We start from the raw sequence: 72,089 nt of genomic DNA, 5'->3' as shown, positions 1-72,089 counted from the left end.
TGCTCAATTCATTTCCGGAAAACACATTAGAGCTGCACTTCCAATCATCTTCTCGGCTAAGACATTTTCCTCCTAAAACAGAAGTTTCTTAAGCTTTACCATTATCATCCGAAAGCACAATCAACATGCATGGTCTTAATCATCCAGTTTTTATTCAGCTAAGTACACTTAGGTGCTCAGATTGTCACTGGAAAAACAAAAGTGAAGCCGCATTTCCAATCAGCTTCTCAGCCGAAACATTTACTTCCAAAACAGATTTCCTAAGACTTTGATTTCATTAATCGGCTGTCTAAACCATGCATGCATGTCCCTAATGGTTTCAATCTACCTCTGATAACTCCTAAAATGATCCAGAAATTTACCTCACAACTAGTCAAGCTTTCACACGAAATTCTGGAAAATGTTTTCCTCCTCTCGGCTCACAAGCACGCGACAGGGTAGTGGTCCTGGTTCAGTGGGTTGCGGCTGGAATTGGCGAGGTGCAGAGTGGTTAAGGTTGCAGTTGTGATGTTGGTCTGAAGTTATCGAAGGTGGTGATGGTTCTCTGGTTTCTCCCTCAGCTTACGGACAAGACAAAAGGAAAATGCAACTCGCGGACAGCACCGGAAATCTTCCTCCTTCAGCTCCTCTTTGTCGATAATAACTAAGCAGAAGAGGGATGTGTTTTGTGGTCTGAGTTATAGAATGGGACTGACTGAGATGTGCCGTGGTTATGTATGTGTTTTGTGGCTAGAATTTGGTAGAGTGTGAAGATGGTTTTACGTATGGAATTGGAGAGTTTCTGATTGGTTAAGTGGGCGGCAATGGAAGGCTGAACAAGGGAATGTTTGGCCGAGCATTGTGAGGTTGTGGTATAGTGGAGGTTTTGTGAAATTGTGGAGGGCATTTTGGTCCATTCACTTTGCCCCCTAACCTCTTCTCAATCCTCAATTCCATCTTAAATCCAATACTTATCACCAATTGAAATTTGAAAGCCTAATTCTACACTAATATACCGAAACCGTTTTATCGAATATAATCGGTTACGAATTAATATTAAGGTTCCTAACATTTGTACTTTATTAACTTATTAAAATCAAGTTTGACCTTGTTATAAAAATCTAACATTTAACGTTAGTACTAATAGGAATTTATTTTGAGGAAATTAAGGTTATCGATTGGTTGTCCTTTAAATTGTTTGAGTCAAGGAAATTAAGATCCTAATTTTTTTTTTTATATGTTAGTACAAAGAATTAATTCTTAACTCTAAGATATTAATTTAGTATAGTAAAACTAAGAAATTCATAGTCTAGGGAGATTATATCATTCTTCATTTATAACGTGCGTTTAACTACTTATTTGAAAACAAGAAAACATATATAACTCAAGAATTATTAACTTAGTGTAGCAAAGCTAAGTGCTTTAATAGTTAGCACCGTTATGTTATTTTGCACACAAAAATTATTTTTATATACTTGTTTACAACAAATGAACTAACGTGGTAGATTAGAATAAGAATTACGAAGGAATTATGCACTAGTATATAAAAGTGAGTGAAAGTAATACTAGAAAAGATTTAAAGAATACGAAGGCTAAATAAAAGTGAAGTCGAAGTAAGCATTGGTATTTCTGCAAAATTCAAGGTTCTCACATCCTCCCCTCCTTACAAGAATTTTGCCCTCAAAATTCATTCTTTCTAAGGAAATAAATTGGGGTGCTTCCTTCGCATTTCCTCTTCTAATTCCCAGGTTGCTTCCTCAAGTCCATGATTTCTCCAAAGAATCTTCACCAGAGGAATTTTCTTGTTCCTTAGCTCCTTCACTTCTCTTTCCAAAATCTTGACTGGTCCTTCTTCATAGCTTAACGTCTCATCCACCTCAATTCCTTCTAGTTGCAGCACATGGCTTGGGTCAGGGTAATATTTCCTAAGCATGGATACATGAAATACATCGTGAATCCTAGCCATGCTTGCAGGCAATTTCAGCTGGTATGCTACATTCCCAACTTTCCTCAAAATTTCAAAAGGTCCGATATACCTTGGCTTCAGTTTCTTACCTTTCTTAGATACTACTCCGCTCTTCAAGGGTTTAACTCTTAGGAAAACCTTGTCCCCTATTTCAAACTCCAAATCTTTCCTCCTTGTGTCGGCGTAGCTCTTTTGTCTACTTTGGGCAATTTGAAGCCTTTCTCTAATTAGTTTCACCTTCTCCTGGGCTTCTTCTATCCAAGGTATGGCTGTAGGGTCTATAATCTTCTTTTCTCCAACTTCATCCCAATGAATCGGAGATCGACACCTTCTCCCGTACAAAGCTTCATAAGGTGCCATTTGAATCGAAGCCTGATAGCTATTATTATATGCAAATTCTACCAAGGTCATATATTTACTCCATTTACCTCCAAAATCCAATATACACGATCTCAGTAGGTCCTCCAAGGTTTGGATTGTCCTTTCCGATTGCCCGTCGGTTTGGGGATGGTACGCAGTACTAAATTTCAACTTGGTCCCCAAAGACTCTTGGAATTTCTGCCAAAAACGCGAGACAAACCTTGGATCTCGGTCGGACACGATACTCACTGGAATACCATGTAGCCTTAGGATCTCTTCTGTGTACAACTTGACCAATTTCTCCAATGAAAAACTCATGCTCACAGGTAGGAAATGTGCAGACTTAGTGAGCCGATCGACTATTACCCAAATTGCGTCAAACCCTTTTTGACTTTTTGGCAATCCCGTGACAAAATCCATTGTGATATGTTCCCATTTCCATTCAGGGATTTCTAACGGTTGCAACAAACCAGAGGGCTTCTGATGCTCTGCTTTTACTTGTTGACAAGTTAAACATTTCTGTACATACTCTGCCACATCCTTTTTCAAACCTTCCCACCAATATAAACTCTTCACATCATGATACATCTTGGTCACTCCTGGATGTATAGTATACTTTGATCGATGTGATTCTTCCAAAATTTCTTTTCTGATCTCTTCATCTGCCGGAATCACAATACGATCTCGGAACCTCAATACACCTTCAGATCCCAATTTAAAATCTAGGATTTCCCCTTTTTGCACTTTTTCCAAATTCTTCTGAATCACAGGGTCCGATTTCTGAGCCTCCTTAATATGCTCTATTAATGGTGATTTCAGAGATAGATTCCCAAATAATATCTTCGATTTCTCCAAGCGAGGATTCCAACTACTTATTTCTTCTAGCATGTCCCATTCTTTAACCATCAACCCCGCTATTTGGGCCTTTCTACTTAAAGCATCAGCTACCACATTTGCCTTGCCTGGATGGTAGTTGATCGAACAATCATAATCTTCCAAAAATTCTACCCATCGCCTTTGTCTCAAGTTCAGTTCCTTTTGGGAGAACAAATACTTGAGGCTCTTATGATCTGTAAAAACCTCAAAAGTCACGCCATACAAGTAGTGTCTCCATTTCTTTAGGGCGAAAATCACCGCTGCTAACTCTAGGTCATGAGTTGGGTAGTTCTGTTCATGAGGCTTCAATCTCCTGGAAGCATAAGCAATTACTTTACCCTTTTGCATTAAAACACATCCGAGACCTTCTCCTGAGGCATCGGAGTACACGGCATAACCTTCGACTCCGTCAGGTAACACCAAAACAGGAGCGGATGTTAAACGTCTCTTTAACTCCTGAAAACTTGACTCGCATTTTGGAGTCCAGATAAACTTATTTCCTTTCTTGGTTAACTCGGTCATAGGTCCTGAAATCTTCGAAAAATCCTTGATAAATCGCCTATAATAACCTGCTAAACCCAAGAAACTTCTGATTTCAGTTGGAGTTTCTGGCCGCTTCCAATTCATAACGGCTTCAACTTTTGCCGGATCCACGGCAATTCCATCTTTGGAAACCTTATGCCCTAAAAAGGAAATCTCTTCTAACCAAAACTCGCACTTGCTGAATTTTGCATACAACTTATGTTCTCTTAGTATCTGCAATACTATCTCCAAGTGCTTAACGTGTTCCTCCTGAGTCTTGGAGTATATCAAAATATCATCTATGAAAACTACTACAAATTGGTCCAGGTATTTCTTAAAAATTCTTTGCATCAAATCCATAAATGCAGCTGGTGCATTAGTTAAACCAAAAGGCATGACTGCGAACTCAAAATGTCCATATCTTGTACTAAAAGCAGTCTTGGGTATGTCTTCCTTCTTAATCTTCAGCTGGTAATACCCTTGCCTTAAATCCAACTTAGAGAAGACCACTGATCCTTGCAGTTGGTCGAACAAACTATCAATCAACGGTAGAGGGTATTTATTCTTAATAGTAACCTCATTTAACCCTCGGTAATCGATACATAGCCTCAAACTCCCGTCCTTTTTCTTAACAAATAGAACGGGTGCTCCCCACGGTGAGTCACTTTCCTTCACGAAACCTTTCTCCAACAGGTCTTGTAATTGGATTTTCAACTCTTTAAGCTCGGCAGGAGCCATTCGGTACGGAGTCTTAGAAATTGGAGCCGTTCCAGGCACCAAGTCGATCTTAAACTCTACCTCTCTCTCTGGTGGTAAAGTCATTAATTCTTCAGGAAAGACGTCCGGAAAATCCCGTACTACGGGTACATCCTCTAATTTTACTTGATCACGGGGAGTATTAATCAAGAAGGCTAGAAAACCTTGAGCTCCTTTAGATAACATTTTCCTTGCTCGTATTCCCGAGACCATAGCAGAAGATGCTAACCTACCTTTAACATCTAACCTCAGGGTTGCTTCTCCAGGTATACAAAACTCCACTATTTTTTCTCGGCAGTCAAGCTTAGCATGATGGTGACCTAGGAAATCCATTCCTATGATAACATCGTAACCTTTTATATCCAAACTGATCAGGTCCACTAACATTTTTCGCTCTCCAATCCAGAATTCGCAATTCCTATAGGTCAAGTTAGTGGTTACCTTCTTATTACCCATTGGTGTCCTAACTTCAAGATCATAGGGTAATCTAACGGGTTGCACATCTATTCCAGACATAAAAGATGGATTTACAAATGAATGCGTTGCACCAGGGTCAATTAACACTTTAGCTAATCTATGAAAAATTGGAAGTGTACCTTCCACAACTTCCGAGGAATCAGGTACGGGTTGATCATCTATAGCGTACACTCTGGCAGGAACTGTTGGCCTGCTCCCTCCAGAAGTGTTTGGTCTAGCTTTCTGAGGAGTCCCTTCCTGCACCTTTGGACATCCTGAGATTTGGTGCTCACTACTTCCACATCTCAAGCACCTTCCTTGCCTCTTCCAGCAACTATCCATAGAATGACCAGGTTTCTTGCAATAAGCACATGTCACTTGAGGAACTATTGCTCTACCCCCTTGCGGCCGATTCCTAGGTTGTCCTATTCCAATTGGCCCCCCTCTAGCTCCAATATTTCGTCCTCTTGCATTCCTGGCCCCGTTTCCTCTTGCTTGGGCGCCTCGGGGTGCTCCAGAACTATTCACTCCACTAGTTCCTCGGCCCACTTTGGCCGGGGGAGCATTTCCAAAAGTCGGCTCCCGACTACTGCTAGGAGCAAATCTTTTCTTGGACTGAAAAGACTTCACTTGAGCTCTGGCTACTTCAACTCGCTGCGCTCTTTCAACAGCCTCAGCGAAGGTATCTATTCTTATAGCGGCTAAGCTTTCCTGTAATTCCACATTCAAACCCTGCACAAACCTCCGAACACGCCTTTGCTCGGTGGCTATCAACTCAGGTGCAAAGCGTGACAGCTTTGTGAACTGGACTTCATACTCGGCGACACTTATCGCCCCTTGTTTGCATCTAATAAAATCATCCTCTCTCTTCTCCTGAATGAGAGGTGGAAGGAATTTGGCATTGAACTCCCTTGTGAAGTTCGCCCAAGTCCTTGGCGTATGGTTAGTCTCCCATGTAACCCTTACTAGATTCCACCAGGAGCGGGCAGCTCCCTCAAACTGGAAGGTAGCAAAAGTCACTTTTCGCTCCTCGGTATAGTTCAAGGCAGCGAAAATCTCAGTGATTCTCTCCCACCAGCCTTCGGCCACTTCCGGCTCGGGTCCTCCATAAAATTTGGGAGGTCCAAATTTCAGAAATCTTTCCAGTGCCCGATCATCGGAGTCAACTGGGCCTCCTGGTTGATGCACTGGTTCAGTGGTTTGGCGATCAGTCAATCGCTCGAGAACTTCAGTAATACGGTCGATTGCGGTGGCCACCCGGTCTCCGGCCACACCTTCCTGCCCTTGGTCTTGATCGACCTCGGGTTCCCTATCACCACCCGCTTCCGGGTGTTGTCTAGTGGGTCTTCCCCGGCTCCTTCCTATTACTTGGCGATCCATATTCTAAATATGCCTATTACGGAAGGATAGGCCAATTAGGCAAAAGTATTATTTATTTATGATTATTACCATTCTTTTTGATAAATAAAATCAATATGGAAATAGAGAAAAGATAAATAAAACACTTAACATATAATTCCACAGAAAAGTCATACAAATAACAAGTTGGGACATTTCCAGAAGTAAGGCACATAGACTAGCAAAATACGTACAGATAATCCCTTATACAAAAATTAGGGATATTGTGCCTCAAAGGTAAGTCATCCACCTAGACAAAACTTGATGACATAACTAATGTCCCTTTCCTAGCCTTCTATGTCTAGTGTAACCAGGTAAGTCCTAATCTAACCCTGAGCAGGGCTATCCGGAGCAACGTCCTCCTCCGGATCCTCCTTCGGGTCCTCCTCTGGGTCCTCCTCCGGATCCTCCTCTATCCCTGCCTGCTCACCACCCTGAATAAAGCTAGTGGCCTCATCCATCATCATCGCAGCATCAGCCCTGATGCCTGCGCTCCTATCCCGCATCCTCTCTGCTAATCGAGTCGCCCTAGCCTTTTGCCGCTCTATCTCCAAGCGAGCAGCCTCCAGTAGATGATGCTCAGCAGTGAGCCTAACCTCTAAATCAGCTATGCGGTCAAACTGAGTATCCACCATTATACCCAGCTCCTCCACGTCCTGGATCAGGATGGAGTTAGCGTCCCTCAAGTGGTGGCGCTCATCGTCTAAGGATAACACTAGCTCATTGGGATACGCGTACATGGCTCGGCACTGGCACCTAGGGTGCCTGTCAGCAGGTGAGTAACGTATATGAGCTCCTCCACCTCGTGGCCTGTAGGAGATGGATCTAAGCGGCTCTGCATGTCCATTAGCCGCACTACCCCCGTTAGCATGTCCGTTTCCATTTTCCATACCTACAAAATGATCAAAACTTAAAGGTTAGAACTTAAATAGCTAATTGGATCGGATATCACTTAACGTATAACTAAGGTCTCCATTCTTATTTCTAGAGAGGATTAGGGTTTCTAACACATCTATTAAGTCTCTTGAATAGCTTTTCTAACCTAGGCTCTGATACCACCTGTGGCGACCCCACTTCCCCCTGAGGCGAACCAAAGGGTTGGCGGGCCGTCTGCCCAGCTCTCGCCAGGACTCACGCACGCACACTAACCCAAATCCTATCGAAGAGTAGCCTAACTATTACAATGTCGCTTCCTTTCAAAATAAGTCAACATCTACCACATTAACTTCAGAGACAACAAGGAACTTAAAATCGCCAATCTATGGCCCTTAGACATCACATGCTCTAGAACCAAGGAATAAGGTCGTTCGTATCTAGTTACATCAATCCATAATTCACAAACACAAATATATTATCCAACCTCCGAAATAGGGTTTACACATTTTCCAGCTTCAAGCGGCAATCCAAAAACAAAAGTACAGAATTCAAGTTAAAACACAATACAAGCCTACACAATAGCCATAATATTCGTTACATCCCATATGAGAAGAAAAGAAACATGAATAAGTCTCAGCGCTTTCAGTCTCCAGAACCTATTAAGGAAAACAAATACGTGGGGTGAGCTAAAGCTCAGTGGTGCCCCAAAACATGCAATCACATAAATCAAACAGCGGTTAATAATTTAAATCAAATTGAAACAGTTAGGAAAGCGTGTAACAGCACAAGGTAGGATACAAGGGCTCTCAGGAGCCATTTTCCACGTTTGATCAGATACCATCGTAGTTGACCCTCCGTCAACTTTCCCTACTTAATTTCCATGTAGATACACTTATTTTAAACCTAACCCGTCACCGTTCATACCTCTGCTTTGGGCCCAAACTTCATCTACCGACGCAGTATACTCGAGATATACCCGTAATAAAATTTTGTCGAAGGATTCACCTATCGACTTTATTGTAGATCGATTCAGATGTCGAGGGATTCACCCAACGACTCACTACATTTAGATTCAAGGTTTTTGTAGATCGATTCAGATGTCGAGGGATTCACCCAACGACTCACTACATTTAGATTCAAGGTTTTTGTAGATCGATTCAGATGTCGAGGGATTCACCCAACGACTCACTACATTTAGATTCAAGGTTTTTGTAGATCGATTCAGATGTCGAGGGATTCACCCAACGACTCACTACATTTAGATTCACGGATTCATTAGAGAATGTTTCACACATGTCACCACTCGAACGGCTAGTGCGATAAAGTACACACTGCTCACTTCGATGGATCAAAAATCATTTATTGCATTTTGACAATTATCACATAGCGAATTGATAAAGCGCTTAACCACATAACATAGAACAAGCAGGGACACTCACCAAGAGTGAAGTTCAGATATTGGATTGAGGATTGAATTCCGCGTCCTCGTAAAATCCTAGAATATCAGAATTTAAGCCATAAGTCTTCTATTGGAACTTTTGGCTTGCACATGTAGAGTTTTCTAGCATGTTGCTAGTTTACTTTTTCTCAAAATATTTTACTTGGAATCGAGCTTGTGAGAACCGTACAATATTTCTTATAATATTCCTGGAATACTTTTCCTCGAAGAAAATACTATTATTATTTTCTTAAAATAAGTCGGCAAGATATTTAATATCAAGGCTAGAAGTATACCTTGAGAAAAAGTTCCTTTGAGTGGCGGTGCTTGCAAAATCTTTGCTAAGGCTTTAGGGTAAGGTCTATTGAAAAATGTTGCTAGAATAAGGTTTTTCTTTTCTTCTTGCCAAGCAGGTTGCTACGTTTAAAACCAAAATGATCGAGTTTCACCTTTTAAATTTTCCTTAGTTCCGACTAGCCTTAAACGATTTATAACGAAGGAAGGAATTTGGAACAAAACTAAGGTTTTGAGTCTGGGAGAATCATTTCCCCAAATTGATAAGGCTAGTTTAACTTAAGGGATAAAAGTCATGTTGCCCAAGTTTCTAAGGCAAAAATAGTAGACGCTATGTTTAGCAATATGATGCTAAATCTGTACCGTTCGAGACTTAAAGCAAAATATTTTTCATTTACTTAGTCAAGCGTTTACTTGGAGTCACAAGGTCGGTACAACTTCTCACATTTTCGATTCCAATCCAAAATCACGTTTTCTCAATATTGCACAATTAGAATTTAAACAGTAATAACACTAGGGCTCGTCAATTCTTAGCCCTGTGTTCCAACAAATTTATATCTAAGCATAAGCAGGAAAATTTACCAAGGCTTCGTCAATACTTAGCACTTGATAATCAGTACTTATATCAACTCACAGTTTCACAAAATAGTAGCACAGATTTCCAAACAAATTTCAGCAATTCAGTTATCCATGCAGGATGGGAATTCATAGAGCCCACCGTCAACAATTTCCAATAAATCAACCATCAATTCAAAAGTGGGAATTCGTAGAGCCCACCGTCAACAATTTCGACACATTATGCTCAAATGAAAATAATGTCGACCATTAGCTTTGCGAACCTTGGAATACGAGTAGAAATTGTTTCACTAGCCAGGCTTAAGCATACGTTTAGCAAGTACCTTCTTACCCTCTAATCCTTTGAAAATTTCAGGAACACCCTAGGGTCAAACCACAATTCAGTCAAGAGTTTGAACCACTAGTAATATAAGGTCCCAATCCGAATTCAAGTGGAGATTTAAAATGAAACAGGTCATTCATGCCAAACAGTTTACTTTGAAAATTCACCGACAGTAGTACACATGGAGTAAAAATACGAAATTTCTACAGGGCGAAGATCTATGATTCTAGTTTCAAATGCCGCTGACGGCGCCTTAAACGGATTTTCCTACCCCAAGATATAACCGTTTTATCGAGACTGGTCAGGGACTTCCGAAAATCTGGAGTTTCATTTTTCACTTATGAAAAACTCCTTTTTCTTTTCTTTTCACACCAAAAGTTTTTATTCAAACCATCGTACATTTCTTATAGGGCTCCAAAACAACATATTTCAAGCATCATTTTTCAAGAAAAATTTCCAAGAACCAAGCAAATTTTCAACTCAATTCTCGGCTGTCTCAACGAAAATTCCAGCAATTGTATACTAGCGTTTTTGGTTTCAGCTTTACATGTACTAATTGGTTCATTGCTGAACAAATTGTATATCTTAAAATTTGTATCTCTTATGAAATTCTGAGCCATCATAATCCAAGGAAATAAAATAAATTTCCAGAAACAAATTGAATTTTTCCAACGATATTGAAATTCTGGTTCATACCCCTTCGGCTATCACCCAAAATTTCCAGCAATCAATCTACTTTAGTTCGAATTTTTCCCTTGGTTTAATTATGGTGTTAGTTACTCAAATTCAGTATTTAAACACATAGCAAGATAATGAACAATTCCAGCTTAAGAGTTGAATTTAAACCATGGTTACAAACCCCAAAATTTCCAGGTTTAAACCTCACGGCTTCTCTCAAGATTTCCAGAAATAACAATGGTTCTAAAACAGAATTTTCTTTGGTTAAAGCAGAATTTTTGGTACTCTATTAGGACATGTAAACACGTAGCTAGCTAGTAGAGGTTTTCAAATCAAATCCAGGTTCAAGCTACTATTGTACTCAACTAACACAAATCCAGAAATTTTACCAACTATTCTCGAATGATCATTCATGAACCAAATTTTTCGGCTTTCCTTTTATTTTCCAAGTAATCCAGGCTAATTAAATTCATGCATGACTCTAATCATAATAATCATCCGAGATTCGATTAGTTAATCACCCATGCATGCTCAATTCATTTCCGGAAAACACATTAGAGCTGCACTTCCAATCATCTTCTCGGCTAAGACATTTTCCTCCTAAAACAGAAGTTTCTTAAGCTTTACCATTATCATCCGAAAGCACAATCAACATGCATGGTCTTAATCATCCAGTTTTTATTCAGCTAAGTACACTTAGGTGCTCAGATTGTCACTGGAAAAACAAAAGTGAAGCCGCATTTCCAATCAGCTTCTCAGCCGAAACATTTACTTCCAAAACAGATTTCCTAAGACTTTGATTTCATTAATCGGCTGTCTAAACCATGCATGCATGTCCCTAATGGTTTCAATCTACCTCTGATAACTCCTAAAATGATCCAGAAATTTACCTCACAACTAGTCAAGCTTTCACACGAAATTCTGGAAAATGTTTTCCTCCTCTCGGCTCACAAGCACGCGACAGGGTAGTGGTCCTGGTTCAGTGGGTTGCGGCTGGAATTGGCGAGGTGCAGAGTGGTTAAGGTTGCAGTTGTGATGTTGGTCTGAAGTTATCGAAGGTGGTGATGGTTCTCTGGTTTCTCCCTCAGCTTACGGACAAGACAAAAGGAAAATGCAACTCGCGGACAGCACCGGAAATCTTCCTCCTTCAGCTCCTCTTTGTCGATAATAACTAAGCAGAAGAGGGATGTGTTTTGTGGTCTGAGTTATAGAATGGGACTGACTGAGATGTGCCGTGGTTATGTATGTGTTTTGTGGCTAGAATTTGGTAGAGTGTGAAGATGGTTTTACGTATGGAATTGGAGAGTTTCTGATTGGTTAAGTGGGCGGCAATGGAAGGCTGAACAAGGGAATGTTTGGCCGAGCATTGTGAGGTTGTGGTATAGTGGAGGTTTTGTGAAATTGTGGAGGGCATTTTGGTCCATTCACTTTGCCCCCTAACCTCTTCTCAATCCTCAATTCCATCTTAAATCCAATACTTATCACCAATTGAAATTTGAAAGCCTAATTCTACACTAATATACCGAAACCGTTTTATCGAATATAATCGGTTACGAATTAATATTAAGGTTCCTAACATTTGTACTTTATTAACTTATTAAAATCAAGTTTGACCTTGTTATAAAAATCTAACATTTAACGTTAGTACTAATAGGAATTTATTTTGAGGAAATTAAGGTTATCGATTGGTTGTCCTTTAAATTGTTTGAGTCAAGGAAATTAAGATCCTAATTTTTTTTTTTATATGTTAGTACAAAGAATTAATTCTTAACTCTAAGATATTAATTTAGTATAGTAAAACTAAGAAATTCATAGTCTAGGGAGATTATATCATTCTTCATTTATAACGTGCGTTTAACTACTTATTTGAAAACAAGAAAACATATATAACTCAAGAATTATTAACTTAGTGTAGCAAAGCTAAGTGCTTTAATAGTTAGCACCGTTATGTTATTTTGCACACAAAAATTATTTTTATATACTTGTTTACAACAAATGAACTAACGTGGTAGATTAGAATAAGAATTACGAAGGAATTATGCACTAGTATATAAAAGTGAGTGAAAGTAATACTAGAAAAGATTTAAAGAATACGAAGGCTAAATAAAAGTGAAGTCGAAGTAAGCATTGGTATTTCTGCAAAATTCAAGGTTCTCACAGTATTCGCTCTCAAGCCTTACTCGAGTCGCAAGTATATCTACCTAGCTCTCGAGCGTAAATTTGGGCAGCACGCCCTTTATATTTACCTATTTTCCAGCCATTTATGGCTTCATTCTTTTCCTCAATCAGTCCGAAAGTCATACATAAAATCATCTCATTTCCATAGCCGTTCAATAGGCTCAAAGTCATACAAGTACAAACTCAAGTTAGGAAAATGTCCGGAAATGAAGTTTAAGTCATAAAACAAAAGACAGATTTGCCGTCGCTTAGCGTAACGGACACAACCAAAGCTACGCTTATCGGATTCAGGTACAATTTATACCATTTCGAAGCTGAGATAAAGGGATACAACTTTGATGAAGACCACTCAGTCCAGTTTGTAGTGTATCTAGGTCAAAATTTCAAATTACAGAACCAGAATCTCACATTCGAGCTAGTTAACCGCACTATGTGTAAATGACAATAACTCAGGATACCGAAGTCCGATTAAGGCATTTTTAGGGGTGTTGGAAAGCTAAGACATAGCACTACAACTTCTGTGTTTTGACCATATGCTAGTTCAGTATGGATCAGGGTGAACAAACGTAGTCAGATTGGTGAAATGTCGAAACTGGCTACAGAGCTCTCTATCTATGGCAGTCAGGGGTATTTTTATCTTTTCACATGCTACAGTGATCAGATTGAGCTGTAATTTTACAATCAGCTATAAAATATCATTCTCTACAACTTTCATGTTTTGTGCTAAGCCTAATTCAGCCTCCATCATGGTCGAATAGAACCGGGCAGAACAGGGTATCTTCAAAACCGAAAACTGGAATTCATGCAGTCCAATGCTAATTTTCTTATTTCGGGCTTGATTTACTGCCTCAACTTCCTATACAAACCCACAAAAGTGATATATAAACCATCATTAACCCTTATTAGCATCTTACAACATCACAATCAACATTTCTACTCAATTGCTATAAGCTTTTACAAGAGTTCAAGGCTGTTTTACATTCCAAAGGTTGGTTCCCAAGGTTGCACTTCAAGAACCAAGTTCCTTAGCTTTCTTTTGCTCTAAATCCCAAGCTTGATGGATGAGTTGCCCACAACCAGAATTTTTCTTGTTCTTCCTGTTATTGTCTCTCGGTTTTTCTTCCTTCTTTTCTCCCAAAAGCTGGCCGAAAGTTTCCTTGTTTGTTTGGCTTTTGTCTTGCTAAGTAAGATTAATACTAAGTCACTTGGTCAAAGTCCAACTACCTTTTTGATTAGCCAATCAAAATTGAGCTTAGGAATCTCATGGAACCTTTAGGAAGTCTAGCAACTTGTGATTAACCAAAAGTCACACTATGGCCCAATTAAATTTACAATCCTACCAATTTACTCCACAATTTACATACTTGATATATTCCAAAAACCTAATTATACCTCAATTACTCCACTAATCACCCAATCACTATAATTACCTATAATAAAATATGCATTATCATACATAAACTGTAACGGCCCCACCTCCCCTGTCGCGCCCCATTTTTTATAAAATAAATAAATAAATGGTTTAAAAAAGTGAATTTTTGATTTAAAAGGAAAATGAGTAAAGAAAATGAAATGGGCCTAAATAGGACTTTGAAATGCGACGATTTTGACCCAAAATAAGTTTAAAAGGGTTTTGAAATAAAAATCGGAGTCGCCACTTGGTATTGAGTTAAGGTGTACCAAGTCACCTAAAAATGAATTTTCGAAAAAATAGAAAAACCCTTTTTAAACGACTCCTAGTCTACGAAAATCAAAGGAAAGGTTCGGGAGTCACATTTGACGAAGGGGAAGGCAAGGATAAAAATCCAAGGCACCCTTTCAACCTAACCAAGGCTAGTTGCGTGATTTAGTCAAAAATTTTCTTATTTTAATCTAAAGATTTATCACATTTGGACATACTATATGAATGCAAACCTTAGACCTAGGGGGGTATCGGGGGGCAAAATTTCTCTTCAAAACTTGAATGGTGCCAATCACATTAATTGTGATGCCCAATAATGACTCTTTGGAGAGGTCACGAATAATGCAAAAATATGAGACTCCAAGAAAAGAAAAAGAAATAAAATAATTATACAAATATACATGTCTTAAAGGAGTTCATCATGTCGGGTACGGGGGACTAATGTTCGTGACTCAATTTTCTCTTTTAACAGAGGGAATACGAGCGTGCTAAGGTTAGAAAGTCAAACTCGTCCATATCCCATATTCGAGGGGTTATTCCCTAATCTAATCAAGCAAATTCACTACCCTAATCCTAATTCTAAAATGAAATGCAAGTCTAATGTTATGTATCATACATAGGGGTATGTATATAGGAAAATTAGGGATAAGGGATATACGTATAAGGGGAATATCATACAAAATGATAAAAGACCCTAGAAAGTGAAAATATGCATGAAATGAAGTGATTTTATCATACAATCATGATCTAATGCGTGAAGGGCTCCTAAGGGTCTAGCGGTGGACTAGCCCATATTTCTACTTTCTCACTAGCGTTGGAATAACCCATGTCTATGAATTCCCACTAGCATTGGACTAGTGGGAAATCGAAACAACAGGCCACAACTAGCGTTGGACTAGCGTGGATTCGAGAAAAGGACCACTACTAGCGTTGGACTAGCGTGGTGACGTCACACGTTCATTACAGTCAAATAAATCATGTAGAGCATAATAAAACAAATAATCACATATAGCACATAACACATAAGCATGGTATCTAGATGCAAGGCCCTAAGAAAGCGGTAACACATAGCACGTAAGCATGCAAACCACACAAAACAAAATAAAACCAATAAACCCTAATTATTACATTCGGGGATCCCTACTACAATCTAAGGGGGGGAAGTGAGAATAAATAATTAAAATAAATACCTAACTATTACAAACTTGGCATTCAAGTGTCTTTCAAATGATCAAAATCGACCTAAAAATAAATATACAAAACTAGAACCAATAAAGCAAATAAATGAAATAAATACTAAAAAGAATATTCAAGAGGCATGCAAGTAAACACGTAAAGTCACATAAAGCATGTAGGGTCAAATAAAGTCAAGAACAAGAGATAGAGTATACCTCCCTGGAGTTGGGGCTCTAATGAAGTGAAAAATTAGATTCAAAACAATAAAAAGGTCAAGGTACCACTTTAATTGAGGAAAATTAAAAGAAATGTGCAAATACAAAGCTCACTTGATCATAAAGCTCTTAAATTCATGCATTAAGTGCAATTTAAACAAAGCATGGTAATTAATTGAAGCAAACAAGCAATAAGGTTGTAAAATTAAAGCCGCCAAGGACCAAATTGAGGACATTATTCAATTGGTTGGGTCATAGTGAAATGAAGGGAAACTTGGGGGGCCAAAGTCCAATTTTTGGAAACATTTTTCATGCAAATTCATGCAGAAGTGGCGTGAGAAACATTCTGCAACAAAACATTTCTGCTGAAAGCTTTCTGCAACTAAACAACCGCTACTTTCACTTTCTTTGCATGCGGATCTCAATCTCAACACAATTTTGATCAAAAACCTTTCAACCAAACATCCAAAAACCTTATCTAAGCAACATGCAACACAATTTCGACATTCAAACGAACCGAACATAGAAGGAAAAACATTGCAAATGCTGGAGAATTTTACGCAAAAAAAAAAGGTTCGGCAATCCTGATTTGTTCATTTTCTAGCAAGGGTTCGAATATGATTCAAATGTTTTAGACCCAAACATGCAAACCCATCTTCACTCATCTAATTTTCTCTCATCAAGTAGGTGATGAGACCCACTCGGCGGGCTGGGCTGTTACGGGAAAGAAAACAGCAAAACAGAACGCAGCAAGAATTTTCGCAATCTAAGATGACTAATAAACCTTGCGGCAACTTCCTTTCTACCAATTCAGCATGCATATGACACATTCATAAACCCCAATGGAGCATGTAGATACATCAACTACTTCCCCAAAGATCAACCTGACTCTCTTAGGACCAAATAACTAAAATCATGATACATAATCATAGTTCCAGTAACTACCTTTCCCCTCCCAGAAAAATTCCACAAAACAAAACGTTTTACTCATCTAGCATCAGAAACAAACATTGACTCAAGTACCAGGCCTGATGAACTAGGCCTCTAGAGCAGATCATACATAACAGAGGCGACACAAGTCAATCTTATCAACATCAGAAAACAATACGTCAGCGAACCAGAAAGGGAAACAAAAGAACAGCTGCAACAAGCTGAAAGCTTCAAGCTTGTTTCAATCTTTTTGTAATCTTGACTTCATGGATTCATCATAAAAAACTATAGAAAGACTCCCACACATATCATCAGGATTCAATACTAAGCACGCAAACGAGAGCAAAATCTGAACCGGAGGAAAAACTAGCCAAACCAGATTTGTCCATGAAACCTTACAAATGGAATGGGTTTAGCCAAAAGAAACCAGAGATAGTTTCTACATAAACAATCTTAAGATCCACACATACGTAAAACCAAGATGCAATGGCATGATGCCAATATCTGAATCAATCAGCGCATGGAAATGAAAGCACCGCAAGAAGGAAAAAAACAAAAAAACCAAACCATGAGAACAAAATCAAGTAACCAAACTTTTGATTACGGAGGAGGTTTGTGTAGGCCGAGGAGGATAAACAAAATATTACCTTGAGAGACGATCGAACTCCACAGTAGACCAACGAGACCTGCTGCAACTTTGATGAAGGGAACCGCAAGTGAAAGTATGGATATCTAGCAACCCCTGTTCTTTCTCCGTTTCTAGTTTTCCTTTTCTCCGCTGCAAGACTTTCTTGCTCTCACTGTTTTCCTCTCACCCTCAGAACCTAGCCGTCAACTCTTTCTTTCATCAGCCCTCCTTTCTCTCGGTTTCTCTGTTTCACTCTTTTCCCTGGTTTCTCTCTAGCCGTCCCTTTTGTTCTCTTTCCAACCTCAAACCCTAGCCGTCCCTCCTCCTATTTCCAAAACCCAGCCGCTGTACCTTTTTCCCCTCTCTGCCCAGAAACTCTATCTCTCTGGTTTCTTCTCCAGCCGACCAGCCCATCAGACTTCACTCTCAGCCCCCCGTCCACTCTTTCTGATTCTCCCTCTGTTTCTTTTCCTTTCAACCCCTCAGCCCGTTTCTTTTTTTTCTTAGTCGCCGACCTCTACAAACCCTTTCAGCCGTCCTTAGCCTCCCTTTTCCTTCTGTCCGCTGCTTTTTCCCTCTAAGCTCAGCCACCCACAGATTCTTTCTACCTCTCTAGCCGCCGTCCACTTACTCTCAGATTGTATAGCCGTCCTTGGTTTCTAGGTTTTCATCACCTTTTTCTCTCAAGCCCTCAGACCTCCCCTCTGTCGGCTATTCCTTCTCCTTTTGTCATTTCTTTTTTTTTCCTTTTTAATCTTGGGCCTCCAAGTGTCTACCATTTAACCCTTTAAGTGCCTTGTTGTCTAATATCCAAAGGGACACTTGTCCCCATGCATGCCCCCTCCACTTGTCATTTTTTACTTTTTCTTCTTTTTCCCTTTTGTTTTTCTGAAATTTAGTATGAAGACAAAAAATAAAATAAAATAAAAATAAGAAAATAAAATAAACTAGAACAAAATAAAATAAAATAAAAACCCTAGAATTGAAACAAATAAAGCTATTAAATTAATTAAACAAATAAGGTTAAAAAATCAAAAATTTGGTGTCTACATCCCCCTAAGGCGAACCAAAGGGTTCGGCGGACCGCCTATCCAGCTCTCGCCGGGACTCAGTCGTTCACTAAAGTCCTCAAATAAATTACAATATAAATCTCAAATATTACATCAAATTCTCCAATAGTTACATGTCATAAGCGAAGCGGAAACAATTCCCCAAACTATGCATAAAATGATTCCAAATCCAAACGGTACAAGATATATGCCATCCAGTCATGTGAATAAGTACTACAAGCCTTCCTTCGCCACGAGCCCTGTGGAGGGGAATAAAATATTTTTGGGGTGAGCTAGAAGCTCAGTGACTAACCAGGGTAAAAATGTAATTTTTTACATGTCAACATTTGCACAGTGAAGCAAAGCAAAAGCAGAAAAGTAACACCACATGGTAAGGATACAGGTGGCTCCCAAGCCAACTCATTTGTCGAGCTTGATCACTGGTTGACCCTTGAGATCCTGAGCCACACAGCTCGTTTCTCTTAAAGGATCCCCCATAGAGAGACCATGAGCCTCAACTCAAGTCACGAGCAATAAATGCTCTAAAATATTTTTCAAGCAATAAATGCTCTAAAATCGTAGTTCAAGCAATAAATGCTCTAAAATCGTAGTTCAAGCAATAAATGCTCTGGTTCAAGCAATAAATGCTCTAAAATCGTAGTTCAAGCAATAAATGCTCTGGTTCAAGCAATAAATGCTATGCTCTAGTTCAAGCAATAAATGCTCTGGATCAAGCAATAAATGCTCTAGTTCAAGCAATAAATGCTCTAGTTCAAGCAATAAACGCTCCATAACAATTCACAAAATCATATTTCACAGGTATCAATAGCAACTAATAGGGTTTAGATCGAGTACATAATGCAAGAAACATTTCACAAGTACTTTGGAAATAGTTTAGGGTCACTCACCAACCACGGCTCAGGAACCATCCATCATATATCGTTGCTTTGCTCAAGTCCAAGCCCTTCAACTCAAACTCAAAGCAATCAAATGATTTCAAAGTTCGGACAGCATTTCCCCTTAATTTCCTTACTTTTCCATCCTACAAACAATACCAATTCATCTCAAATCAACCACATACACATCATAGACTATCAAATACACCTTTCGGCACAATATCCATAACTGAAGCTACCCTTATCGGATTGAAACGAATCTTATGGCGTTTCGAAGCCAAGGCATAAGCCTACATTTCTTATGAAGACCTCCAAAGCCAAATCATGCATTTTCATGGTCAAAAATGGAAAACTCCACGAAAATAGAAATCTGGGTGCGAAACAGGGTTCATGGGCAGTCAAGGGTATTTCGGTCATTTCACATGATACAGTGCTCAGATCGAGCTGAAATTTTGTAGGCAACTATTTAACACCATTTTCTACAACTTTTATGCTTTAACCTAAGCCTGATTCGGTCTCTAACATGCTCAAATAAATCCGGTCAGAACAGGGCAGATTTGAAACCCTAACCTGAAATTTTCCGCACAAGCTGAAATTTTCCGCAAATAACCGCAATTGATGCACAAGGGATCCATTTAACACACTTTAGAGCCATCAATCCAAGGCCAACCATAAGCATCATATGAAAACAGAAAAAACCCCAAAAAAATCAGAAATTTAGTAATCTCCACTTTAATCCATGAAATCTTCCATAAAATAACATGTTTAGCCACTACAAACTACTAATTGACCATTATTAGGAACAAAAGTAAGTTTCCAAGCAAAATGCCTTAACCTCTCAAGAAAGGTAGTAGCTTAGTGGTTCCTTCTCCAAAATAACTCCACCAAGACCTTGAAACACCCTTAGCAAGTCGTTTAATCGGTTGGATTTCAAGATTTGTGCAAGAAATGAAAGATATAGTTGAAGCTTTCTATTCTTTTCTCTCAAGAGAGGTTCAGCCAAGATGGTTATGAAACGAAGATGATTTGAGTCAAAATTGAGCTTTTAATAAAGGTAAGAAAGTTAGGCAAGTCAACCATCCAATCGGGTCGCGACACGTGGCACTCTTAATGGTTCAAACTTATCCTTTTGTCTCTCTAAGATTAAACCATCTAAGCAACCTCTAATTATCTCTTAACACCTAATATATTAATCCCGGTATACAAAACATAACCTAATTGGTCGAATTTATCGCACTTAACGCCACTAGCGGGTCCCACGTCCAATATACACTCTTTATTTCTCTAGAACTAATTTATACTAGAAAAATGATTGAAAAACTATATTCACTTATAAAAGTCTCCGGAAAATTTTGATAATAAAATAAAGTAAAAGAAATGCACGCGAAAAATAAAATAAATAAGGAAAATTTTCCCTTTTCTTTTCCTTCGGGTGTCACATAAACTCAATTACATAATAACCTTTTAGTCACAAGTAAAACTAGGGTTTTGATTTAAATTTAAAGTGTCCAAAAAAACAATGTTTTTAAAACAAAACAAAAGAAAGAAATCAAAATTTTAAAAGAACGAGGGAAAAACATTGTCCTAAAATTCAGGGTATCACAGGTATAGAAATGACATTGCCTGGTTTCAAGTTGATCTTTGTGTGATTTGGATGGTTTTCTTGCCAAGCATATATACCACATGATGCATGATTTGCTAGCCATGTTCTAGTGAGTTTTTGCCATAAGAATAAGGTGGAAATTGACTAGGTCATGCTGGAAATTTTGTTGAAATTTTGGCTCAAACTTGGGATAAAAGTGGGAGAGACTTTTCAGCTTTTACCTTGAGGTTTGCGTATAAAATCCATGGCTATAATTCTTGGGCGGATTGAATTTTCTGTACAGACATACTTCAGTGTTTTGGCCATAACTTGATGTAGCAAACTTGGATTTAGGTGTCGTTTGTTGCGTTGGAAACTAGATTCAGAGGACTTTAATTTTGTACAAATATCTCGCCCTGTTTCTATTTTTCTTAAAGTTAATGACCCGTTAAAATCAACCCTTATGTCTCACCTTGATGAGGAAATGATCTTTTGTTAGGAATTAGTGGTTAAGGGTAGTATTAGTCTCCTTTCTATGATAATTTGGAGTAGTGTGACATCTTTAACATTGTAATTGAGTATGTTATTATTATGGCCAGGTGAGAAAGGTAGCCATTATTCCGATTACTTGAACTAGCATGGGAGTTTCTGGCTTTGAACCTTGAGATTCTTGTCCCGTTTTCTTCACAAGTCTTGGCTATCATTGACATGTTCTTGCTTCATATGATACTTGACATATTGATTTATCATGCATGAGGTTTCACCTCTAGATTTGAATAAGAAAACTTTGCACTTTTGATAGCTATATGGGGGTTAAAACATGCAAATTGCTTTATTGGTTAAGTGAAGTTTTGAAATTCATAGTTTGCATTTATATTGGTATGAATTGGCAAGACTCTTGATGTATGATATGACCATAGGACCTGAGAGTGACCATGAGAAAGAACCATGGTTTGAAGTAAAAATATTGTGATCGATTGGTAGTGTTCTAACGGTATGTTAGGACCATGTGATGTATTTGATTGATACTGCCATATATCTTGAACTACAAATGAATAGGCGAGTTTGTACTTTATTGCATTCGACCTAATTTGACTGATCTTTTGTTATATTGTTATAAGTGAAATGTTTTCAAGTGAATTGTTACAAGTGAAATATTTACAAGTGAACTGTATTCATGTGCATGACTTGAAAGTAACGGCCTGGATCCCAATCCCCATTGGCTAATTAGTTGAATCGAGCTAGCAAAGGTTTGGTTGAGGAGATTGATGAATCATGGGTACTGTTTACTATTTATTCCACTGTTTAATCCATTGGATGTGTCCTTTGGAATCGGTATACTCAAGTATTACCACACAGTGTTCTAGTGTTTTTGGATTTCGAACCTAGTAGGAGGTTGATCGATGGACGGAGATTGGAGTTAAGTGGTGCTCTACTGGACTTGTTATAATTCCATGGTTGATGAAGTGTCAATAGATCCTGGACAAGCTGCTACGGAACTTGCTCCTAAGAATAGGCTGTATCCTTTTATGTGAATGTGTTATTTACTGTATATTGTTAAATGAGTTATCTGGATATTACTTGCTTCATGGAAAATGTGATCGTGTCATCATGTGAATGTTATAATGCCTGATTGTTTGTTATTTTTTGAAACCTCACTGGACTTCTAGCTCATCCCTTTGTTTGTTTTCCTTAACAGGATGCAGGGATAAGAGAGACAAGCATAGTACCAGTTTGTAATAGGAAATCTTAACTTGTATTTGACCAGTACTGTATTATGGTACTAGTTGTTCAAGTTCTTATCTTTTGGCTTGTATATTTGGATGATTTGTAGTATGTAAATATTATATTGAAGAATTTTAGTGTTATTGATTTGGTATCCACAAAATAGTGAGTTTGAAAGTTGTAGTTCTCATTTTAAATAATTGTCATCCTATTTATACTTAGTAAATTGATTGAACTACTTGTATTTCGATCTATTTAGTTGTGCACATAAGTATGGATGTTTTGGAAAGTTGGATGGTTTGTAATATTTATTGGGGAGTTCATACTTACTTTGGAGTTAATATTATCTTCGAAATTAATGTTAGTGAGTAAGTCCTGCTGAGAGCTGAGCAAGCGGTCCGCTAACCTCTGGGGTACGTCCTGGGGGGGTGGGATCGTTACACAAAATGCTTAATAGGCAAGTTGGTTCAAATTCGGCTTCCAATTTGAACACAGTAATTGCTTGTTGTGCCCTATGTGGAGGTGATCATGATGAATCTATGTGTGCTAATGTTGAACAGGTACAATATCTCAACAATTACAATTGTCAACCCCAAAATAACCCATATTCTATTACCTACAATACGGGGTGGCGAAACCATCCTAATTTTGGATGGAAATAGCAAGGAAATCAACGAAGGCTGACAAATCCACCCGGTTTCCAACCAAAGCAATCACCTCAGGAGACCAAACCTTCTTGGGAAGTAATTGAGAGACTAGCTAATGCGATAAATGATAGAATGGATAAGTTAGCTAATGCTACTACACAAAGAATGGAAAGTATTGAGGAGAGGATGGATCAATTTACAAGCATGTATAAAAATGTTGAAGTCCAAATTGGGCAAATAGCTAATACTATAAATAATAGGGGTCAAGGGGAATTATCTAGTAAAACTGAGGTTAATCCATGAGAGCATGTTAAGGCTATTACCCTACGTACTGGTAAGCAATTGAGTGAATCTCAGGTTGTTAGGGAAGAAAAATAAAAAAAGGTGAGAAAAAAAGAGAAGGAGATGAGTGAGGTGGTAGTAAGGGATGAAGAGGATAGATATAAAGGAAAAGAAATTGTAAGTGAACCTTCACATTTCAAAACTATTCCTATTCCACTACCAGTACCATTTCCGGATAGACGGAAACACTCAAGGGTTGATAAAGAATTTGAAAAGTTTGTTAAGATTTTTAAATACCTGCATATTAACATTCCCTTCATTGATGCAATTTTGCAGATCTCTTCTTATGCAAAGTTTTTAAAGGAAATAATGATCAAGAAGAGGAAGTTGGAGGACTATGAGACAATTTCATTGACGAAGAAGTGCAGTGCTATTATCCAGAACAAATTGCCACCTAAATTGAAGGATTTGAGAAGCTTCTCCATCCCTTGCACCATTAGTAAGGTTGAATTTTCTAAGGCTTTATGTGATTTGGGGTTAATATATCTTTAATTCCTTTGACAGTGGCTAGAGTTGAGTGAGTTGAAACACACTAACATTTCACTGCAGTTAGCTGATTTGTTCTATTAGGTATCTGATGGACATTCTAGAAAATGTACTTATCAAAATACAAAAATTTATCTTCCCGATTGATTTTGTTGTATTAGACATGGAAGCAAATGTTAGCATGCCTATTATTTTGGGTAGAATATTTTTGGCAATTGTAGGTACAATCATTGATGTTAAGTGAGATAAGCTAAAATTATAAGTTGGTGACAAGGAGGTAAATATTGACTTGAGTCGAATGGAAAAATATCCTTCTTGTACTGACCATGTTTATTCCATTGGCATTATTTAAAAGATAACCAAAGAGATGAGTCGAGTGAACTTAGACTATGATTCTCTTGAATTTTGTTTAAATGATGTAGGAATGCCAGAGAAAGAGGTGGAAGAGATGGTAAAGTACCTAGATGTTCAAGTACCTTACAAGAGAGGCAATTCATATGAGAGTCCAGGAGTTAGCAAAGGACTTCCATCACCATCGGAGGAACAAGCACCAAAGTTGGAACTCAAGTCTCTTCCAAAACACCTTAAGTATGCCGTCCTTGGAGAGAATAAGACATTGCTCGTAATTGTGAATGTTGAGTTAGATACGGAGCAACTTGAGAAGTTTCTTATATTTTTGAGGAAACATTTACAGGTTATAGGGTGGATCATCTCCGATATTAAGGGTATTAGCCCCATAATCTGCATGCATCGGATCTTGATAAAAGAAAATTGTAAACCAGTGATTAAGAGTCAAAAACGGCTAAATCCAAATATGAAGGAGGTGGTAAGATTAAAAATTCTCAAATGGTTGGACGCAAGTATAATTTTTCCTATTTTTTATAATGTCTGGGTAAGTCCTATACATGTTGTGCCAAAAAAGGGTGGATTCACTATAATTTGTGGTTAAAATAATGAATTGATTCCTTCAAGACTTGTGATGGGTTGGAGAATGCATGTAGATTGTAGAAATCTCAATTCTACTATTAGAAAAGATTACTTTCCACTACTTTTTCTTGATCAAATTTTGGAAAGGATAGCTGATTATGAATTTTATTGCTTTCTCGATGGCTTCTCATGTTATAATCAGATAGCTATTGCTCCTAAAGATTAAGAAAAGATCACATTCACTTGTCCCTTTGGCACATTTGCATTTAGGAAGATGCATTTTGGGTTGTGCAATATTCTTGCTACATTTCAACATTGCATGATGGCTATTTCCTCAAATTATATCGAGAAAATTATGAAAATTTTTATGGATGATTTCTTTGTCTTTGGATCTATTTTTGATAATTGTCTTAATAATTTGAATCTAATTTTGTAGAGATGTGAAGAAATAAATCTTGTTCTCAATCGGGAGAAGTGTCATTTCATGGTTAGAAAAGGAATTGTTTTAGGATACAAAATTTGTCCCAAAGGTATTGAGGTAGACAAGGCTAAGGTCGAGATGATTGAGAAAATGCCCCCACCTAGCAACGTTAAAGGAATCCAGAACTTTCTTGGAGATGCAGGGCTCTATAAATGATTCATTAAGGATTTCCACAAAATAGTTAAGTCTTTATGTGATTTACTTAGCAAGAATGTTTCTTTCAATTTCACTGATGAATGTTTGTTGGCATTTAATAAATTGAAGAAGGAACTAATATCTGCAATAATTATAACATCACCTAATTGGAGTTTGCCATTCGAGTTGATTTGTGATGCTAGTGACTTAGCAGTAGGAGCATGTCTTGGACAAAAGCGAGAAGGGAGATTGCATGTTATCTATTATGCAAGAAGACTACTCTATGAAGTGCAACTTGTGATACCCCGACTTTTAGGATATTACGGTTTCTATATTTTATTTTTTGTTTTAAGATGTTGTTTTGTTTTAAAGATTAGAAACCCTAAATTCTAATCAAAAGGAGAAAAAAAGCCTAATTTACTTGTGACTACCCGATTTTCCTAAATCCCTTATATTTTAATCGAAACCATAATTGTAACCAATGGAATTCTAAAATCCCTCATATTTTTCTTAAAATTCCTTTTATTTAGCATTTATTCCTTTCTAATAGCTTTACTACTCATTCACACCCTCAGTAATTACAATCCACCATAGAATCAAGGGTTTTTCCTTTAGGTTCTTCGTTCGAGTAAATTAGGGTTTTTTGCGTATTTTGACTGTGCGCTCACTCGGTGAGATGTGTGCACTAAATTTGGTGATTAAGAGTGAGTTTTAGATGATATTAAGTGTTTGATTAGAAGTAATAACCATAAGATAGTGAATTATAAGTGAAAACCCTAGTACGTGTGAAATAAGGAAAATCGGGTTGAACCAAAGTATACCGTTCGTTACCGACTGAGTGCACCACTTGACCCATACTTTATTACCTTAATCTCCTTGTTATTAATTGAACAAAATCATACCTAAATATCTCCTTAAGCCAACCGAAATTGTGGACCAAAATAAGAGAGAGAAAAGAAAATTTTAAAAGCTAATCTCATCGCGACAAGTGGCAACCATTCCATGATTGTTTGACCAACTTAATTCCTACCTTCTTATCTTTCTTCTTAGATGATTTTTCTTCATTTCTTGCTGGTCTTGGTCGTGGCTTTGGAGGGAAAAAACAAGAGAAAGAGAGCTTCAATCCATCTTGGGTTTTGCTTGATTGAGTGCAAACAAGAAAAACTAAACCGATTAATCACTAGTTTGGAAGCTTGGGAAGCCTAAGGAACCAAAAATTTCAAGGAAAACTAGAGGATCACTCTTGCAAGCTCTTGTCTTGAGGTATAATGGCTGATCACCCTTTCTTTCTCCATTACTCATGATTAAGTTGGGTATTAAGTTTAGAATTGTGCTTGTGATGCCTATTTCAAGTGGTTTTGATGATTGGAGTAATGAATTTTAAGTTAGGGTTTTGATTGATTTACTTATAATTCTTGTTGGTTAGGTGTTATATGGTGTATATATATGGTATATAATCTTGTAAAGGAGAAAGTAGTGGTAGTTTTAAGGTAAAAATGTGAATTATAGTTTGAATATAACAAAATTCCAGATTTCTGGAAATTGTAGCTTCAGTTCTGTCCGGTTCCAGTTCATTATGTTAGAGACCGAATTAAGCTTAGCACAAAACATGAAAGTTTTATAGAATGATATTTTATAGTTTCCGGCAAAATTTCAGCTCAATCAGAGCAATGTATCCTGTGAAAAGACTAAATTACCCCTGACTCTCATAGGTTTAGTCCAATGGACAATTTTGATATTTCTCAACACTAACCGTGTCTGTTCACCATGATCCGTACTGATTTAGCATTTGGCCAAAACATGAAAGTTGTAGTGCTATGTCTTGACTTTCCAACGCCCCTAGAATCACCTTTATTGGACTTCGGTAGCCTGAGTTATTGTCATTTACGTATAGTACGGTTAAGTAGCACGAGTGTGAGATTCAGGTTCTGTAATTTGAAATTTTGACCTAGCTACACTACGAACTGGACTGAGTGGTCTTCATCAAAGTTGTAACTCTCTGCCTTAGCTTCAAAATGGTATAAATGTCACCCTAATCCGATAAGCGTAGCTCCGGTTGTGTCTGTTACGCAAAACAACGTCAAATCTGCCTTTTGTTTCCTAACTTAAACTTCATTTCCGCACATGTTCTTAGCTTGATTTTGTACTTGTATGACCTTGAACCTATTGGACGGCTAATGAAATGAGATTATGTTGTGTGTAACTTTGGATTGATTGAGGAAAAGAATGAAGCCATAAATGGCTGGAAAATTGGTAAATACAAAGGGCGTGCTGCCCAAATTTACGCTAGAGAACTAGGTAGATATGCTTGCGACTTGAGTAAGGTTTGAGAGCGAATACCACTTGAACCATCTAGGATATTGCACCTTCTTTTATCGAGGTATATAAGTTAGAACTTGGCCGACCTTGTACCCTTGGAAAAATAAAATTTATGACTAATAGAAATACTTTTCCGCCATTTCGTCGACTCAAATGGTATTTCAAAGTATAGTTGTTTCCAAGTTTGAAAGTTTTAAGAGCGAGCACGAGTTTACAAATATTCTACAAATAAGTTTCAATTATGTGATTCTCGTTAAACGAAACGTTTAAGTTTCGAACCTTAGTTACTTTCAAAAGCTCTTAAACAATGTTTTATCGCAGATTTGGACTCCACACACAGGAAGTAATACCCGAACGTAACTTGTAAAGGCACCGCATCTTTTGGTGAGTGCTTCCAAATATCTGGTTGAACTGGACACTTGTTTTGATACTTGATCCATGAAAATACATGATACGAGATTTGTTGATCGGGCAAGGGTGTACTTTATCGCACTTGCCCTACTATGATAGCTACTTGTTTATTGTTGCAATTAACTTGATATTCTTGTACTTGATTTGTAAGTGTGGAGCGGCAGTATGTACCATACTCTATCCGAGTGGGAGGTGCCTCTCATTCCCGTCTCTATACTTTGATTTTAATTCAGTCGATTGGAGTGTTACCTCATCGACTTTTGGGGACCCCAAACCCCACTGGCTAGTTAATCGAGTCGAGCCGACAAGGGTTTGGTCGATTAGATAACAAACCATGGATAATTAGTAATGTCGAGTGGAGTGTTATCTTCTCGACTAATCGGTATACTCGAGTATTACCACCAATATTTATTGAGGATTTTGGGCCCAATAGGGGGTGTGAATGGTGGACGGAGAGTAGTGTAAGTGGTGCTCTACTGGATTGGTTACTTACTTGAAGGTTGACGGAGTGTCAACTATTACTTGATCAAGCTCTGGTGATGCAATGGGAATTTGGCTCCTGAGAGCCATCCGTATCCTTATACTTTGGAGTGATTATGGTTTATTGGATTATTGTTTCTTTTGAAAACTATTACACTCGCTCATTTTGAGATTGCTACTTGAAGTGTTATTGCTCACTTTTATGAACTCTTCATGCTCGTTACTTTGCTATATCGAAAACTTGTACTTATAAATAATGGTCAATTTGCTATTTGGAGCCTCACTGGGTTTTTAGCTCATTCCACGCCATTTGTTTTCCTTACAGGGGTACGAGCGAGGCGTGAGACGTGTACAGACTAGCGTAGTCTAGTTGTTTTGAATTTTATAATTGTACTCGCACTAATCGCTCGATTAGGGTTGAATGTACTGAGAACTTAAATCTTTTGATGTATTTGGGACTGTATGGATGGTTGAGATAGAAATGAATGTATTCGTATGTTCCAAACTTGGGAACCGTTATTTCGTTTATTATTGAGGTTGCACCTTATTTTAATTGATGCGAGTGAGTGAGTCCTGGCGAGAGGTAGGCAGGCGGTCCGCTAAACCCTAGGGTACACCCAGGGGGAGGTGGGGCCGTCACACAACTCAATTTTGCGACTACAGAATAAGAGATCTTGGTAGTTATTTTTACATTAGATAAACTTAGATCCTATCTAGTGGGATCTAAAGTTATCATTTATACAAATCATGTAACTTTGAAATATTTAATAAGCAAGGAAGATGCAAAACCAAGGCAATTCGTTGGATTTTATGATTGCAGACTTGGAGATCAAGGATAAGAAGGGATCGGAGAATCTAGTGGCAGACCATCTTTCTCGTCTTGAATATGTTTCACAGAAAGATCAAACTCCTATCAAAGAGGAGTTTCCAAATGAATTCTTGCTAGCAATCAAAAAGTCACCTTGGTATGCCGATTTTGTTAACTATGTAGTTAGTGGAATAATACTGAGGGAATTGAGCTATCACCAAATGAAGAAATTCCTTCATGATGATAAGCATTACTTCTAGGAGGAGCCATTCTTTTACAAATACTGTGCTGGTGGGATGATAAGAAGGTGTAATCCAGAGGAAGAGGTACATGGTGTTTTATTGTATTGTCATAGCCTTGAAACTGGAGGATACTTTAGCATATCTAAAATGGTGGCAAAGGTGTGGCAATGTGGATTTTATTGGCCTACTATGTATCAAGATGCTAGAAATTTTGTCAAAAGTTGTGATGAATGTCAAAGATCTGACAATATTTCTAGAAAAAATAAAATGCCTTTGACTATCTCCATGGAAATGGAAATACTTGATGTTTGGGGTATAAACTTTATAAGACCCTTTCCTATCTCTTATAATTATAAGTACATACTTGTAGCAGTGGATTATGTGTCCAAATGGGTAGAAGCTATTGCATCGCCCACTAATAATGCTAAAGTTGTACTTAAATTCCTTAAAAAGAACATATTTTGTAGGTTTGGAGTTTCAAAGGCCATTATAAGCGACAACGGTAAGGATTTTTATAACAACAATTTGACACTTTGTTGCTTAAATATGTTTGCAGGAATCAAACTTCACTTGCTTACCACCCTCAAGCAAATGGCCAAGTGGAGTTGGCCAACCCTGAGCTTAAACTTATCTTAGAGAAAATAGTGAATAAGTCAAGGAAGGAATGGATGAGAAAATTAGGTGATACATTATGGGCTTATAGGACAACTTTTAAGACTCCATTGGGAATGTCGCAGTATCGGTTAATTTTTGAAAAAGCATGCCACTTACCTGTTGAGATCGAGTATAAGTCATATTGGGTTATTAAGGCCATTAATCTAGATTTTTGTCTTGCAGGTGAGAAGAGATTACTTGAATTGAGTGAATTGGAAGAACTTTGTTTAACTTCATGTGAGAATGCCAAGACATACAAAGGAAAAGGTGAAGTTTTGGAATGACAAGCACATCCTTCATAAACAATTTGAGGTTGGACAAAAGGTGCTACTGCATAATTCATGCCTTAGATTGTTTCCGAGCAAACTTAAATCTAGGTGGTCCGATCCATTTGAGGTCACTAGAGTTTTCCTTATAAAGCAATAGAAATTTCAAATGGTATAAGTGAACTATTTGAGATGAATGGGAAGTGCTTGAAAGCTTATTTGGTAGGTGAAAAAGTCCCAAAAAAGGGTAGCACACTCCTTGGGGACTCTCCTATTCATGTTATATGAATAGTGAAAAATTGAGCTTACCAACTGTAAACAAAGCGAGGCAACCCAACAATTTAGTATTTTTCTTGTGTTTTATGTGTTTATCATGTTTATATAGTGTAATTTGTGTTTTATCTATTTTGTAGGTCACAATGTCAAGAAGAATCGCAAACATGGCCAACATTGCATTTGTGCTCTTGGATGAAACATTGAGCGAGTTTCATGTTTATACTATGTATTTTAGGCATTGCATGCATTATGATGCATTTGATGTTAATTCTACTTTATAATGCACGTATATGTGTTTTGAACTCAAAATATGGTGAATAAAGTGTGTTTGTATTGTTAAGTGTTAAAATGATCTTATTTGAATAAGAGGAAGTTGATTTGGAGGATATTTTTTCTAAGTGATGAACACAAAAATTGATTTTGAGCCACTACCCACAATCCTTCAGAGAAACCCTCGAGGGATTCTTTCAGGGTTTCAACAGGGCAACAAAAAAAAAATTTTTCTCCAAAAGCACTGCCCACAAACCATGGAAGTAACTGTAGGAAAATCGCGGACGATTTGGCAGGGCAACAGAAAATTTTTTTTTTTTAGCTACTGGGCAGAAACCGTGGCAATAATTGTAGAATATCCGCCCGCGGGTTACTGGTAGTGCAGTAGTTTTAAGAAGCGAAAATGCAGTTTTTCCTTCATTTTTCTCTTCCTTCTTCACAAGTTCTGCTACTCAAACCCACTTCTTCTAATCTTTAGTTTCCACCGTTTAAACTCCTCAAATTCATCGCACAATCACTCAAAAACACCTTGTGAACAACATTCTAGCATCATCAGTCATCGAAAACACCAGTTTTTAGAAAATTGAGTCAAGAAAATTAGGGTTCTAGGTTGTCATTTCTTCAATTTGGCATTGCTTGGAGCTTAATTTTTAGGAATTCTTGCACTAATTGCTTTGCATTTCAGCACTCTAAAAATCCCAAGTAAGTTTTTTATGTTATTTGGCTCATTCTAATTTCACCATGTTGAAATTTCTTGTATTTGTGGATGAATTTTGGTCAATTTTTGGTGAATCTTGTTGTTTGTTTGATGTTTAGTTGAGCTTATTTAAATTACTTGAGCATGCTAAATTGCTTATGTTGGATGGAATTGCTGCTATGAGATGAATTAAGAAAGGACATTTTCCTATATTCTTTGATGAATATGCAAATTCCATGAGGTGTTGGGTTAGTTTTATTGAAGTTGCTTGTTGTCTTTCGATAGTATATTTACAAGGTATAAGAGGCACTTTTCTTCAATCATTGAAGCTTGGGATGATTGTTAAAATGATATAGGGGGTGAATGCCATTACTTGGAAATTATTTGGCGATTTTCATGATTTTCAGCAATTACTTGGCAACTTTAATTTTGTACTTAAATAGTTTATAGTCTTTAACTAAGGTTGTCATGAAGTTGATGGCTAAAGGTATTACGAGTTTCCTAGGTAGGTATGGGTGATGTTAGGTGTTGTTATAAGATAATTCCCCACATATCTAGGGTCCTTGTATGCTCAACAATGATTTATTAAAAATTGATTACTAGGTACAACAGTTTGTTCTAAGAGTGTCGTCGGCAAATCAAACCCTCCTAAGCACAAAAATGTCGCTTCCGCTTCTACTTTCGGGTTGCTTGGACTAAAAAGACAGCAAGACGACAACCACCTGTTGATGAACCAACTTCATCCGAGAAAGAAGAGGAACAACAACAAAAAAGGAGGAGGAGCAAGAGACGGGACCACCATACGATAAGGCTAGATTCACTTCTGCTGAGAATGAAGCATGGTACAATTACCGGCTCAAGGGTAAAGTGCTGGTAGAGAAGAATATCGCACCTAATGTTAAGAATCATTATCATATTAAGGCTCGGTTCACAAGGCTTGGATGGGATGGTTGCTTCAATCTACCCAACTACTACTACTACAGAGAGGTTGTTCGAGAATTTTATGCGAATGTAGAAGACAAAACCAAGTTTCATTTAATGCACCTGATACGATTCAAAGTTGGGCTCGATGCAAGACAATAATCCTTACGCAAACTGATCCTTTTGATTGGTTGAATGTGCATGATGAAGGGCCTGATTTTCAATTTAAGAAGGCATTTCAACCTTTGCAAAGTGATGAATGGAAAATTCTGATGCACTTGCTCAGTTGCATAATGAGTATTCCACTACTTGAATGTCTTAGTGATTTTTGATTCTCACTTTATCATTTCAAGAAGAGCATCAACCTTTTCTTTACCTTTGTGGTTCTAACATTCTTCTGAAGTCAAGTGGGTTCAATAAAACTCGAGTGAGTGTTATTTATTTCCGAGATAAGATGGTCCATGGATTATAAAATGTCCCGGGTTTGTCATTGGGGAATATTATCATTAATCATATGTGGACAGTTGCCCGAAATAATGATTCTCAGCTTGCCTTGCCGTATGCCCGTTACCTCACTTTGGCATTTGAGAAGAAAAGATTAGCTCTCACTAGTCTTCCTCGATCCTTGATGGATTCCACTAACATTTTTGGGAAGACTATTTGCTGAAAGTTAAAGATTAATACTGATTTTGGTCGAAGTTTAGTCCAAGGTGAGGGGTCTAGTGGCACGCAACATCAAGCTCAAGAGGGAATTTCTCAACAACCCTTAGCTGATTCTCACTCTACCTGACAGAAGATGTGGGATAAACTTCTTTGCATTGAAGCTAAAGTGGACCAAAGCATTTGGGAGAATCAACAAAATGCTGAACATCTTCGGAACATTGAACGACACCTTGGTATCCAAGAGTCTCTTTCACCACCGCCTCACCAAGGAGATGAAGCAACTTGACTGACATGCGCTTGAAGGCTATGCTTGTCTTTCTTCTTTTGATATTGTCTTTGCTTTGACATTTGATGTTGTTGTAGGATGCTTCAACATTTCTTTTCTTTTGTTTTACTAATTACCATAGTTAAACATTGTTTCCTTTCATTTCTTTTCTTATGTGTTAAAGGCTAGGCAGGACATCATCATATGGTTTTGATCATCAATTGCTCAACGCAAGGGGAGTATTGCTTCCTCTTTGTAACGATTCAGCCAGATCCTAAGGCGAACCAAAGGGTTAAGCGGACCGCGTGCTTGATTCTCGCTAGGACTCACTAACTTCAGAGATAACATTTCACTAACTAAAGCCATTAGCAGTCCATCATACTTAGATACATACCAAAACAAAAGAAAAGTTTTCTTAACCTACAATATTTAATATGTACAACCCTTAAAGATAACAAAGTTGGCAAAACTATAACATTATATACAAAAAGATTTATCCAAGTACAATTCAAGTCTTGGGCTTAAATTTCTAGTTAATCTCCACACTCGTCCTTCACTCCTGTAAGGAAAACAACTAAAGGGGTTGAGCGAAACCCAGTGAGGTTCCACACAAGGAATAATCAATTAAACACTTAAACAAATAGCAAAATTAAACAAATAAGGAAACACTTCACTGAGTAATCACTGTGAAAAGGATACAATACTCGTATTAGAGCCACTTCAATGCACTACACACTCCACCGAACTCCTTCTTATAACCTCCAAAATAGTAAACACTTCTCCCACTTAGATGGCCATATCAGTAATCTGTTCCTCCGTGGTAATACTCAAGCATACCAATACACTTACCCAAAATACCATTCTGTCCGACCAATCCCTTTGCTGGCTCGAATAGTCCATTGAACAGAGGGTTTTGGTGCTCAGTTCAGCCGGTGTGGTAAAGTACACACACAACTTACATTCATGCACACTTACAGTAACACTTGGTCAATTATTAACCTTCAAGTTCAAACTAAGTTGGGTGTGATAAAGTACTCCCTCAATTTAGAAGGCGGGGAACAATTGAAAACACTTCACAATACACTTTACAATGAATCACTAGTAATATTTCCATAGTAAACAATTTATCACATAACATCACTTAAGAAACACAAACAATTAACACACAAATATGGAAACACATAGGCAATTAGGTAATTTAAACACACCAATGTGGAAACACTCACCTAAAATATTTTTTTTGAGTTCACACTTCGGTACTTGGATCCTCCACGAAAACTCCCTTGGTCCCTGAGATATTTATAGACTTATTAATTTCCCCAAATGGTGAAATTAAGGTTTATATAATTATTTTGACTAAAGTATATATATATAAGATGTTTAAGGTGAGTATATGGTAATAAAAGTTGGGATTAAAGTTCTAAGGATCATTTAGAATCGAGGTACAAAGTAAGTTTTCTAGGATTTAGTAGTTTAGGGGTCTTATGAAGTTCCTTGAGTTTGCTCTAACTTTTTGGATAAGTTTATTAGATAAAACTTTTATAAGATACTTAGAGGAATTTGTTTGGTTTTGGTTCGCTTTTGCCTTATTTATTTAAAGTTTAAACTAGAATCGAAGAATTAAGTTAAGATTGTTCATGTTCCACATTTTTTGTCCAAAGTTCACCGTTTCCTTAGCTCAAATTTCCTATAATCCAACTTGCATTTTACCATTATTCTTATAGGTTGTTCTTAGTTCAAATTTTTAATTAAAATCTCCTAAAACTTCTAGAAAAACAGTTCGAACTCCCAAACTATCCTAAACTTGTTCAAAACAAGTTTATAGGCTCAACCAGCCCCAAATTTCTTTTCCAAAGCTGGACATTTCCTCTCAAATCAAAGTAGGTGTAATTTATAGAGCAAGACAGAGCACTGTAGGATAATCTTCACAAATATTAAAAACTTTGGTTCACAAGACAGAAACTAAGCCTGAGGAAACACACCGGCATTCGATTCTTAAAACTGAAATTCCAGCCTTATATCTTCCAAGATATTCATTCAATTTACGAAGCTATTAACCAAATCCAACATGCAATCAGATAAACTCTGAAATGAAAGCATGCAGCTTCAAGAATCTAGCAAAACTTTCCAAAACCTCTGCTTTAAAACAAGAATTGCAGCTGGACTTCCAATCGGGTAACTAACAATAGTCTCACAACCATACAATTCTTATATAGCCTCTACAGCCCCATTAATAAATTTTCACCTAGGAAAACTAGCATGCAATATTAAACAAAGACTGTACTGAACATATATCAAGAATTTCCTAGCTAATCTCTTGGAAATTGCGGATAAAAGGTTGCTAAATCAAACTTTCTTTTCTCTCGGCCAAAGCTGGAACTTCCAGCAAGAAACCAGCTTCAAAATTCAAATTTTCACCATCAAACTCACATGCATCAGCCTATAAACGTTATACAGGGCCTAAAACATGAATTCCAGTTACAATCTAATAAAGTTTTCAAAGAACAAGACCAAAGTTGCAGCGTTTCTTCCTCAAGATTTGCTCTCTTGGAATTCCGGTTTTGGTGTTGCTTTAAAAGTTCATCTTTTCTTGCTTTTAACACTCCAAATCTCATGTGCATGATCAGATTAAGACCATGGATGTTGCTAAAAATAAATCTTAACTAGGTTCAACCAAAACCTCTTAACAAACCCATAACAAGAATACCAGCCAACAGTTCATCATAATCTCATCTTAACATGCCTTATTTGGCAGTGTAAACGGCACGCATGTCAAGATTTGTGGCCAAAAAATGTATATAAAATATGCAACAGAAGACACAACTGGAAAATTGCAGCTTAGCTCATCAAGGAACATAACAGCTTCAAACGAACATTTCCAGCTTTGGCAACCTTTGTTTTCCAGAAAGTTTTCTTTTTACTTGGTTCTAACTCAGTCTAAAAGACTACTAGCTAAACGTAGAAGAAATGGAAAAGCAAGACAGTAGTTTACCTCTGGTTCTTACAGCTCTAAGCTAGGAAAATAAAATTCTGATTTCTTTGTCCCCAATTCTTAGCTAGACAGACTACATTCCTTCTTGCTTTGTGGCTGGTTCTCACGGTTGAAGGAGACCAGAAATGAGTTCCTGGTTGTTTTTTTTTTTTTTGTTTTTTTTTTTGGTCTTTCTCTCATTTTCCTCTTAATGTCTCTCGGGTAGCTAAACTAAGGAAATGAACTACAGCCAGCTTCTACTTATTACCTCTTGACTGACCAAAACTACACTTGCATGTTACTTGGGCAGCTAATGAGGACAAGTGTCCTCCACGTTGCATGTTGTCTTGTTTGCTATTGTTTGTTGTTTTTTTTTTTACAACAACAAATTCTAACTAGTACTAATGTTTAATGGTATAAGTGATACAATTTCTTAAGATATTACCAGTTTATTTGTTAATGAATAAAAGTAATTAAACGTGTAAATCAATAATAAAAGAAAATGGAACATGCATTAAATTTTAAATAAGACATGAAAATTTTTGGGCCCTCACACTCTTTTTTCTTTTTCCTATTCTTCATATTGAGGACAATATGAATTTTAAATGCTGGGGGGAGGGGGATAATAAGGTTTAAGGGAATTAGTTGTGACTTTTTATGGCCATGTGATGATGCTTGTTGATTGGAATTATGATGGAAATGTTGGAATTTATTTTGGAAATACTGCCATATTGAAATTTTTTTTAAATTGGTTTTGCTGGCAGAGAGTTCCATCCAATGAAATGGGGAAACTCTGTTAAAATTTTTTCAAAATCTTTTTCAAAATTTCACTAGGGCCCAAAAAGTTTGAGAAAAGTCAACAAATTTTTACTCTCAAGAAGTTAACTCCCCTACTTGTTGGATTTTGGAATACGCTTTTGAATGATTCATTTCCAATTTAACTTGGAATTAGTTATTATGTGGTTAGAATTTTTGCATTTTAGAAAGTATATTTGGTAAAGTAGGGGGAATTATGCTTATATTTGCAAGTTTAATGGGATTTCTCTCTTTTACTTAAATCTACAACTAAGTGATTGATACAGCCAATTAAGTGATATTCTTCTTACTATATATATATTGTTTTAAGAGAGAAAAAGGATAAAAAAGAGCATAAAATAAGAGTTTTACTCCAATGATTCTTATACTTAGTAACCGGGAGTTTTCATCTAAAAATTTCGACTTTCACGTAAACAGCCACTTGAATTTGGAGTAGTTGAGTAACTTGAGTGTACGAGTGTTGAGCAACCGGGGGTCTTCACCTAAACGTGTCGATCTTCGCATCAAAAGACACTTTCATAACTTAAGTATTTGTTCTAGTTGGTGTGAATAATTCCCTCTTTAAACTTATGTTTTGAGGAAAAGATAGTGGTAGGAGAGCATTAACTATCTTTTGATTGTATAAGTAGCTTATTTGTGGAGTTAAATTAGGGTGAGAGATTGAATTGAACATAATTAAATTCAAGTATACTTGTCTCTCCTTTACTAGATATTATGAGTATTTAGTGTAATTTGAATGATTGTATAATAGCTAATTACTGAGTTATTAGATTTGAATTTGAAAAAGCATGGTATTTGGCTAGGCACTTGGATCATTGGTTGTGTAGTTGTTGATATTGCTCGAAGACAAACAATGATTCAAGTGTGGGAGAATTGATAATAGTTAGATTTGTGATCTTTTTAAATGTGTTTCATATTCTCTTTGAGCCAATTTGTAAGATTAATTAGTATAAATTGTCCATTTTATGTCACTAGTTTACACTTTAAGTTGATAAATGAATTAGTTGTGATTTTTGTCATTTTACATGCAAAATCTCTTTGTTTTTGTAGGTAAAATGATCAAGCTTAATCGGAAGTGAAATGAGTGAGGATGAGAAGCTTGAGGAGTCACAACAATGGCTAAATGAAGTGGTGAAAGGAAAGGATGAAGCTTAAAAAAAAAAAAAAAAAAAAAGAGAAACCCTTGAGGAATCGACTTGCGGTTTCTCCCGTGGTTTGTGGCTAGTGAGCCATTTCACCGCAAATCCATTGTCCTGCAAATTTAATGAATACCCTAAATGTCTTTATCTTATAAAGTTTAATTCATTCTTCTAAATAATTGTAAAGTAATTTGGCACAATTATAAAAGGGACGAGTTTCGAGTTTTTCATGTCAGTATTTGTTATTTAATGATCAACTATAACAATAAACCTTTTTGCTATAATAAGCTATTTTTTATCATACTCTATTGAGAATATAGATTCTTTTTAAGATAGAGAAGAATGTATTATATTTTTTTTTAAGTCCATGGGCTATTTTTTAATAGGTGGAACTTCTATAGTTTGGTAGTGCTTTGGACCATTTGTTTTTAATTATTGTTGCTTTATTCTTGATTTTATTACAAAAAAAAAGAGCCATAAAAAAATTGGATGATATTAGAAGTCCTCCAAAAAAATATTACTAGTTTAACGTCTAATCCGAATATATATTAGTAACAACATTAATAGTTCTTCTATATTTTTAATAAAATTTAAGAGAAATGAATAAGAAGAAAAAATTATAAAATTATAAAATCTATCTTTTTGTATAAACATGGCAACAAAAGAGTTTTATTAAAATATCAAAATTAGTATTATCATTTTAAATAGGTAAAGGTGATATGTGTAATTTTTGAAAATTTACAGGAGCCAGGTGAAATTATCAAAAACCTCAGGGGAGGTATCTAAAATTATTCCTAACCAATATGTAGCCTGTGTTTCGAAAAATAACGCCAGGACTCGGCTATAGAAGTTGCATACCGAAAATCAAATTATTGGTCCATACCAGGGCTTGGGAGTTGGTCATAATTTCAAAAGCCTTGGTCCTTTAACCGATGCGAACCCAATGCACCAATTACTTGGCGCGATATCCAACTACCCCCTCAGTGCTTTCCCTAACAAGATTCAAGTGTATGTATCCCATGATCTTACTTTTTGCTATCACACCATTTCGAATTTACATAATAGTTTCGGTTTAAAACTGCTGCAACTGTTTACAACTCAACCTAATAATATTTCAGATACAGAACAATCACATTACATTTGAGGACAGCTACCAGATTAAAATCCATAGACATGTTTAAAACTAGTGGCAAGCACCGAGAAAAGAAGCCCCTAAGATGTATACTCAGCTTATCATTGTTTATTTTCTTTTACCTCTGCTGTTTCTGCTCTTGTTCCTATTCTTTCCCTTTCCCTGGTTGCGTTCATTTTGCTTACACTGACCATTGCCTTGGGAACCAGAAGCAACAACAGTGGAAGGAAAATCATTTTGATTGCCAAGAACTGCCTCTTTACGGTCAACTGCTTCCGCAACTTGAGCATCAGAGCCTTGCTGAGTACCAGCTTTGAAAGGGACGATTAACTGGCTTAGGAAAGTCTCCAGCTTAGGCCTTCTTGACTGCAAACGCTTCAGAAGAATTCCCATTCTCGCCATGTTTTTGGCAGATAAGAAATCACTGTGAGATGAAAACCAAAATCTAAATTTCAGCAATTCCATAAGTAATGTAGCACAGAAGCAGCACAAAATCCAAGGTGAGTAATTATAGCTTGTGGTAGTGAAAAAGATTAAAACTGTCTATATGTATGAACTGGAAAAAAAAAATCTGATCTCTAATCCAAGATTCCACACAAATCCCACGAATGAAGGAAACAATGGAATGTAGGAAACAATCAAGACCAAAGTAGGCGACAAAATTAAGCATATATTGTATTCAAAAGAAAGGCTTGACTAATGACATAAAACCCAGTAAGTAAAGTTGTAGGAGTTAAAATAGCAAACCGGTTTCACTGCAGAAGCGATAGCATTGCACACTGAACAAAATTGGGCTGCATTTTGCTCGAAATACTTAATGTCCCAGAATACAACATTTGCACCTTAACAAAACATCTTCCTATAAATTCCTGAATTTGATTTGAATAGATAACTAGTATTGGCAACTCATTAGGTACATCTCATCTACAGCAGCTCCACTATTAGCTAGAATGGTTTTATACATTTAGCTTTCTAAAGAAAGTTTGTATTTGCAACAACAAAAATTCTAATAAAAATGTCCCTCATTCTCATCCAATTATCAGTAAGTTACCTTGCATGAAAGAGAGACGAGAGTTCCTTGAGTTCCCAAAGCATGCTGCGTGCTTCACCAAAAATAATGTCATTTTCACTAAGATGAGAATTCTGAGCACTCAGTCCAGCAGCTAAGGTGTTTATGCTTTCCTGCAGGTCCACCTAAAAAGCGCGCGCACACACAAAATTATGAAATAAAACATTAAAGCTATCCGTTACTGCTTCAAGTTTATGCTACATCGGTAATACCAGAAAGTTTCATGAAGATGCTGAAGATACAAAGTGGCAAATTAGCATTACCTTCATGTTCACAAACTCAGAAGAACCACTTGTTGAATTGCAATTTTGATTTTTCTCTGTTGATAATACTACATCAAATATTTCTTGAAAAAGGTCCCAGTTCATCTCCAGGTTAATCGCATTTCCATTTGTGGAGCTCATGTTCAGATCTGCAGCTGGCAAGCAATTCTCATCACACAGTCCTTTGCAAAAATTAGGTGTATTTGCTCCAACAAAACTACTCTGTTCTCGGCAACTATTGGTTCTTGGGAAGAATATTCCCATGATGTTGTCCTTATGAGGTGTTGTTCCAATGTCAACAAGAATAGCATCTGGATAGACAAATTTATGGATGTTTCCTTTTAAAATCACAATCACAACAGGGTTCCCAATCCTTCTGAAAGCTCCAGCAGTTGCATTTAGAAGGTTGACAAAATTATGCTTTCTTCCTCGCCTAAGTGCTTCAGTAAATTGTCTTGGGAGCTGCGAATTAATATGAGACTGACCCAGCAGACGAAAGAGAACATCAAAATATTTTCCAGAGTTAAAGCACACCAAGCACATAATGACCACCAGTCTTAACATCAGCAAGGAATAGTACTGATTAAAATCAATATTGGATTTAACAATCCATTCCGCTGTCTCCTGAGTATTGCAGAGGAAGCTTTCAACCATCATAACAATAAAATCATATACATTTTCTGGAGATGACCCCATGCCAGATACTGCACTGGCACTTGGATACGTGTCTGCTTGGAGATGCATGAGCACTTCCAGGAAGGCGCTCTTTGTCGTGAAAAAGAAATCCTTAGAATGACATACCAAAATAAGAAGGCGTTCAACAAGGTATAAGAAACAATTAGGTGATACATAGTCATTAGCCCTCCTCCAATTGACAAGATAAGTATCTTTCAAAGCATGATGGAAGTTTTCAGTCAGTGAAAACTTCATTGGATCTTGAACTGGAATTTTTGATGCAGGATCCTGTGGGATTCCTGAATCCAAGCTACCATGGACAGGATCATTCGATAAATGCCTTTGAACTTTATCTATTTGTGTACACATCCCAGAATCTTCTGAAGAGGATTCAGCCAAAGATCCGGAAAACTTGTTCTCTCTAAGAATCTCAATGAATGCTTTCCAGGAAAAAAAATTTTCAAATCTTTCTGCAATTTTCTTGTACAGTTCACCTGATGGTTTTCCACATCCAAGACAAATCATCACTACCCTTCCAATTTGGCCATATGTAAGATCACCCCTCATGCTGATATTCTCCACAATTATGTTATCAAGTAGAGTCCGGGAGAGCTCAGTTTTCCTTAGCAAGACCAAGTTTTCCTCCATTGATTTATTAGAGTCTAATGGGAACACATATTCAAAGTATTTGTTTGATAGCCGCAGAAAACTCTTCAGCTTCCTTGTAAGGCTATCAGGACACTCGAATGACTGAATCAAAAATTTTGACACCTGATAGATATGAACAAGGCATATGCTTTGACAAAATAGAGACAAGGACTTTGCTACCGACAATTCATAAAGTTCTTCGAGAATTTCCAGCACTTTCTGACTAACAGAAATTAGTTCTGCACGCCAGTGACTCGTAGCAGCAGTTGCAAATTGTCGAACATCAATAGAGATCCAATTCTTGCCACGGCTCATGGAATTATAACCAATCTTTTTCATCCATTCAGCGCCTGGGTTCAGCACCACATATGTTGCATTCAAATTCTTAAACTGCCTCCTCACGCTGAAATAGTTCAAACAAAACTCACCTAAGCCCATGTATTTACTGAAATTTTGATTCTCCATACATTCAAGATATTGAAAGATATTCAAGATGTTCTCTTTCCACAGATTCCAAAAATACATGAGCGTACCAATGGACAACTGATTGAGTGAAATCCTGTTTTCAGAATGCTTTTTCACATCAATAGGTAATACATCTTCCCATCCATACTGCAAGGTTTTAGAATGGAAATGACACTCCAGAATCCTTCGGATTGATAACATCTCAACTCTAGGACTTTTAAATTGCTGTGAGTAACTCAGACACTGGTGCAACTCATACAAGTTAATATGCTCATTGGCCAAAACTTGAACCTCAGTGCAAACAAGTTCATAGAACTGATCTGATTCTTTCTTAGCAAATGACATGGCTCTCTTCAGAAGTACTTCTTTTTCTGCAAATGGCTTCAAGGGCCAACCTCCACTTCCAGCAGCCCATAGAGAGTTGGAAAGCACAAAAGAAAGGATGAGGGAGGATGCTTCCTTGATAACACCTGCCTTTCCCAGCAGATCTGCCTCAAGTAGAAGATCTCCTTTCAACTTAGCGATATCTGCAGCCTCCTGGAAGTTTCCTGCTGCTTCTTCCAACAACAGAAGCTCATCAAAACAGTCCACAGATTTCAGGAAGCTGCGTCTGAGATCCATAGAAGGGAAAGCTCTAACATATTTCATCATGGATTTATTGTCCTTGAGTTTATAATAAGTCAAAGCACAACTCTCCAGAAAGTCTTGCTCAACTCTGCCAATTTCTTCACCTATTGTAGTCCTGCCATTATGACATGAAGAACTGTATTTCCAGTGCTCAATATACTGCAAGCCTAGGTCAAATAGTTTTCCTTCGGTGCACACAGACAAACACTCTGAGAAATAGTTTCCCCTGGCATATACCGTTGCCGCAAGTTCATAACACTTGGCCTTAGTAAAACAGTCACCTGCTTTTCTTAGCTCAGATTCCCCACATTTGTTCAAAAAAATTCTTCCTGCAGCAAGATACTATACATCAAACTTCAAAATGCTTTTTGAGTGAAATAATTACACAAATAGCAATCTGACAACCTAGATGAACAGTCATAGAAAAAAGACCAGTTTAACAGCTTTAAAACCAAAACCCATCTCCTTCTCCGTGAAGCATTTAACTTGTTATTTCTCATATCCATTACTTAATTTTCACTTCAACTTAAAGTGATTACAGGCAATTGACATTCACTAATTCAGAGTATATCAAATATGATAAGATGTGGATAGCCAGAAAGGCTTAAGCAGGTCATGTAGAATCATAAGAAATATTCTTCATTTGCTAGTCTTAGCAAGTTGTTTGATATGTTTGAATTCATAATTTGCTGGAGTAGCTTTTTCGAATTTGTTTGATATGTTTTGATTGATAAGCTGCTGGAGTAGGTTTTATGATCTATTTTACATAGCCTCGTAAGAGTCTCGTGGTCTTTGGCAATTTAGGGCATCATCAGGTACAGCAGACCCAGAAATAGTAGATTGTGTAATGTAGCAAAAACATTGAGATCATTGTCATCTAATTCGTGTTCAACTCTCTTGGACTCACATAAACCTTAGAGGCTACCATCCTAAAAACTCTCATGACATCTCTTCCTCAGTCTACCAGCTTTGTGGCTTTTTGCTGGATTTCCAATATTTTTCTGCACCAGCAGGTGTCTCAGCTTAGTGATGGTAGAAATGGAGCAGCAGGAGAGCATCTTTTTCAAATGAAAACCAGGAATCAGTGGAAAACATATACATGCATCTTTGACCCTTGAGAAGTGTCTGCCCAAATTTCACGATATAATTGCGGGTACCGTTAGTCTTTGTTTATGCACAAGTTTCCCCCCATTCACACATTGAAGCAGAACAGAAAAAAAGGACTACCCAAGGGTAAGGAGCCAAAAGATTGGCAGATAAGAAATTTCAGCATACAAGAGAACTGATCGCTTTTTAATATTCAACAAAAATAAAGCCTTTTCACCACACTGCAAGCCTTCGACGATATGGTCTACCTAGACCAGCTCTATATCAGAGTTTTCTTGATATGTGCAGGGTGGAAATGGAATAAAGAAGTACATGTATTTATATAATCATCTTGATTACAACAAAAACACCTTATGGGATAATTGAATAGCGTACCTGCTCTCTCATAGTCCCCCAAATCACAGAAGCATTCTGCGGCAGAATCTGCCAATCCAATGGAGTCAAATATTTCAGCAGCTTCTCGAAGGATTGTGTAAGCCTCTTTGGGATTCGAAATGCGCAATTGGTCTGCAGTTTCCCTCAGGCCAGCTGCCTTGGCCCTTTTCTCCCAATTTGTGTCTCCTGCTTTTTCAAAGCACATGGATGCCACCTGATACTTTTTCTCCCAATAGAGCTGCATGAGCAATTAAATGTCAATCTCGTGGGAACTACAAACTGTAACGAGAGGGTTAACAGATCCAAAAAGATGACAACATCAGCAACAAGAAGTCAAAGCACAAATTAAATCAATGTTGTGGTAGAAGATATGGTGAAGGAAAGTCCAACCTTTATACCCCTTGATCTCCACTCAGCAGGACTGCTTGCCATTTGCATTGCTTGCGCAAACGAATCATCCACCTTCTTTGCTTGTACAAGGCACAACTTTTTCCAGAAGTCAAACATGGGCTTGGAAAACTCCTCTTTGTTTTCACAAATCCACAACCTCTGCCTTGTTCTAGTAATGGCAACATACAATTGTTTCAATTCAGAACACAAGATGCTATGTCTAGCATGATTGAAACTAGGAAAACTCCTTGGCAAACAAGAATCAAGCAAATCTTTAGTATTCATGAATTCATAGACAACTCTCCATTGATTTCTCAGAGGTGATGAACCAAAAAAGTTATACAACAGTACATCCTGCAATTGTGAAAAATCCAAGTCAAGAAACAGAAATCAAATTGTGAAAATGAAAGAGGAAATGCATCAGCCAGGAATTAAATGAGACAGTAAGACTGGAAGGAGCCTGAAGGGGAGGGGAGGTGTGGGTGGCACACAAACATTTATCCCCACGCCATTCAAATTATAAATGAAAAAAACTGAAACTTCTGGCCCCTCCATTCCACTATTAGTACCTTTCAAATACTTTTTGAGTACCCACTTAGAGAAACAATTAAGAAGTAAATGAACAAAATATGAATCAAATTAGAATCACCTGAAACTCAAGGCCCTTGCATTCCACTATGGTAAGCACAAGAGCATGATTTCCAACATGATTAGAAACTTCTTCCCGTGCAGAATCATCACGCACAAGTATGACCTGTTCAGCACCAAAGCCTACTATTTTACCACCAGTACTTGCATTGTTTCCAAAAATAGTTACAATGGCATTCTCCTCACTGCCAGGCTCAAGTAGAACAGGAGCTTCACCATATATAAGACTAGTCTCGGGCTTCAAAAAGTCAACAGACTGAGGGAAAAAATGGCAAAGAAGATCAATGACACTCTGTGCTAATCTAAGAACACCTGCATGAGTCCGGAAGTTCTGGTACAAATTGAAAATTTCTGATACATGTCCTTTCTCTTTCCTTTCAGGATTCCTTTCGTGCATTGATTCCATGACAAATTCATTATAGAACAGAGATCGTATATCTTCAAACCTAAAATCAATACCCCTTGCAATAGTCTGTGCCGTATCACCAGAAAACACAAAACCTTCGTCAATGTTTGTGCAAATATATTTGAAAAGAGAAATCTGCCTCATGGTAAGATCTTGAACCTCATCAACATAAACAAAATCCATTTTGTCTCCTCCCAGACTTGTATTCTTTAGTCTAACATGAAGGTTGATTACAAAGTCAGACAAATCAAATTCACAACGCTCCACTTTCATCTTCTCATAATCCTGGAAAATATCATAGATCATCTCTCTCTTCTGAGCACTCAAAGTCGATGCCCTACTTTCAGACATTGAAACATATTCCTGCCGGCTCAATTTACTATCAGAAACTTCCCCCGCTAGCAAGCCTCCTTTTATATGAGAAATTATCTCAGTAAATGCTCTGGAAGAGTCAAGATTCTTTGTCAGCTGTGAGTTGAAATGTGGCCAGTAAAAGAAACAAAATCTGTCATAGTTCACCTCCTTGATGCGTAAAAAATTTTTTAGAGCAACAGATCTTAAATTTCGATTAGTATCATTCGAATATTCCCTTATCTCAGGAAATCTGTCAAAATATGAATCAGGCATTGTTCCATCAAGCATCATTAAGAACTTGTGAAACGTAATCACAAGAGGGTACTTTGCTGCAGGAATGCCAACAAATGAATCCGGTATGCCTTTAAAATGCTCTGCTCCATCCACATCTTCCATCTCAAGCAAACTCATATCTGATGAGAAATTTCCACCATAGGCGAAGCTGTGCACAACACATTCAAAGTCAGAAGATTAGTGGGTGCCAAATATGCGTCCATACAGGTGGAGAGGTTAATCACTTTAAAACAACACCATTATGGTTAAAATCGTTCCTTGGCATTTTCTCCAATGTCCAAATTGCGGCAAAAAATATAGATGGTCAAGTAGTATCCATACAAATGGGCAGGATAACTAATAAACATTATTCATCAGATGCAGGTCACCATATTTATCTCCATCAGAAAACAGAGTTCTACGGCAATATTGCCAACCACGGCACTATTGCAGGGAAAAAAAGAGGATGGATAGTACCAGCAGTATTATTGACTTTTTTTGTTCTGGAAAATACCTATCTTCAGCTGTATTAAACATTTAAAGTTAACGAAGCATCTGAAAGATACTGTAGACAAATAATTGAATTGTTAAGAGGCTTGGGGTGCTTCAAATAGCATGTTGATCACATACTCAATCAGTATATCCTCAGTAGTAACTAATAACAGAGTTCAAGAATGAAGTAGAAACAGTTAAATCTAATATTTCCATAAAGAAAAAAGAGTATGTTAAGTGTTGTCATCTCTTTAATCCATGAAGCAGAGGACAAATAGATTTCAATAAATAATATTCCAAAGAGAAGTTTCAGATCGTAATTACATTTTTTTCTAAATTGAAAGATTACAGTTAACATTGCTGTTGCAATTTGCAAATCTGGTTGAAGGATGACATTTTGTGTAGGGGCAATCCCCAAAATAAGTTGCAGAAAATGACAAAATTCATTCCCGTACTCTATACGTCTACTTGGCATCCAATACCAATATCAAAAACGTATTCCTGAGAAAGGAGTACAATTGATTCATCATTCTACCCATCTTTAAAACTCCAGTAAATTGGCTTTGTTTACCGCAATTACTAGAGCTCTAAAACCATCAATAACAGGGGGAACAAGCCCAAGCAGAGATCACACTAAAACGTATCAGAGAAATGTGTAGTTAATTCAATGTATATACCTTTTCAGCCGGGAAACATGATGCTTGACAGCATAACATAGTCTTGGGCTGACTGTTACAAAAAGCTGGTGTAAACAAGCTCTCCCTGTTTCTTCTGTCAAGTGATCAACCTTGGTTCTCATTGGAACACTGGATGATGTACTGTACTTGGCTGCTGCACATCCTTCTGAAGCTAAATGGTAGATTTGTTCCTTTTGGAATAACTTCATGGTCAAGACAGTAGTTTTCCCTGTACCTGAGCGGCCAAGTATGAAGGTGCTTCTGCAGAATTGAATTATTTCCAACTCCTCATCTGTAACTTCAAATGGCAGATCCAGCTCTCCACCATCTCGTCCCGAAAGCAAATGATTCACAACACCTGTTGATAAGGAGTAAAACTTCATCAACAACAAGCTTTCACTGACTCCGGAATTTTCCACATAACATCTTCGATCCGATGTACTATCACTTGAATCACTATCAATGCTACTGTCAGTTAGATTCTTGTATCGGGTAATACTGGAAGAGCTAGGCCAACTTTTTGGAACTTCTAATTTCCTGAACAAAATTAGTAAGTTGAAATCAAATTCAGTTACATTAATGCCTTACCTGACCAAAATGCAAAAACTTTTAATATACAAGAATACATTTACCCCTCTAGACATTTTTCTTTGCACCGACTGATGAAATCATCGGTATACATGTTAAAAATGCCATCAAGACGTTGTAGTAACTTGGATATCTCCTCCAGAGACAGTATATCCCAAACTTTTAAAACTTGTATGTAGTTGGATTCCTTAGTGATGTCAACTGAGCAAACAACAAACATCCCTTCAACTTTAAACTGCTTCACTATCTGTGAAGAACTTTCCCTAACTGAGTCCACCTTCTTTTTCTTGGGTCGCCATCCACCAGCAAGCTTAAGTAACAGGTTTATAACTGACTTCTTCATGTAAGTGGACTTCAGTTTACCAAATGATTTCCGAAAGCTATCACTGAACATTACCTGTTATGATTCAATGGAAAAGTAACATTTTGAAGCATGAGGTAAAGTTTCATGAAACACAAAAGATTTGAATGTATCATAATTGCAAAAGAAATGTCAAGGATAAAACAAGACAAAAATCTGAAGCAGTGCTTAAATGATCAAAGTAGCATCTTAATGACAACTTTTTTTGCCTCATAAAAATGTAAAGCAAGATCCAAAGCCAAATTCAGGCATTTAACACTATCATATCAATCATAAACAACGGACTTGCCTAGATGGACACTTGTGTCAGTCTTCAGAAATTTGCCATAAGAAAGAATTAACCTTACAGCAGTGAAAAAACCAACAGATTAATATTACCTTCCATCTCTGCCGGTTGAAAAGTAAGCTGTCCCCATTGAGCAAATCCTCTAGTTGATCAAGCTCTTTCTTCACATCCAGAATAGTTTTCGAAATATCACTGTCTTCGTCAGCAGTAAAGAAACATCCACGTTCCTGAGCATCACAAATTAGTTCGCTCCAAATAGAATTGCTATTTGTCAGTGTTCTTGAATTTCCCAAGATCCAAAGAGAGTGCCTATGAAGAAACAAAAATGTCAAGAATCCTCCTGTTCACAAACGAAGAGCACACATGAATACAAGGCAAATATTCATCTGGTGTCATACCGAGCTCTAGTCAATGCAACGTTGCTTCTCAGAGGACTACATAGGAAACCAATGGACCCACCAAAATTGGATCTTACAGTTGATATTATAACAATATCCTCCTCTCCACCCTGAAATCCATCGACAGACTTCACCTTCACTACAAACTTCTCGACTTTTTCATACTTCCGACAAAGTTTGTCTTGAAGCACTGCAACTTGAGCAGCATAGGGTGATATCACCCCAATGCTAAGGAAGGCATTGGAACACTTCCAGGCTGTCCAAAAAAAGATTAATCATAAACATGATAAAAAGGTTGTATCAATACTTACAATGGCCTAAAACAACAGTCTTGTTACCCTCTATAGGGCAGAAGCAAATTTCAGGATACCTCTTAAATGTAAAGCACATCTATAAGAATTCGAGAAATATAAATATGACAATTCTATTCTGTTCTGATGCTTCAAATATTCTTTCTGTAAACTGTTTGTGTTTCATTTACTTACAAAGAAAACCATATGCAGATTCATAATTTATTTTAGCTGGCCCTTTTTACCTAGTTCCCTTCCTTCTGGACTTCGTTGTCTTTGTTCATTTTGAGAGTGGGGATGCAAAGCATTTTTAGGACATTATTCCTTCAGGATTATATTAAATCCAAACATACATATTTATCACAATAAATAAAAGAGACAACTGCTTCCTGTGATTTCTCCACAATAGCCCAAGGCCAAACCTGAAATACTGAAACTGCATTCCTCTTATATTGTGATCATAATATTGATTTCATCTGAAACAATGCAAAAGCTTTAACATACCTCTAAATAACCTCTGCACTATATTTACCACCACCGCTGCCTCAACCATATTTCTTAAGCTATGTCCATCCTCATCCTGTTCTTCTTTCCCACCAAGCACATTTATGAATGAATAGGGACCAAACATTCTCTCCGGAAGATAGTATTTTTCGTAACTTTTAGTCCTGACATTAGGTGCATCCAAGATCTTATTCTGATAGAATTTTGAATTTGGGAACACACTAATAGATGGATGCATTCTATACTGCATATTAAGCAGGTACTTAGAATGACCCAGAAAACTCAGTCTTTCAAATAAGCTTCTTCCAAAACCAGCTTCATCAGAAACCTGGCTTAGATATAAAGGCACATTATTAAAGAAAAAGACATCAGATGCCATTTTTGTGTGACATATTTAACTTGTCAATCATGAAATAATTTAATAGTAATACACATACCTTGCTTATAACTGTAGCTGGTAACTGACACTCATCACCAACAAGAATAGTGTGCCTCAGATCTGGAAGTTGAAGTGGTATTAGTGATTCACACTCCTTTAACTGGGATGCCTCATCAATGACCAACACCTTGAAAGGCTCTATATCTGTCAAGTGCAACCGATATGAGCTAGAAGCAGTGCAAAATATCAAGGAAGCCATTTTGAAACAGAAATCCTTTATTGAATTATCATTCACCACAAGGGGAAGGCCCAGTTTTCCAAGCGATGACAGAAGAGCTTTTAAGACAGAACAGCACTGGCTTCTAATACACATCAGGCATGATGTATGTGTGCATTCTTTAGAACAGTCATCCTTCGTTATATCAGAAGAATAAAGCTCCTCTAGTTGATCAGAATTCACATCATCTTGAAACAGCACCTTCTCCATATTTTCAAGAAGGCAAATCAGATTAACCATGTTTTGGAAATTTTGATCAAGAATAAAACTTCTTGGTACATGAGTACAGAATGTAATCACACATCTTCTCAAGGGTGCCAGAAGAACTTCAAACCGTGCTCTAGCAAACTCTAAAAGTGATTGCAGCTTGGTTTCCAAAACTTCATCTTCATTCCTCTTTTCTTTCATCTTGGATAACTCATTTTCAACATAGATACGGTAGTGCGAAACACAACTTTCAAGAAAATCAATCATAGAAAGCATACAATGCCTCCAACCAGTCAGAGGCGATAAGCACTCCACAAGTCTCTTCACACGATAGTTGAAATAGATCTCCTCAATATCTGAGCAAACTTCAAGGCGATCCTTATTTCCAAATAACAAAATATCACCCAATGGGCAGAGTACATCACCTGTTGCAGATTCAGCATCAAATGACTCTTTCGCCAGCTTTATTACTCGATATGCCACTTCTGTTACTGCTACATTAGTAGGGGCACAAGACAGAGTCCGATAATTCATTCTTAAGAGGGCAAAGAGCAAAACACTTATGGTCCTTGTTTTCCCTGTTCCAGGTGGACCCCAAATGAGTTCAACATAAGACTTGTGTTCACATTTCATCCTATGCAGAGAAGCCATGATTGCTTCAGTTTGAGATTTATTCAGCTGTGATAATAGGCCTGATCCAAGATTTTCACATATTTTGGAATCGTGATTGATGGAACAGATATCACAATTCTCCTCAACCTGTTATTAACAATGACAGATATCAGCAGTAGAAATAAATAAATATGTTCCCAGACAGCAATGTTACGCGATTCTTGAAAGAGAAAGCTTTCAGCTTAACTTGAAATTCATGCACCATTTGTAAATCTGCATTTCATAGACATCCATTCTATAAAAGTACAAGCCTATGGTGGGTTTTCATAACCTTTGTTGTCCTGTGATCTAAAAAGGCAGAAGTTGAAAAAGATCAATCCTTTTTAACTTTTGGAATTCAAGCAAACCAAACTTGTTAAGTAGTTTGAGAGCAAATAAAAACAGAACATGACAAGGACAAGGAATCTGAACCTTGTATACTCAACAACAGAGGAACAAGCAAACAACTGATTGAGATATGTGATGGCTGCTTGAAAAATAAAGAGGCACATTATACCATTTTAACAAAATAACAACAACAAAACAAAGGTTTTTCATATCTGAAAATCCCTTTAGATCCTAAGGCTCAATTACTGACTACATAGTTGGATTTCACTCTAGAGTACACAGTACCAATTTAGCATGACCTAGTAAATGAAAAAGAAGAAAACAAAGAAATGTATCAACCTGTCATCAGAGTTGCTTTCAAATCTTCAAACCATCTTTAATCAAATTTTATCTTTTACCTCTTTCATTCTACGTTTGGTCTGCGAATACTTAGTTTATTTTACAAGAATAAAACAACGGTTAAAAAGTAACAATCCAGGTAGTCAGCTAAGAAACTGCAGCATGGCCTTCCAGATTAAACAAAATAATTGAGGTTCCAATGATATTTCAAGCAAGAAACAGATCAAAATTTTCTAAACAGTGTAAAGTGATGTTATATTGGACACAGACTTTATGGTAGATGTAGTGTAACTTTCAATTGACTCAAAAACCTCCTGGTTTTTCTCCTAAGTGGGGGAAGAGGACGATTCAGTCAAACTTTCTAATAATATCCAGTAGTATTTAAAAAAATTCAATAAATGCTAGAGACTCGGGAAATGCAAACACTGCCACATGGAAAACCACAATTGCTATGTAGGCTCGTCTAGCTTAGGCAATGCGCAATTCAAACTAGAAGAAAAACAAATTGTTCGATTGAAGGATAGTCCAGGCATTCATTTCACAAAGGAGAAACCTGTAAAAACTCAACTTTCCAAGTACATAAACATAATACTGTCAAGTACCACCAACTGCTATTGTTTTTGTACTTACCATGGCACTAATGGAGAGAACTTTCTCAATAAAGTTTCGATTCTTAAGCATGTGTAGGGCATTCCACATCCTTTTGTTTGTGGTTATATTGATCAAGGAAACTACATAAAGTGACTTCTGTTCCCCACTATTGATTTCAATATCTTTTGATGCCTTGACCTTAAATTTAGTTGATGATCTATCATCATCAATTTCATCCCCTTCGATGCCAGTTACCGATGCAAAAGTCCATGACCATTTCATCCGTTGGAGGTCAGAAGTGGTTTCAGGCTTTGAATTAGAGATAACAAGAATATCACCAGGCAACGTTTTGTAAAGCTTCCTGCCACGTTCAATTAGCCTATTTCTCCAACAATCAACTTTAACATCAAACAATAATGATCCATAGGGCTTCCCTTCATCAATAGTTACTACTTCAGCAAAAGGTGCCCGATGTATAATTTCCATGACTGAGGCAAGTTGTGCTCGTGTTTCTTCCAATAAAGGAAATATGTAAGAACTGAAATAATGGTCCAGTGATTGGAATGATTCAGGAATCATCTCAACCTAGACAGTATAGATAAAGGAGTTCAATGGTAAGTATAAGAAACTGTAGTAAAATTCAGTTAAAAGTCCAAAATGTGCGAGAAAACTCAAGAGTCAAATGTAAATAAAACTAGATTGCAGCAAACAATGACAAGCACAGCACATCAAGGAAAACATTCATCAGAAGCTCAACCAAAAGTGCCAGCTGCTTATCCAATTCTTATAGAAAATAGGTTAGAGGTAATTGGTTTACAGCTTCGGTAAAAGACAGGACTAAGTACACAAGCATCAAGGTTGAAAAGATTTGCCTTCTTGAAGAATACGATAAGGAAGCTGCAAAGCACCATGCCTGATCAGTTTAATATAAGAGATCTAGGAATAAAATACATTTTTTAGCACCAAGCTCAGCACTGATGTATAGAGGCTGAAGCTTTGGCTTTGTTTGATGGTCTTAAGCATTTCTCAAAATCAAAATCAATGTGATATTGCTAACACCTCTACTGGCTCCCCTCCTTGGAATATTGAGCAACTCATAGTAAGGATTATGGAGCACGACGGCAAAACCTTTTTCACCTTCAAACATCTCTCTCAAGAAACAAACTCAGCTAGCAGACAGTTGAGTAAATTTTTGGATTTTATGTTAGATGATTTTCGTCTTATACTTTTCTAACTCTGCCAAATAAAATTGAAGGCATAGTTCAACCACGTAGATTTCAACATCCTAATCTTCAGCCACGGATAAGGCCATATATCTCCTCATGGTACGCTTTCTATCTCTTCCTGAATAGCAACCTTTTAAATGCACAGTACAATACATAAATCATATTATCAATCATCAGTATATTAGTGATAACATAAGTTCTAATCAAAAGATATCCTATTTACCCTTAGATTTACATGAAATCAATGCTGATCACTGCCATTTTACTGATCTTAAATTTAAAAACATTCATTTTATCTTCTTTGATAAGTCTGTCATTAACAGATTTGAATTCTATGTAAAACAAGCATACTAAGACCTATCATCATCAAGTTTGATTAATTTGAAGAACAAGCTCGATTTGACATTTCCAAATTGCTTGAGAAGATACTTAGAAAAAGGACCTTAAGGCAATAATTACAGTCTTCAACAGGTATTGTTTTTATATACGTCAAGACATTCAGGGTAAATCAACATGTTTCTGACGATTTATCATGCTTGATATGCTTTAATTATATGATGAGTTATCATATAATCGTCCTGGCATAATTAATATAGCATTGAAGTATATCTGAAAGGCATTCACACACTCAAACAAAAATTTGAAAGTAAAACTACACTCTTCTGCGTCCGGTCAACTATTGAATGTTGGAAAACAAGGCCATAGTTGATAGCTTGAATTTAGGCATCCAAACAGTTACATTTAAATGATATTATGCTCTCTCGAGTTTCAGCAATTTCCTCCTCTTTAATTGATCAAAAAGCTCACCCTTCACATCTTTTTTTTTTCCCTTATAGCTGAAAATCAACGCCAATATCAGTCCCACAAGCATAATACATCAAACTTGACAAGTATATAAATGCATATTTGTCGTTTGTGTCTCGTCCGGACGTGAGGGTAAGACAACTTCCGCGAAGACCACCTAGCCTTACTTCTCCTCCCTCCCACCCGACAGGACATAACAAGAGTCAAAATTCCTGCAGTATATTATTTTTCTTTTACCAGTAACGAGAGTGAGGCCTGTAATAATTGAAGTAAAGATGATGCCATTAATTTCTTTATTTCGTTTGTATTAGAATAAAAACGCCAGCTTTAATATTTTCAAAAGTAACAATGAATAATTGAATACCATATTCTACATTGACAATACATCAAAAAAATTGGAGACAATTTCAGTCCCCATCAGTATGTGCTTATATTAATGATGCAGAGGCTTATGAAAAGCACATATTTGGGCTTAAATAATCTGAACCCAGCTATATATAATAACAGATGATGTTAGAAATAATGCCATCATAATTTTAAAAAACAAATACTCCTACTTGAATGTACATCTTTTTCAATAAAAAAAAAAACAGTAGTATTATTAAACCTGACCCGACTCGACAGTTCAACCGGTCAATCCAATGAAACCAGCAACTGAATCGGACCGAGTCTTTTATTGAACAATTCAAGCAATTAAACCGTTGACTTGTCAACGAATCGACGGTTCAATAAAAAAAACAGTAGTATTATTAAACCTGACCCGACTCGACAGTTCAACCGGTCAATCCAATGAAACCAGCAACTGAATAGGACCGAGTCTTTTATTGAACAATTCAAGCAATTAAACCGTTGACTTGTCAACGAATCGACGGTTCAATAAATCCGATGAACTAGCTGATTTTTCAATGAACCTAGTTCATATGTTGGTATAGGAAAACTTTTGTGCAAATGCTTCAACGAAGGTTCAAACATGGGACCTTCTACATAGAAGTAGAGAGCAATTACTGCAGGACCAACAATTCGTTTGTTAGTAGTTTCGTTCTTTTTATAATATATATGATTTTTTTTTTCCCAAAACAAAATTTATTTCGAATCTTTTAATAACATTTTATTATTCTCCAAACTCTATTAGTTATGAAATAAACTTAAAAAATAATATTTTAAACAATTCATTTTAAAGGTAAATATCATTTTTAATAAATTTTTGCACTTAAAATTTATAAATAAAATAGATAATTACACTTAAACAAAATTTTATACTTAAAATTTGGTGAATTATTAATTAAATTTAGATTATTAATTCTTTAATTCTTATAAGAATTAATTATTATATAATAACTTAGACTAACTGAACATTTTAAAATTTATAAATAAACTAGATAATTACACTTAAACAAAATTTTATACTTAAAATTTGGTGAATTATTAATTAAATTTAGATTATTAATTCTTTAATTCTTATAAGAATTAATTATTATATAATAACTTAGACTAACTGAACATTTTAAAATTTATAAATAAACTAGATAATTACACTTAAACAAAATTTTATACTTAAAATTTGGTGAATTATTAATTAAATTTAGATTATTAATTCTTTAATTCTTATAAGAATTAATTATTATATAATAACTTAGACTAACTGAACATTTATTACGACATAATTTATTATAATTCCAATCATATAAAAAATTATGAAATATAATATTTAAATATATTTAGTGACTCATTACCCACAACTGAACCAGAAACTCTTGACCACTTCTTTCGCCGGTCCTCCTTGGCCAGGTTTAATAACCATAAAGAAAAGAGAAAAGCATGTATTGATTCAAAAAAAAAAAAAAATCTCTTGTAGAATAAATTTAATTCAATTCCCGAGGAGAAAAAAGGTGATGAAGCATGGAAGATGGATTTTATCGAGCAAAAATAATAAAATAAAATAAAATACAAAACCTGATATTTGTAGAGATTGTCATCAAAAATGTCATCAAGAGACCATGAGCAAACCAAATCACTGAAGTCATCTTTGATTCTGGCTCTGTCCCTTGTTGAAAAATCCGCTCCTTCCATCATTTAAACCTTCCAACAGTCCCCACGAGAAATGAGATTCTCAACAGAGCAAAACTCCCATATGAGATCTTTTCCGAAGTTTTTCTTTGTAGTTCTAAACAATATAATCTGCATGCATGAACCATCATCAGCCTGCTGTATGCTTTTTTTGTGCTTGTGTGTAAGAATGAAACACATATGAAGATGTGGTTTTTCTTTGTTATGAAGGAAACTGATCAAAAAACAAGAAATTAAACCAACCTTTTAGGGGAATCTATTGTAGTTCAAAAGCACTTTAGTAAAAGATAATCGTAATCATCAACTCCTTTCTTGCATCACATTTTTCAATACCATTTAACTCAAAGAAAAACTTGTTAAGTTTTCCTTACTCTGTGTACAAAAAAAGGGAAAGTGCAGAGGCCAAGATTATAGTAGTAGAAAGAAAAGGAAGTGCAGAGGCCAAGCTTAGTGTTACTCGTAAAGATTAAGAGAGAAACCTTAAACAGAACATCATAGTACCAAAAAGCAAAGGAAAAAGGGCGGAAGATGCCAACAACAAAGTAACCCTGAAAGTGGGGTCAATAAAAGACAAAGGATGAAGTCGGTCTCTTCATTTTCCAGCTTGACTCGAAGTCTACTCCTTTGTGCCCGCTTTGATTAGCCTTGAAGTTTTCGAGATTATTTATGATGTGTTTAGACACTAGATTAATACTTTTTTAATATGATCCGCGTATGTATATATAAAAAATAGTTATAAAATATATTAATGATATAAATCAATCAACTTCGGACAAGGGGCACGGAGGTACAATCGTCCCAGCGATTTTGGTCATTTTCAACTTTGATTGCACACGAAGTAATTTTATTTGCACAACGTGTAATTTTAGTATAAAATTTTGCGAATCCCATACACGATGTTAAAATTGATGTATAACTTGTTCAGGAATAAATCATGGCCATAAACTATTCAGGACGGTCATTGAGCCCCTTGTCCATCAACTTTAGAATCGAAAATAACAAAGTAATGGGGTCAATAAAAGACAAAAGATGAAGTCGGTCTCCTCATTTTCCAGCTTGACTCGAAGTCTACTCCTCTGTGCCTGCTTTGATTAGTCTTCAAATTTTTGAGATTATTTATAATGTGTTTAGATACTAGATTAATACTTTTTTAATGTGATATATATATGTATGTATGTATGTAATAAAAAAATATTTATAAATGTATTAACGATATAAATAAATTAACTTCAAAGTCGAACAAAAAAAATAACAACGTGCATGCCAAAAGCGATATTACTTCTGAATTAGGAGTGGTTACTCCTAAATTAGGAGCAAATATTATGGACTAGCGTTTGTTGAAACAGAAAGTGAATGGTCGGGTCACCTCAAACTCAAATAGGAGGCCTACGGTATACCAGGTAGCTTGGAAATTGAACTTCTCACCCCCAAAGAGTGAAGACTTCCTCGGGAAGTTTTCACTTTGTACTATGGATGACAGTAGCCACAGGCTACATTGGGCAGTTCATGTCGTGAGATTTAATGGAATTGAAAGTCTTACCCTAGAGAGTGAAGACTTCCTCGGGAAGTTTTCACTTTGTACTATGGATGATAGTAGCCGTAGGCTAGATTGGGCATTTCAAGTCCTTAGATTTAATAATCATCTATTGTTGGGCTAATGGTAAGAGAGAAATTCTTTAAAGTTCTCCTGTGCATCAGGTCAGAAATTTAAACCATTCCTATTAAATCAATAAGAAACTTCTTCTAGTACCCTTATTTAATCTGATGGTTTACCTTCCAATCCTGTACAACCCTTTTGGGCTTTCCTTTTCTCACAGTGTAGATTAATGCAAAAGTACCCACCAACCCCTCAAACAAACTCTTTTGAACTCCTCCTTCGTCATAGTGTACAATAGTGTAAGAGTGGAATAAATTATTGTTGTTGGAGGAAAAAATAGTTGTAGGATTTAATCCTTTGTCAGTTTACATTGTGCGTGTAACATTAATAATATTTTAAAAATAGTCATATGAGGAGAATTATGTACATTTATTCCAACTCCACCATTTTTTGATGTCCTATTTTGAATTTTCTATCAATTTGATTTAATAAAAGAGTGTGTTTTGATTGTTAGCTGCCACTAAAAAATGTTTGAAATATTTTACTGATACATTTTCTAACTGTCTGTTTATCTCACACATATCAACTCACTACCGTATATCTTTTTGCAAAAATTCTAAAAAATAACAATCCAAACGAGATCTAAATTATTTATGAAATGGCTTAAAAAGTTTGAGGGGTATTAAGTGCAACAATAATTGTTGGAATAGGAATTTTTTTCTAATTTTAATTTTTTGGCATAAATCATTGTTAGAATGACAAAGATATCTAATATAAGGTTGTTGCAGTATAACTAAAATAGTGAAGGAGAGAGATGGTTAAATACAAAAGTAATTGTTAATTGCCATATTTTATGGATTTCAATTTATTATCTTCAAATTTTTTTTACATAAAGAGTAGTTAGAATAACAAGGATAATTGAATATAAAGTTGACATAGGAGGTTTAAAAGTAGGGGTTGGGATGTTTAACTAAAGTAATAGTTTTTAGAATAGCCAATTCTTATGGATTTCAAAATTTTTTTGCCTATTTTTTTGGCATAAGGAATTGTTAGAATAGCGAAGGTAAATTAACATGAGTTTGGCCAAAAACGACAAGAAGTAGGGAGAAACTGGGTGTTTAGCAATTTCCTCTTTTTTAGCTTGATTGAGGAGGAAATTAATTGTTAGAATACCGATTTTTATGGAATTTGGTTTTATCTCTTCCATCGCATTTTTTTTTTTCAAAAATAGTTACTATTAGAATAGCCAGGATTTTGGCATTTTCTCTTGCAAATTTTTTGCCCTAAATAAAAGTTAGAATATTAAGAGCGACTTAATATAAAATTGACATAGGACAACTATGAAATTTGGAGTTGAATAGCCATTATTTACAACCATGAAATTTGGAGTTGAATAGCCATTATTTTATTTTTCTAAATAATTATTAGAATAGTAAAGATAATTTTGTACATAGTTGGCCTAGGAGGAGTAAATAAGTGGCATGGTTTACGTCCAAAAATTTTTCTTAAATAGCCATTTTATTTTCGCAATTTCGATTTTCTCTTCCTTTTTTATGGCCTAAAAAATTGTTAAAGTAGTGAATAATTTTGTCATTTATATGCTATGATGGTTAACGGTGGTCTCCTATCTCATTAGTAAGGAAGCTAATATTTCTAAAACTTCAAAGGTGCTTCTATCAATAGATTCTTTAATAGTTCATTTCAAACTTCTAGTTTGGCCTTCATCAGGCAAGCCTGTCAGCTAAGAAGAACCGTCTTCCCTTCCTCTACAAATAGTTCATTTCGTTCCAACTCCTCACAATAGGTTTATGAAATTATCCCTTTGAAAACTTTATAAATGAGGCATGAATTTATATTCAGAATTAAAATAATTAATAAATTTATTGCTAAATGACAAAATTTTTCTCGTAATGATGTGCAACTTATTGAATAATAAATGTGAACCATAATGAACAACAATGCACATTATTGTGAATATAGATGTGCATCTGAACGTGCACATTTAGATTGATGTATACGCAAATATATAGTTGAATTACAATGATATGTATGTTAATATGTTTGGATAACAAATTTTTTCAAAAAAAAAAATTCACTTGCATCATAAACACATTTTCCAATCCACCTTTTTACATTTTCAACCACATTTTTATCTCACATACATCACATCACAAAAAGTGTTACAGTAATTATTCCAAATAATTATTTGAAATGATACTCTATCCAAACAAAGACAATTTTTTCTTAAAAATTTTTGAATAGTAACCCATACCCCATCTACAAATTTCTACTAAGCTTATGAATTTTGAACCTTCGTTTACTATTTTTCCAAAATTTCTCAAAGTTATTTGGGAAAAATTTTCATTTATTGTGACAATTTTAGTAATGTAATATATAGGACTTAAAAAAAAAAGAGATTGGAAAACTAAAAGTGTAGTGGGAAAAAGGTTAGAGAATCTCCAAACAAAAAAAAAAAAAAGATTTCCAAATATGGAAAGCTTGTATTTAGATAAAACTTTTTTTATTGTATCATAAATATGTTTGTACATTACCTTTTTATCTCACATGTATACCATCACATAAAATATTATTATATTACTACAAAAGATTTTTTTCAACTAATTCTCTATCCAAACACTATTAGGAGTATGTTTGGATTGAAGACTATTTTGAAAACACTAAATTATTTATTGTATTTTTTTGTGATGTGTTGCACATGAGATATAAAGATGGTTTGAAAAATAAGAAAAAATATTTTAAAAAAATATTTTCAAAGAATTTTGAGAAAATATTTCTTCAAACAAATTGAATGAATATGGTTTCGGGTCTGTTTGGATTGAAAATTATTTAGATTTTTTTTAACAAGTTAGACAGGCTAGGATTCCCTGCCTAACTTGTCCAAATTGAGTTGAGACTTTTAAAGCAACTATTTAAATTTTTTTCATAAGCAGATCTACTAAATAAAATAGTTATTCATTGCTATATTTGTACAACCAATTTTTCATGCTCTAGAGTTTTTATATTTTTTGAACGAAAATTGATAAAAAAGAACTAAGAAATACTATTTTATAAAATTTAATATACTAATTATAAGACAAATATTGAAATTAAATAGATTAAAAATAGTTATTTCATAACAGTTTAATAATTAGTTTTAATCAAGTCTTATCCCATGATCTATTATGCTTACTCTAATTAACAGTGATAAGTCAACCTATAAGCAACGGAGATATATTAGGAAGAAAATGCAGCTAATATTTGATTCTTTCATGATTAAAAAAGAACTTTAAAAGTCAAACTAATAGATAATGAATTTATTATTTCCTCAAATTATTAATAACTACAAAAAAAAATTTGGAAGAATTTTCACAACCTCGTGATGCCCCCCGAGTCTCCTGGGTTCCCGAGTGACAAACCGTCTACATTAAGTTTCACATACGGAAGAGGGGGCAGGTTCACGACAGGATCATAACTTGCCGTTATTCGGGTATTTCAAAAAAGGAACCAGTCCCTGTCTCAAAAGAACCTCATCGTCTATGCCCGTATACCAGAACGGGAAGGCTTGTCCAATTAAGTGCAACTCAGAAACTACCTAGTTAAAAATACCTGCTCTAGTGACAACAACATCCACGAAGCAAGCTTTGTTCCGAGCCTTCCATAGTTCCCAGCAGATTATGACCAGCAATAGCTGGGATAATGCAGCAAATAAGGAATTATCCAAAGAGTGTACCCACTAACTCTGCAGTTTAAGGAGGATATCATCAACCGGAGTAGGCACGAAATTAAGTTTCATCTCAAACGACCTCCACACCGAGGATGGAACGTCGTAATTGAGGAAGACATGATTCAAAGATTCCTCATTCTGGCAGAAAAAATACTTTGAGGGAAGGTTGAAACCAAATTGCTGCAAAATATCCGGAAGTGGCAGTAAAGAGTTCAGCAATTTCCACATGAAAATTGAAATTTTTGGCATCTACGTATATGAATATTTTGAATGCTAAGGGAAAAAAAATTATCTACGTGAGTATTTACGTGGCATACTTTATCCAAATTTTAGTAATAGTAATAAATGACCAAGTCAATAATAGGAATAGAGCATGTGATTGAAGTGTATTAAATCAAGTTCATACTTGGAATCTAAAATGTTGACTGTATAAGAGCAACAGCAGAAGCCATGCAATCTCAAATGATTTTTAAAAAGTTAACTGCATAAAACGTAATAAACATTTACGTATTATACTTCACGAATTGGACTTTATTTTTTGAAAAAATTAAAATTTGAGTAAGAACACTAACTTATTTTTCTAGTTATACAAAAATTACCACGACGTATAACATAATTTGGTAGATAGATATATATATAGGTAATAAAATGATAAAATTTTAATAAATTTAATGTCATGCAAGGATAAGAGATAAAATTGGTATAAATGTAACATTCTCTTTAAAATACATATATATATATATATATATAGTAATTATAATCATATTTTTAATTCAATAACATTCAAATATATTCGTACTATTTACATATGATCTTATATGCGAAATTTTGCCAAACACGTATTTTTCTGCCGAACTTTTGAACGTCGTTTTGATAAAAAAAAAATTCTATACAATACATGTGCATATAATATTTTGTATTATACATGTCCCAAATTCTATTAATTGTATTTTATTATATGAATTTAAATTCTTATGCGTGTATCGTAATCTTATAAACAGATTGCAACAAACAATAATCGTACTTACCAAAGTCCATGATGCCTCATGTTGCAGCAGGAAATTAAAGGGTTTGTTTCGATAGTAAATTTTTTCAAATAATATTTCACTTGTATCATAAACACATTTTTCAACCCACATTTTTATATTTCTAATCACCTTTTTATCTCACATACAATACATTACAAAAGTGCTACAGTAATTATTCCAAATAATATTTCAATTTTCTAACGATGCATCTTGATCTAACTGGATAAACCATTCCCCTCTAAAGAAAATATTCTCTTATAAAAGAAAAAAAGAAAGACAATACTCGAAATTCTACCTCCATAGCTTGTAAGACAGGTTATTTTTAGAGATTCTCAGTTATCGAGTTTAAATGATGGATTTGAAAGAAAACACTGAGCATAAAATGAAGCAAAGGGAAAATTAATTCTTGGAAAATAGTTTACAAGTTTTCTTTGTTCTAGTATATTAAAAGCTCTATATTTTGTTAAGGAAAAAAATAAATAAATAATGCGTGTTTTCTTTGTCACTTATAACTTAACAATTCTGGTTGGCACGTGTTTCCTGATCTTGAAACGTCTACTTGTTCGAGATCAGTTTTTTTAATGCATTACCCAAGATTCTTCAAAATGAATCATGATATTGACTTTTTTTTTTTACTTTATTGAATATGTAATACGAATTTGCAGAAAAGTGGTCTGAAAAAATATTTTGTGAAGGTTTGTTCACCATAATTAGAAGCTAAGAAAGAAATCAAGTACCTCACGAGATGGTTTCAAAACAAGGTAAATTGAGAGATGGGACTTGAGAAAAAAAAAAGGCCTTGTTTGGATTGCCGGTTTCCGTCGAAAAATTACGTCATTTTTCGTGATCACATTTCCCTATTACCTTTTTCCCTCATATACATCAAATCGCTACAGTATTTTTTCCATGAAAAATCACGAAAAATGCAATCCAAACACAAGGTTAGTTTCCTGTATTTGGTTTCCGAGAGTAAAAACATTAGTTAAAAGACAAGTAGGTGGATTTTCACACCAACTGCCATGAATTAAATTATCCAAGAATAAATATAAGTTTCTTATCAAAACCTATATAAAAGTGTTTTGCCTCAATGGTGTGAATTTGCTTTTCTTTGATTTTCTACTTTATTTAAAACTACAAAGGAATTAATTGGAGGATATTGAGCAAAGGGGAATAATATTGTACCAACCACTTTTCTTTTTCTTTTAAGATTCACTGTTTGTTAAGTAATTCTGTAGCACCAGGTAGAATAGATTTGGTGGAGGTAAATGTTAACCTGAAGTTGAATGCTACATTTTACAAGAAATGTATTAAAGCTTATCATCGAGCTTGTTAGAGTAACTGACTAAAATAGTCCCTCAATAATTGGTCCCTCGTCTTTAAATGTGTTTTAGTGCCGAACTTAAACAAACTAAAAACAGCTCCATTTGGATTAGACTATTTTTCCAAAAATTAGTTTTTCAAATACAATGTTATAATAATACACAAACAAAAATAATTTGAAAAACATATCATCCATACAATATATCAAAAATAACTCGCAAATATACACAAAAAAATTGTGAAAAAAAATAAATTGTATAATATTTTTCACCTATCACTACCACCCACCACTGCCACCACCCCCTCCCTCTTTCTCCTCACTCGCCTTCCCTCTTCCTCCTCCCATGTTCCCCTTCCCTCTTTCTCCTCCCCTCCCCGTCCCCTCCACTCGCAACCTTTTTTTTCCCCTTTCGGTTTGGTCGAGATTAGAATGAGGAGGGAGTAGAGGGCCGGGGGGTGAGGCGAAGAGAAGGAGAGGAGGAAGAGGAGGAAGAGGGAAGGGGAAGAGGGAGGAGAAAGAGTGAGGAGGAGGGAGAGGATGGGTAGGGATGGTAGCAGTGATGGTTGTGGGTGGTTGTATTAATTTTTAAAAAGTACCATAAAATATTTTAATTTTAAATGTTACCCCGAAATATATTCCAAAAACTCCTCTAAAAATATCACAAAAAGCATATCTACAATAAAGTTCTTTATATACACTACTACAGTAAAATATTTCAAAAATACTCCCAAAACTAGCTAATCCAAACGAATTTTACCCAACTTAAACACACTAAAAATCTTATTATACTACAATATAAGCAAAGGTCCAAAATTACTATACCAACTTCCCTTGCTGACACGTGGCATTATGGGTGAATTTTGAGTTTTCTCTTTTGCTTTCTCTATGGACTTAGAATTGCCTTGTGGACTTGGCATTGCTTTATAAAGTTGATTAGGGGAATAAGTCCTCTGTCTACGGTTATAAGTTTGAAATATAATTCAATTGGAGTATCATTTACATGATCATTTCAATTTATATTTGACAAATTAACTTAAGTTTTAATTGGATTACAACGTTATTATCATTATTATTTGAATTTATATTTATATTTATTTCAATATGAATTATCATTTAAAGTTATATTTAACAAATTAAGTTGCATTTGTTAAAATTCGTCGAATTGCATGGATTTTTTCAAATTGTTATATTTTTTGACATTTTGTTATTTTTAATGTAACAAAAAAGATTAGATAAAACTAATTTCATCTTATTATAAAGAAAAATATTATCACCACTACTTAATGTAATGTGCATTTTTCTGTTTCAAATTTATTTTAATTTGTTCATATTAAGATATTTGGTAGCATTTGACTTTATGTTCATATATTTTTGTTATCAACTCTATTTTAATTCATTTATACCTTAATATAAATATGAATGCATTAACGTCTATTTTATACTTCATTTATACTCTATTTTTTACGAACGCATTAACGTCTTAATGACAAAAATATGTGTATCTTTATTATATTTCATTAAAATGCTCTTTGTTGTTGTTTTCATGGTAATCATTAGATTTGCATTTTTTCTTTTTTTTTTGTGCTGTTAGATTATTAAATTATTCAATAAAGTTTATTTATTATAAGTTCTAATTCGGAGAAAAAAATGTTTTTCCAACCTTATTGCATTATTAGATTATTCAACAAGCCAGCTTACAGATTGCTTGGTTCTCTTATTTTTCCTCTGCTTTGCTTGTAATAAGTCATAAGTCAAATAATGCTCTTCAACTACTCAACTTTTTCTCAATTATCTAACCAGATTAGATACTTACATTTTTCTTTAGAGTTAGGTTGTCTTTTACAAGAAAATCAACCTTTTGATGAATTATCAATTGTATTTCATCGTTTATAAACATTAGATTGAAAGACAAGCTACTAGCTTAATTTAGCTTTCATAGACTGCCTTTTTAGATGAAATTATTATCAACAAACTAACATTGAATAATAAAGTACACACCCTTACATACACTACCAACCTTTATTGTGCTTCATTTCCTTCCAATTTTATTTCCTTCTCGTTCTCACATAGCAGAGAGAAAGCTTCCTTCACTTTCTTGTTTTCTCACGTTTGGTAATACAATTTTTCTTACTTTTTACTTCAACAAATCTATACATTTATATATTACTATAGTAACATATATTTTCTTTTACGTGTTTTGTGTTTTCCTTTTGCAGCATTACTTTCAGTACTCAAGATTTTTGCTTTGCCTGTCACTTTACTCTAGGTTAGTCACTTCACTTATTTTATTTAGCACCAGTTAAACCTATATAAACCAACTGGAATTGTTACCAAACATAATATACATTTTTCCTATCCATTTTATTTTATTTATGCGTTAATACTTGCTTTTTATTACAGCGAATTTTTTTCCCTTTATTAACCAGCAATGTATTAAGCTACTCTTTATAATATATTTACACATGACACTCAATTCTTAAACAATCATTCAAATTTTGTTACCCTTAAAACCCTTTAGGCTGGGCGTTGGCTGTGCGTAGTACAGCCAGGCCTTACTAGTCTATTCTAAGTGTTGTTTTAGTGCATTTAACTTGCGCTGGAAAATTGGTTTTCATTTTTGCCCCTCGATTGACCAACTTGCCTTGCAGACTACCAAATCTTTTCTTTGGTGAAGAAAACTTGAACTTTTTGTGGTTCCACCATATAAGGACTAAATTAGCAAAATAGTTTCAGGCTAATCAGCCAAAATTATAGATGAGGGACAATTCGACTTTAGTAGAATAGTTGAGAGACTATTTTGATTGTTTTGTGAGCTTCTTGACTTACTTCCCTAACGTTGACACATAATATATGAGGCAAAATATCTGCCAGTTGACTGGAAAAAATATAAGCCTAAACAACCCCACCAAGCCCCCCCACCCCCAGTACCAAAATAAAATAAAAAATGTTGTACAATTTACGACTAAAGCAGTTGCACATTCACAATGCAACTAATTTCCCTACCATTGGCACAGATAGAATATCAGGCAAAGTACCAGTTATTGACTGGGACAAAAATATAAGACTAAACCAAAAAAAAATAAGAATAAAAAATCCAATCAGTTGTACAGATTGCTACTAAAGCAGTTTACACATTCACAACACTAAACATCTAGTATAGGTCCAATCTGAACTTGAATAATAAAATCCAAAATCCACATCAACTGTGACCTTTAGAATTGAAATCAAATGTGCACTCAAGAAAATCTTGCAGGACCAGCACAAATAATGTTGCAGCAGCAATTCATTTAGGCCTGGGCCAATCCTTTCTGAACTGCACAATCAAACTAGCTGCAGAAAAAACTAAAATGGGACATCAAAGCAGAAGTTCAATGCGGTCATGGCCATCAAGTATTAGTTTCATGATTCTGATACTTGTGTTGAACCAGTCACAAGGCACTTCAGCTGCAAGACATTTAGGAAATGAGACTGATCTCCTAGCACTTCTGGACTTCATGGATAAAAATATCACAAGATTCAAATGGAGTCCTGACCTCATGGAATAATTCCCAGCAGCATTGTCAATGGCAAGGACTCACTTGTGACGGCAAACACCAAAGAGTTTAAGGCTTGCATGTACTCGGACAGGGCTTGTTTGGATATGTATCTTCTCATATAGGCAACTTAGCCTTCCTGAAGTTCATTAAGCTTAGGCACAGCAGGTATTACAGTGAAATTCCCCAAGAAGTTGGACAATTATCACAGTTAAGATATCTTAATCTCACAAATAATTCATTTGCGGGAGAAATTCCAGTAAACCTCAGCCATTGCATACAGCTGAAGGTCATTGATGCATTACTGAATAGACTAGTAGGAAGAATTGCATTTGAGCTTGGCTCACTAAAGAATCTTGAAGGACTTTCATTTGGTAAAAACAATTTGACAGGAGAGATTCCTCAGTCCTTTGGGAATCTTATATCCCTGAGACGAATCTATTTGTCCTACAATAATTTGAAGGGTCCTATTCCACAAGAATTAGGCCAATTGACAAGCTTATATTCCATTGATGTTGATGCCAATTATTTATCAGGTACGCTTCCATCTGTAATGACTGCAACTAGTAAAGGAAGAATCAGATAGAGAATTGAGACAAGGAGAAGAAGCGGAAGAGCAGAATGAGAGAGATTTTGGGAAAGGAACGAAGAGGCAGAATATTCAGAAAAGGAGATTTACAATCAATCTTCAGCCCCTTTTTTCCTACATTCAGCTGCTTATTTATACAATAGAATTATTCCTTCTCCTAACTACTACTGCCAGCTTGACAATAACTATCTAGTAACTACCACTAATCATTAATGCTAATGAAGTACTCCAGATGCTCCAACTAAAACTTGATCAATCATGACCTGATGATGATGATCATGGCCGTGGGTCATAACAATACTCTCCCCTTAAAAGAATCCTTGTCCTCAAGGATTGAGCTTTGAAATTAAAAGAATCCTTGTCACAAAAATCTTTTGAACCTTTTTCAGGCCAACTTCAGACCATCAAAACAGACCTCTGGTTGTTCCTTTGATAACTTGTGACATGCATCTTGCAAAAATGAATATGCAGGGCTTTGTAGATTATGTCATCAGCCTGCTTAATTTTGTTGGACTGCTCAAACATGAGTGTATAATAAGAAAATACAGCTCCTGACTTTATATGTCCTAGATGAATAACCAAGCTGGTGCCATTTATTAGAAAAACAACAATCATTCCCAGTACTTCCACTTCAAAAAAATGACTTTTGAGTAACTTGGGTATGGTCTTCATGACAAACACTTCCTGTTGGAGTGCCTCCTTTGAATCCAGACGTAACTTTGCTCCAAAATCTCCCACCATTTGTTGCATTCTTAGTTGCCAACTCAAGAATCTTATCTTGAATTACAACAAATTCATGAACTCTGAGGATATTACTAGGCTTCAATACAATTAGCATCATATTAATCTCCTCCATGAAATGATCAGATTCACCAGCCATTTGCTCTGAATTTTTATACTTCATGCAGGCAGCCCTTTTTCCATCCTCAAGAACAATCCCTCTGAAATCCACATCGACAAAAGCCAAAAGGCTTAAACTTTCTCATATCAGCTTTGTTTCTACATGAATCAGTCAATTCAAGAATGAAACTTGCAGCAAATATGTCATCAGAACTATTCTTTCTTCCAGATTTCCCTAATGGCTTATGAAGAATTACTATATCCATATCCCAAATCACAGCTTGAAGAATGTTGCTTGATAAAATTTTGTGTGGGAACTTGCTGTCTTCTTCAACATTAGTGCCACCTTCAAAACCAGATACTATTACGGACCAAGACTTCATTGCATTACTGGCTTTCTTGGGGGTAATTTGAATAAACTGTTCTCCGAGTACAACCATATCATTAAACGCCATCAAAGAATCAAAGTTAAACACTTGCGGCATAAAATTTCTTCCATGTTTTAACTCAGAGAAGACCTGTCTAAACAAATCATCACAGAACTTGGTCCCCATTTATTTTCTCATGAACCATCTCCGAGGCTTGGAACCCAGCATAGTCACCATTCTCTTCTACAGACATTTCATCATTTACCAAAATCTGACTATCAGTTACTTGACAAGCAAGATATAATTCATCACATTTTCTAGCTTTTCTAGAATTTCCCTTAGAAGACATATCCAAGTCAGTACTTGAAAATTGTGGGAAAGAAATCATACCAACTTTTTCCTCAATCAACATTTGATTGAAATTACTGATCTCAGTTTCAAGAAGTTGATTCTTGAATTCTAATTCTCTTTCATTGCTCAACGTTGAACGTTCCAGCTCCTCTTGAACTGAAATGGCTGAAGAAGGAAGCTTTGAACTTTCACCAAACAGGTGGTGTTCTTCAATTGCAAAACCATAGTCACCTTCCAAATGTTCTTCCATTTCACCACAGAGGACTTCAAACTTGTCTGTTTCTACCGTTGCCAAATGTGCATCAGTCCACTTCTTGATTCTTGAAAGAGGGACCTCCTTGGAATTTGATTCCTCTGTTTCTTCAAGAATTTGATTCTTGAAATTTTCTTCCATCCCTTTGGCTTGATTAGACACAGTTGAAAGCCACTCATTTTCATCCAAAATTGGATAATCCTCCCTTAATCGCCCCTCTCTGATTACGGTTCTTAGGAATTCATTAAATGTAGTTGCGAATGAAATCATACAACTCCTTATCTCGGAATCGATCTTGTCAGGCCTAGATCTGCATTCAGCTGCATTTACTTTCGTTAAACTGTGAAACTCAGATTCTTGTGTCTCTATTTGATTAAGCAAGAATCAATTTGAAAAGAAGGAAAAGAGAGAAGAGAAAGGAAGTAAAGGGAGCAAGCAGATTAATAGAAGAGTTGGAGATAGAGATAAGAATAGGAAAAGAAGGGACAAGGAAGAGCAGAAATGAATAGAAATGAGAGAGGAACAGAGAGAAGATTAAAAAAAATGATATCAATTGGGGTAATCGAAGCTTGCAATCTGAGGACCGCAAGCTCTGATACCAATTGTAATGACTGCAACTAGTAAAGGAAGAATCAGATAGAGAATTGAGACAAGGAGAAGAAGAGAGAGCAGAAATGAGAGAGATTTTGGGAAAGGAACGAAGAGGCAGTATATTATTCAGAAAAGGAGATTTACAATAAATCTTCAACCCTTTTTCCTACATTCAGCTGCTTATTTATACAATAGAATTATTCC

General features: G+C 35.9%; 1 protein-coding gene across 1 annotated transcript; it reads right to left on the bottom strand.

Annotated features, from left to right (window-relative positions):
- Positions 1–39,800: 39,800 nt before the first annotated feature.
- Positions 39,801–57,988, bottom strand: LOC113778447. The gene is made up of 15 exons (XM_027323860.1): positions 57,934–57,988; positions 57,577–57,801; positions 53,633–54,178; positions 51,239–52,423; positions 50,802–51,129; positions 50,008–50,263; positions 49,702–49,918; positions 49,007–49,359; positions 48,375–48,911; positions 46,174–47,374; positions 45,525–45,878; positions 45,135–45,372; positions 41,238–43,981; positions 40,957–41,099; positions 39,801–40,329 (listed from the first exon to the last, which is right to left on the bottom strand). Exons 2-15 carry the CDS (start codon positions 57,694–57,696, stop codon positions 40,014–40,016), a joined length of 8,538 nt encoding a protein of 2,845 aa, XP_027179661.1. The 5' UTR covers positions 57,697–57,801; positions 57,934–57,988; the 3' UTR covers positions 39,801–40,013.
- Positions 57,989–72,089: the final 14,101 nt, after the last annotated feature.

The sequence above is a fragment of the Coffea eugenioides genome, chromosome 7 (genome assembly GCF_003713205.1).
Source record: "Coffea eugenioides isolate CCC68of chromosome 7, Ceug_1.0, whole genome shotgun sequence".
Taxonomy (NCBI): domain Eukaryota; kingdom Viridiplantae; phylum Streptophyta; class Magnoliopsida; order Gentianales; family Rubiaceae; genus Coffea; species Coffea eugenioides.
The sequence above is the reverse complement of the archived record's forward strand: the minus strand, read 5'-3'. Positions and strand labels throughout refer to the sequence as shown.

Excerpts from the sequence above, each read along its gene's own strand:
- LOC113778447 (XM_027323860.1), bottom strand. The coding sequence starts at position 57,696 with ATGATGGAAGGAGCGGATTTTTCAACAAGGGACAGAGCCAGAATCAAA. Across the intron at positions 50,264-50,801 it reads AGTGCAGAGGTTATTTAGAG|CCTGGAAGTGTTCCAATGCC; the intron begins GTATGTTAAAGC and ends TTTTTTGGACAG. Across the intron at positions 45,373-45,524 it reads GGAGATCAAGGGGTATAAAG|CTCTATTGGGAGAAAAAGTA; the intron begins GTTGGACTTTCC and ends TTGCTCATGCAG.